The sequence below is a fragment of the Vombatus ursinus genome, unplaced genomic scaffold, assembly GCF_900497805.2.
Source record: "Vombatus ursinus unplaced genomic scaffold, bare-nosed wombat genome assembly UNPS02014801.1, whole genome shotgun sequence".
Classification (NCBI taxonomy): domain Eukaryota; kingdom Metazoa; phylum Chordata; class Mammalia; order Diprotodontia; family Vombatidae; genus Vombatus; species Vombatus ursinus.
Window position 1 is genome coordinate 938,491 of NW_020954579.1, and position 72,089 is coordinate 1,010,579.

Here is a 72,089-nt window from a genome sequence, read left to right on the forward strand (position 1 = left end):
TTGATATTTAAGTTCAGAATTTTTTAAAAATTTAAGAAAAAAAATATAAGAAATAAGGCTAGAGACCCACATGTACAAAAATATTTATAGCAGCTCTTTTTGTGGGGGCAAAGAACTGGAAATTGAGGGGATGCCCATCAATTGGGAAATGACTGAACAAGTTGTGGTGTATGAATATAATGGAATACTATTGTGCTATAAGAAATGATGAACAGGCAGACTTCAGAAAAACCTGGAAAGACTTGTATGGTCTGCTGCTGAGTGACGTGAGCAGAACCAGGAAAACGTTGTACACAGTAACAGCCACATTGTGAGATGACTAGTATTGATAGACTTACCCCTTCTCAGCAATACAAGGATCTAAGACATCTCCAAAGGCCTCATGATGGAAAATGCTATCCACATCCAAAGAAAGAACCATGGAGTTTGAATGCAGATTGAAGCATACTATTTGCTATTTTTTTTCTTCTGTTGTGTTTTGTTTCCTCTTTCTGGTGGTTCTTCCTATTGGTTCTAATTCTTACCTACAACATCACTAATGTGAAAATATGTTTAATAGGAATGTATATGTATAGCCTATATCAGATTTCGTGCCGTCTTGGGGAAGGAGGTGGGGAGGGAGGGGAGAGAAAAATTTAAAACTCAAAAGTTTATGGCAGTGATTGTTGATAAATCACCAATCAAAGAAATAAGACTAGAAAGGAAGATTAGAGTTAGATTATAGAGAGCTAGGGATGTCAGGTTAAAAAATTTTGTATTTTATTTAACCAGCTAATTCTCTCCTTGAACAGGAGAAAGAGGGAAAAGAGGTCTAGAAACATTACCTGAATTTCCTGAGGCAACTCAGCAAATTGGTAACAGCACCAGGATTTAAATCTACCTTGTTGTAGAGCCATGGGCCTGGCATAACTTCAATGCCCATCTTCCATTTTAGCCTATGTAATGATGCGTAGAAGATATGTCCTAAAGCTGTGTTTTTTCACTGGCAACTGAACCTTCATGGGGTGGGAGAAAATGGTTGCGTCTTCCTGTTCACATGAACACCACGCAGGGGCCAAAATGATCCTTTGCCCTCAGATAGGACGGAATGAGGCAAAGGGCTGACCAGATCAGAGTCTCCTTACAGGGGTAGCACTGGGAGAAAATAGTTCTCCCTTATCCCTGTTAGTGGCTGGGAGTAGGAAGGAATTTCAGCTCCGCCTTGGAACAGAACCACATAGCAGTGCCATTCATCACTTACATTACATCCCAACATTAAAGCCTTGTCCCACTCTTCCCCAAAATGTACCCACCACTCCAAAGCTGAGGCCATTTTCCAATACTTCAAATGATCTATGATCTCATACACGTGGGCACTCCTAGTACTCCTTCAGATTGTAACTTTAGAATTAGGCTTTTCATGAACATGACTTTTCATCTTGTGCCATTCTTATCCATATTCTTCCATTGATCTACCACAGAAGATGTGCCCGATTTGCTCTAGGTCTTGCAGCTTTCCGTGGGTACTAGTGCAGAGACAGAGCTAGCCATCTGTTATCCCTCACATTTTTCTTTTCTTTTTTTTTCTCCTTGGTGAAGCAATTGGGGTTAAGTGACTTGCCTAGAGTCACACAGCTAGTAAGTGTTATGTGTCTGAGGCTGGATTTGACCTCAGGTCCTCCTGATTCCAGAGCCACCTAGCTGCCCTCCCCACACACTTTTCAACAAAGGGTTCAGACTCTGCCTCCATTTAATCAATTCATTCAACAAACATGTAGGAAGAGAAAAGAAATAGAAGAGTCACTGAAGCATTTTTTTTTAATGAAGGTAACAGAAGGAAGGCCAAAAGAGAACACAGACAAGCAGGATAGCTTTGAAAATTATACGTTGAATCTGTTATAGACTTGGGGGGAGGGGGAGAGCAAGTTGCACGTAGCAGAGATTCACAGCTCCATGTACAATCCTCATTATTCACTCTACTTTGTCTCTGAAAATGTTCATTTCAATGTAGTGTTTGTTAAGTTCATAGCAAATTTTTAAAAATTAAAGCCATTTAGGGGCAGCTAGGTGGTACAGTGGATAGAGCACTGGCCCTGAAGTCAGGAGTACCTGAGTTCAAATCTGGCCTCAGACCAAACACTTGACAATTACTAGCTGTGTGACCCTGGGCAAGTCACTTAACCCCAACTGCCTAAAAAAAAAAATTTAAAGCTGTTTAGTCTACTATGAGCTGGACATTGCAAATATAAGTATGGCATAGTCATTGCTATGAAGGAGCTTATAACAAACATTTATAAACATTTATTAAATGCCTAAAGTATATAAGTATATTTATAAACATTTATTAAATAACTAAAGTATATATCTAGGAACTGGGAATAACAGTGACAAAAACCAAAATAGTCCTTACCCTCAAGGAGCTTCCATTCTACTGGGGGAATTCAACAAGGGCACAGAGAAACAAATATAAAGCATATGCCAGGTAATACCAAGAAATTTCAAGAGGTTGGAGAGTTAATCATTGGGGAAGACAGGAGAAGCTTCCCGAGGGAGGTGACAACTGAGCTGAGCGTTTTATCTATGACTAAGAATAGTAATATAATATAACATTGTATCATATCATAATATGATAGAAGCAGCTAGGTGGGATAGCCAATAGAGCACTGGACCTGGAGACAGGAAGATTTTACTGCAAATCCAGCTTCAGCTACTTACAAGCTGTGTGCTGCCAGGTCAAGTCCTTTAACCCCTGTTTGACTCAGGTTCCTTAACTGTAAAATGTAAATGATAATAGCACTCTTCTCTCAAGGATGCTATGAGACAAGGTATTTGTAAAGCACCCAGGACAGTGCCTGGCACATGCTGCTATTCAGTCCTGTCTGACTCTTCGTGACCCCATTTGAGGTTTTCTTGGCAAAGATACCAGAGTGGTTTGCCATCTCCTTCTCTAGCCCATTTTATGGATGAGGAAACTGAGGTGAACAAGGTTAAATGACTTGACTAAGGTCACACAATTGGTATATGAGGCCAGATTTGAATTCAAGAAGATGAGTCTCCCTGCTTCAGGCTTGGCACTCTGTCCACTGTGCCACATAGCTGCCCCCTGGCCCATAAAAGGTGCTTAATAAATACTTGTTGGCTTCCCTCTTTCCTACTAAGAATAATAATTCACATTTCTATAATACTTTAAGGTTTATGAAGTACAGTCCTCACACTAGCCCAGTGAGGCAAGGTAAGATGTTTATAAAAATAACAATAATGGAAAAGCCTCAGCAGTGAAGTGGACCAGTTCAGCTCTATACCTATTTGTTTATCTGTTGTCTCCCTTTGAGGGGCCTCCCTGAGGCTTAGGACTAGGTGTTTTGGTTTTTTGGTTTGTTCATTTCATTTTGGGGTTTTTGCCTTTCTTTGTATCCCGGTTCGGAGCACAGTGCCTATGCTTAATAAATGCTTGCTGACTTATTGGCTATACCATCCTTTACTACTGAAGAAGCTTAAAGGAAAGCCACAAAGTGCTAGGAGAAATTCGGAGGGTGAAGTCACGTCAGGCCCTGCGGCTCCTAGACACCTGAGCGTAAAACAATCCTGCCGCACCCGGGAGTGGGGCACTCCTGGCCCGAGTCCGCTAGTCTGCAAGCTGAGGCAGCCCAGGGCAGCTGGGATGCTGGTACCTGAGAAGCGAGTCCAGCTTGGGAGACGCCCAGCCTCCCTCCGCATCCCCACCTCCCACCCCTGCCTGATGCCCACGGGCGCCCGCCCTGCCTCCTCAGTGAACTCAGATTCCAGTTCCCCATTGCTTCACTTCCGCCCCTGCCCCGCGCCAGCCCCACCTGCGGCACACCTGAGGCTGGCCAAAAATCCGAGCGGGAGGGGAGGAAATGGGAGGGGCGTCTGCCCGCTGTCAAGGCCATGTGCTGGGGCCCGGAGGGAGGGCGGAAGAGATGCTCTTTAAGAAGTGGGGGGTGGCCTAGACTCTCAGTACACTCCGCACCTGGCCGTGGAGCCCGCCTCAGTCCCCGGAGACCAGTTACAGCAGGAAAGCCTCAGGGAAAGCATCTCATCCGAGTTGGACCCAGGCAGCTGTTTCACAGGTAGCCTCCCAAATCACAGATTAATTAAGCCTTTGGGGTAATGAAATGGGGAAGGGGGGAAGAAGAAGTTCAGGTTATCCTGTTCTATCCGGTCACTTTCTTAATACTTTGCATCTTCTCCCATGTAAACTTCGAAGGGCTCTATAAATTATTATTAATATTATCATTATGATTATTATTTATTATTAATACTGTCATTATTATCATCATTATGATTATATCATCATCACCAGCCTGTTTTTGCTTTGAGACTAAAAGGAAAAGAAAGATTGTCAAGTCAACATGCATTTAATTTAAGTGCTTGCTTTATGGCAGGCACTGTAAGCCTGAGGTACAAAAAAAGGCAAAAAAAAAAAAACCCACAGTCCCTGATCTCAAGGAGCTCACAGTTTAATGGGGGGAGGGTGGGTCAAAGGTAAGATCTAGCCATTTCTGTGGAGAGTTAGTGTAGAGCCCTGATTCTGCCAATTGCTACTTGGAGGACATTGGAAAATCCCCAAGCCACTGAGTCAGAGGACCTGGGTTCACATCTGTGCTCTGAAATTGAATATCTGTGGGTCTTTGGGCAATTCCCTTAACCTCTCTGAGCCTCATTTTTATCATCTTTAAAAAATGAGGGGTTGGGGGAGAACTAGATGATGCCCAGGGTCTGAATTCTGTGATCCTATGAGCCCAGAGATGGACCACTCATGGCAGGAGATCCAGGCAGGATGTTGATGGAGACGTAGCTTCTAGGAACAAGAAAGGATTTGTCATCTGTGATCATAAAGTGGAAGGGGTCTTTGTTGTTGTTGTTCAGTTGTTTCAGTTGTGCCCAACTCTTCGTGGCCCCATTTGGGATTTTCTTGGTGAAGGTACTACAACGGTTTGCCATTTCCTTCTCCAGCTCATTTTAGAGACAAGAAAACTGAGGCAAACAGGGTTAAGTGACTTGCCCAGGGTCACACAGCTAATAAGTGTCTGAGGCCAGATTTGAACTCAGGAAAAGTCTTCCTGACTTCAGGTCTGGCGCTCTATCCACTTTGCCACTTTGCTGCCCCTTAAAGGGACCTTACTCCACCTTTCTCATTTTACAAAAAAGGAAACCATTCAGAGAGGAGAGGTGCCTTGCCCAATGCCACACGTTTAATAATTTGGCAGAGTTGAGATCTGAACCAAGGTCTTTTTGACTCTAAAGCTAGAATTCTTTCCATGAGTTCTTAACCCACACCCTTCCTTCAACAGGCTATACCATCTGGCACCTACTATATTTACCCTTCAGGGGCTATTACCTATGCTTCTGACTCATTATCTTTGTAAAAATCCCCTACCTCATTCCCCAGATCTATGGAGAGGGGCTCAGGCTGGGGAGTTGAGCACTCCTCCCTCTAGAATAAGTAGCTCTGACAGATGAAGGAGGGGGCTGGAGGACCCTAGCTGTGTTATGTGACTCCCCACCTACACAGAAAATTGTGATAGCCAGCCTTCCTTTTCCCTCTTAGATGTGTGAGACAGAGAACAAGAACACAGTGCTGAACCCTGAGAGAGATGGAAGAGACAGGGTCCAGACCAAAGCAGACTGACTGACTGATTTTCCCTACCCCAGGGAGTTCGGTGGGCAGCTAGGTGGCCCAGTGGATAGAGTGCTAGGCCTGAAGTTAGGAAGACCCATCTTCCTGAGTTCAAATCTGGCCTCAAAAAACTTACTAGCTGTGTGACCCTAGGCAAGTCACTCAACCCTGTTTGGCTCAGTTTCCTCACCTGTAAAATGAGCTGGAGAAGGAAATGGCAAATCAGTCCAGTATCTTTGCCGAGAAAACCCCAAATGGGGTCATGAAGTGTCAGACACAACTGAACATCAACTGACCTGACACCAAGAAGCTCTCAAGGTGTTGGGTGGGAGTCGAGGTAAAGAGAGACACAATCCCTTCAGGGTGGAGCCCCTGGGATTATTGCAGCCAGAGGTTCTAATAATTTTATTCAGTAACCGCACAAAGGAAGGAGAATTCAAAGAAGAGCTTGTTCTATCCCTGTGCCTGCCCTTGACACTCTCGGTGACTCAGATCATCTCTCTCTGTCTGATTTTCCCATTTCAAGAAAGAGAATGTTGGAGGGGTTGGAATATATACCTTGAGTCAAGTCTATGTGAAAGACTTCGTTTCATGGGGTTGCAGAATTGTTGGAATTCAAATTAGATCTTCTAGTCCAACTTCTTTATTTTACAGAAATAGGAGCTGGATCTGGGAGGGAGAATTCCCAGATCAGGAAACTCCCTCCACCAAATGAAGACCTTATAGTTTAAAGAGTTGCCTAGAGCAATAGTTCTCAATTTGGCCTCAGGACTCATTTACACCATCTGGCTCAAAAATTTCTCTCTTAAAATTACTGAGGACCCCAAGGAGTTTTTGTTTATGTGAGTTACAGAAATGACATCTTAATATTATCATGAAAATAGTTTTGACCACAAGGGCCCCCTGAAAGGGTCTTGGGAACACCACCCCCCGCCAGAGTTTGAAGACCACACTTTGAGTATTGTAAACCTAGAGCATGGACAAGTTGAGTGATTTGCTCAGAGTCACACAACCAGTAGGTATCTGAGACGGGATTTGAACCTAGGTCTTCCTCTCCACTCCATGTCTAGGCAGAGCTCTTGACACAACTCAAGGCAGTTGACCCATCCTCCCAGGAGGACAGAAGCTATGGCAGAGTTCATAACTGCCACTCCTTCAAGATGCATACTGGGAAGTGCTTTGAGATCTTGTCCTGACATATCAGAGAGACTTGAGCATAATCATGGAAAAATCATCTCCCAGTATCCTCATGCCCTGAGCCTAGGTAGTGGGAAGGAGACCTCGAAGGCTCCTTCCCATTTCCATTTATGGACATCCTCCAAGATGCGGCCTTAGCAGCCTGAGTCCCCGTGACACCTTGGGAGCAGCACGGCTGGCCCTGTCAAGGTACATTCATCCTCCTGTTCCTTCTTCCCCTAATCAATTCTAGAAACACAACAACCTCCTCCCAGCTTTCTGGCAATAATGATTGCCCTCATTGCCGTAGCAAGATGACAGGAGTTTCCGAGCAACCCAGACCCATCCTAGTGTGAATCAGGAAAATGGATCCCAGCCAATCATAGCAGCCAAAAAGCAGTCTGGACTGAAGCCAAACAAAAGCCAGGCCTCTGTTTCTTCATGTGAAAGGCAAAAGAGAAGGAGGAGAAGGAGAAGGAGGAGAAAGGGAGAGAGAGAGAGAGAGAGGGAAGAGAGAAAGAAAGAAGGGAGGAAAGAGATAAAAAAGAGAGAAAAGGAAAGAGAAAGAAGGAAGAAAGAAGGAAAGAAAAAAAGAAGGAAGGAAGGGAAGAAAAAAGAAAGAACAAAGGAAAGAAAGCAGGAAGGAAGAGAGGAAAGAAGAAAGGAAGGAAAGAGGAAGGAAGGGAAAAAAGGAAGGGAAGTGAAAAGAAGGAAAGGAAGAAAAAAGAAAGAAGGAAAGAGAAGAAGGAAGAGAGGAAGAAAGAAAGAGAGAGAGAGAAAGACTGGGGAACAGAAGCTCTCACCCCAGATGAGAGAAAAAGCTTATGAAGTAGCCAGAGTCAAGAAATCTGCATCCAAAACCCTTCCTCTGTCACTGGAGCTATGTGACCCTGAATAAACCACTTCTGTTCCCCCAGTCTCCATTTTCTCATCTGTAAAATGGGGTTAATAATCTCTTTGGTGCCTATCTCACAAGGTTGTTGTGAGGCACCAATGAGAGAATAATAAGTTTCCTTTAAAACTTGTTCACCCACCACCTCCTAAAGGAAGTCTGCCCTGTTGCCCCGGAGTACAGCACCCTCTCTCTAGAATCCTCTTTGCATATCTTTTGTATTTAATTTTCTATGTATGTGTTGCTTCCCCGATAAAAGAAGATAATTCTGAACTATAAGTGTGGAACGTGGCATAGAATGCTAGACTTTTGCAGCGGGTGGGTTCACTTTGCTGACTTGTTTCCTTTTTCCCCTCTCATTTCTACTTGACCTTCTAGAAGATCTGAAAGGCAGCAAAGGGAGGCAGATAGAGAGCCAGCCTCAGAGCTGGGAAGGCTGATTTCAGGTCCTGCCTCGGACAGCTCCTGGCTAGGTGACCCTGGGTAACTTCTCTGACCTCTCAGATCTCCGAAACTCTAAGGTGCAGAGAAAATACTGACTTGCATTGGAAGAGGAAGACCCAGGGTTGGATTTTGAATCTCATACCAATGAAATGGCAGATCCAGTCCCCATCCAGAAAAGATAGCTCTCTTCAAGGCAGTGTGGCCCAAAGTATAGAACACTGGACCAGGAGTCAGGAAGACCTGAATTAACGATCAGGCTAACCTCTGCTATCCTCAGTTTCCTCATCTGTAAAATGGGGATAATAATAGCACCTATCTCTCAGAGTTGTAAGGATAAATGAGATAGTATTTTTAAGGTATTTTGTAAACCGTAAAACTTTATATAAATACTAATTATTATATAAAAACAAAAGATATACCTCTCTGAGAGCAAGGACTATTTCTGTTGTGCCTTTATATCCCCAGAGCTCACCACAGTGCCTGGCACATAGTAGGTATGCAATAAATACTGATTGAATTGAATTGAGTGATGCATGTAAAGTGCTTCGCAAACTTTCAAGTTGATCCTCTATGTAAATGTTGCTTATTATTAACAAGGAGTCCAAAGGCCTTGGGAGTCAAAAGATCCACTATCTATGCATGTCATCCTGGGAAAATCTCTACCCCTCCCTAAGCCTCAGTTTCCACAATCGGCAGAATGAGGAGGTTAGATTCAATCTCTACAACAACCCTCTGAGGTAGGTGCTACACATTGCTGTTGTTTAATCATGTCTGACTCTTCATGACCCCGTGGACCATACTGTCCATGTTTTCTCGGCAAAGTTACTGTATTGATTTACCATTTTCTTCTTCAGTGGATTAAGACAAACAGAGGTTAAGTGACTTGCCCAAGGTCACACAGCTAGTAAGTGTCTGAGGCTGGATTTGAACTGAGGTCTTCCTGATTCCAGGCCTATCACTCTATCCCCTGAGCTATCTAGCTGCCCGAGGGACTCTATAGGTGATACTATCCCCATTTTATGGATTTGGTAATCGAGATTCAGAGAGGTTAAGTTTCTTTCCCAGGATCACACAGGTAAGAAGCCTTCAGAGCTAGCATCAGACCTAGATTTCTTAACTCCCAGTCCAGGACTCTTTCCACTTCATACCATGTTGCTTCTCTCAAGGCATGTTAACTTAACCCTAGAATACTGGTTTCATTCATCCCCCTGCCTGTGAGCAAGATTACATTAGACACCCCTCAGATCAGCAGTTTTTAATTTGGGATCCATTGACTCTCAGAAATATATGGATAGATTTCAAAGGATCTGCAAACTTGGGGGAAAAAATTACATCTTTATTTCAATAAAATTGGTTTCTTTGTAATCCTGTGTATTTTATTTTATGCATTTAAAAACATGATTCTGGGAAGGGGCCCATAGGTTTCACCAGACTGCCCAAGGAATACAAGACACAAAAAAGGTTAAGGACCCCTGCCCCAGAGCTCTCAGCATGACACTTCATTTCCTCCTTACTCTAGGGATAATCTGAAGATATCAGCGATGCCCAGGAAACCTTAGGGAAACTGTCATGGAGGGGCCTGAATTCTGAGAGCCCAGTGGTCTGAGCGCCTGGGAACCGAGTGTTTCCAAATGATCCAGCCTAATCTATTCTTGTTCCTTGCCTATTCCAGGTCTCCTTGGGCACTTGAAGCTAAGGATTACCTCCTGGTCGAGACTGGAACAAGGACTCAAGGAGGGTGACTTGAGAACAAAGGGTGAACCTCAGGCCACAGGTCTACACTGACCATGTCCCAAGTGATGTCCAGCCAGATGCTGAGAGCAGGCCATACTGTCTGTGTAGGCCCTCAAGAGGAGACCAGGAACAGCTTTCTTCCCGCCCGGAACACTAACCTGGCTCCCCATTGTCCATACTATACCACTGAAGGCTGGGGAGCCCAGGTCCTGATGGCCCCCACACACGGCAAGGGGCAGTCACTCCCCAGCCGGGGCAACTGTGTCCTGAGCCTCCAAGCCCCTGGAGCAGGACAGGCAGCACCAACAGTAACTAAGTCGAATTGCCTCCCCCAGCCCAGAGTACAGCAGGATACAGGCTGGACTGATGAACGGGCTTCCTCCATTGGCTTCTCCCTGGAGAGCCTCAACCAGATGATCCTTGAACTTGATCCTAACTTTGAGCTTCTGCCTTCAGGGGCAGAAGGCCTCAGAGCAGACCCAGCTCCAACCCCCAATGCCACAGTATCAAGGAGCAAAAAAGAAGACCCAGAAGTATTGGGTAAGAATGCTGGGGAAAGGGAGGTGAAGAGCAAGACCATGGCTAAGGAGAGGGTTTCTAAACCTGGGGTCTGCAGATTAAAAAAAAAATTTGATAACTACATTTCATTATAATTGGTTTCCTGTGTATTTTAAAAATACTGTTCTGAGAAGGGAGACCCAGGCTTCACCAGACCACCAAAGGGGGCCTTTGCACAAAAAATGGCATGCCCAGGGCATGTTGAATAGGAAGAAGGAAACAAACATTTATGAAGAAGTTACTATATGCTAGGCACTGTGCTGAGCACAGACATTATCTCCTTTGATCCTCACAACAAACCTGAGAGGAAGATGCTATTATTATCCTCATTTTACAGATGGGGAAACTGAAGCAAGCAGCAGTTAAGTGACTTGCCCAGGGTCACACAACTAATAAGTGTCTGGGGCGGGATTTGAACTCAGGTGTTCCTGACTCTAGGCCTAGTGCTTTATCCACTAAGCCATCTAACTGCCTCTAAATAAAACAGGATGATTTTGTACCTGGTCATGAGGAACAAGGGACCCTGTCCTGCCACCAGGAAGAGAGATTTCTCTCAGAGCAGCCCTAGATGTGAAGTCAGAGGACCGGGGTTCCGATCTCAGTACTGCCACTGACTATGCATGTGACCTCCGCCAAGGCACTAACTCTACTCTGAGCCTCTGTTTCCCCACCTATAAAATGAGGTGGTTGGACTTGATCAGAGGTTATACCTTTTTTTTGTGTCATGGACCCCTATGGTGGCCTTTGGGTCCCTTCTCAGAAGAATGTTTTTAAATGCATATAATAAAATACATAGGATTACAAAGGAAACTAATTCTATTGAAATTCAGTCATCAAAAGGCTTAAAAACAACAACAGTAAGTTCACAGACCCCTGGTTAGATGACCTCTCATGTTCCTCCCAAGTCTAAGATTATATGATGTAGCCTAGGAGATGGGGACGTCTGGGGTGGGATGAGGGGGCATCCCAATGATCAGGACCCTCCAAAGCCCTTCTCCTCTTCTCTACCACCACCCCCCCAGTTAGGGCTGAATCTTACAGAGTTGAGCTGATCCATGCTAAAACCACATCTTTGAATCTGGCTTCCTTTATCAGTTGAAACCTTGACCAAGAGGTCCTCAGTGTTCCTCTGAACTCTAAGTAAGGCACTCTCAGTCCACCTGAAGGACTCGGGGAGACCTCTGGAGTATGAGGGTCAAGGAGCATCCATTCCACCATACACATGAGGATATCAAACTCTAAGGGGCAGCTAGGTGGCCCAGTGGATAGAGTGCAGGGCCTGGAGTCAGGAGGACCTTAGTTCAAATCCAGCCTGAGACACTTACTAGCTGTGTGATCAGGGGCAAGTCACTTAACCCTGTTTGCCTTAATTTCCTCATCTGTAAAATGAGCTGGAAAAGGAAATGGCAAACTACTCTAGTATTTTTGCCAAGGAAAACCCCAAATCAGGTCACAGAGAATCAGGTACAGCTGAACAAAAACAACAAATCAAAGCCTAACACCTGGGTGAGATTAGGGTTAGAGTTACAAGAGGGTTGTTAATATTAGAGAAAGGACCTGAGAATTTAGGGTTAGAAAGGCTTAAATATCCCATCATCCTCATTAACAGAGGAAACTGTGGCCCAGGGAAGTAAGTAAGCAAGTATGATTTGCCCCCATTCAGGGTTAGGTGAGGGTCAATGGTAGGAATGAAGTTAAGAGTTAACAGGAAAATTAGAAATGGAATCAGTGTTAGGGTTGGGCCAGGTTGAGGTTCAGGTAAGTCTTAACCCCAGATTTTGTCTCCAATTAATTTTCATTCCTTTCTTAAAAGGCTTTTTATTTTTATTTTCATAATATTGTGGGCCATCTTGACTTTTTTCTTGCCACTACACTCCAAAGACCCTGGAGGAGAGAGTGAGGCTGATGACTGAGTAGCTCTGCCTCACTTAAATCCCATTCACTCACATGTCAAGACATCGCCCTTGTGATGTCATTAATCCTCTTGGAGAAGGAAGAACAACAACCCCAGATTTAACTCTGACTCTAAAAGTTAAAGTTAGCGTTTAACATGGAGATTAAGGCCTCTCCTTATCTCTCCTACCTGCCCCTCAGACTTGGGCCACCTTCCATACCAGTTATGAAAATTATAATTATCTCTCTAGTGGTCATTACTGCTTGTTAGGGCCAGTTGGGAATGATGAGTTGCTTAAGAGAGGGAGCTTAGGGGCTAATTACTGTTAATAGAGTCAAACTATTTTAATAGAAGTTATTAATGACATTAGGTGGGTGTTTTATACACCCTATGGGGAGCTTTAATGGACATGGATAACCTTCGAAACCTCTTGGCAGGGAAGACTACTGCTATGTCCTCTCCCCCCATCCCCATACCCTGGGGCCTCTGAGCTCAAAGGAAACCTAGTTACTCCTCTTGAGAAGGTAAGGCTGGGAGTTACGAGGAGTCAGGGATCTTTAGCTTCCACTGGGGAAATGGATTAAGTGGAAGAGAAGACAGCAGAATGGGAAAGGGACCTCAGAGGCCAGTTAATTCAACCCAAATCTGATTAAGAAACTTGTTGGGGCAGCTGGGTAGTGCAGTGGATAGAGCACTGGCCCTGGAGTCAGAAGGAATTGAGTTCAAATCCAGCCTCAGACACTTACTAACTGTGTTACCCTGGGCAAGCCAGGAAAGAAAGAAAGAAAAAAAGAAAAGTTCTCCCCAATATTTTGAACAAGTGATCACCCAGCCTCTTCTTGAAGGCCTAAAATGAAAGGGAACTCATTACCTCCCAAGCAGCCCATTCCACTTTTGGATGGCTCTCACTGTTAGGAACTGTTTTTAATTCCATCACACCTAACTCTACCTCTCTATAAAATCTACCCATTACTCTTAGATCTTGTCTCCTCTAGAGCCAAGCAGAGAATAAACCTAATAGGCCCCTAGATTTAGAGATAGAAAGGGATCAAGAGGCCAGTTAATCCATCTCCTTCATTTTACAAATGAGAAACTGAGACTCAGGGTATTTTAGAGACTTGCCCAATGTCACATAACTACTAAGTGTCTGAGGCAGAGTTTGAACCCAGGTCTTCCTAATTTCAAGTCCATCATTCTAGCCCCTGTACCAAGTGGTTTGTTCTTTTTTTATGTATGACTGCCCTTCAAATACTCAATGACAGCTATGATGTCCCCTCTCCCATCCTCCTCCCAAGCCCTTCTATCCTCCACTATCTCTCAGAGTCTATCCAAGTCCATGTTCACTGTTTCCATGACACTATCTATCCATCTCATCCTCTACCATCCCCCTCTCCTTTTGCCTTCAATCTTTCCCAACATCAGGGTCTTTTCCAATGAGTCCTATCTTTTCATTATGTGGCCAATGTATTTAGGCTTTAGCTTCGGTATTTGATCTCCCAGTGAATAGCCTAAATTAATTTCTTTCAGCATTAATTGATTTGATCTCTTTGCTGTCCAAGGGACTCTCAAAAGTCTTCTCCAGGGGCAGCTAGGTTGCACAGTGGATAGAGATCCAACCTTGGAGTCAGGAAAACCTGAGTTCAAATCCAGCCTCAGACACTAGACACTTACTAGCTGTGTGACCCTGGACAAGTCACTTAACCCCAATTGCCTCACCAAAAAAAGCCAAAAAAAAAAAAAAAGTCTTCTCCGGTACCACGATTCAAAATCGTCAATACTGGGACGATCAGCTTTCCTTATAGTCCAACTCTCACAGCCATACATTGCTACTGGAAAAATCATAGCTTTGACTATGCAGACCTTTGACAGCAAGGTGATGTCTCTGCTTTTCAGTACGCTCTCCAGATTTGCCATAGCTTTCCTTCTAAGGAACAAGCGTCTTTTAATTTCATGGCTATAGACATCATCAGCAGTGATCGTTGAGCCCGAGAATATAAAATCTGACACCATTTCCATTTCTTCTCCCTCTGTTTGCCAGGAAGTGATGGACCAGTTGCTAAGATCTTAGTTTTTTTGATGTTAAGCTTCAAGCCAGCTTTTACACTCTCCTCTTTCACCCTTGTCAAGAGGCTTCTTAATTCTTCTCACTTTTTGCCATCAGAGTGGTATCATCTGAATATCTGAAACTGTTGATATTTCTCCCAGTAATTTCAATTCTGGCTTTTGATTCTAGCCTAGCATTTCACATGGGACCTTCCTCATAGGACCTTATTAGCAAATCCTTTATATCCTGGTCACTTTCCTCTGGATGAATTCAAACTTGTCCATTTTCACAGAATATTGGACTTGGAAAGGATGAATACTATTAACTTAGTGATCTTGGGCAAATCACTTGACCTACCAGGCCTCAATTTCCTCACCTGTAAAATGAGGAGGTTGGACTCAAGTCCCGTCCAACTCTGGATCAATGACCCTTTTTCCACTCATTAAATTTCATCTGATTCAATTCCATCCAACCTTCTATCCTGTCAAGATCTTTTTTTAGAGTCTGTGTCTATCACCCAGCTTTGAGCCATTTGTCTTAAAATGTGATGCCCAGAGCTAAGCAATTCCTTCTAAGGATGTTGCCATATTTCACTTTCCAACATTTTTCTCCCAGGTAAATGCTTGTCCACAGTAAAGGGCTTTTAGTTTTAATAACCCACCATCACCCCTTCCCTCCACCCTGCCTGCTCCTGCCCTTGGCACCTGGCAAATGACCCAATGCTGGGCTCAGACTTGCCCATTAGTAACTGGCTGCGTGGGTGCCCTGCGGGTTCATTTTGTTTGTCCTGATAAACAAGAACCACACCTTGGTTATGGGAGCAGAGAGAATCCACTGTGTTCTTCCACTCCCAACCATATCTACCTCCTGATAGCTATAGGACAGTGACTCAGTCTCCCTCTCCACCTTCCCTTCCAGTAGTACTCTTCCCCAATCCCTGCTCTCTTTCCACCCTGTAAAGCTGGTAGGGTTCCAGAAACAAAGCCAAAGGTAGGAATGGTACCAGGAGAAATTTTCCAAAGCTGCCTGATGGACCCCCACAACGCTAGACTATTGGGCAGTGTCCAGGGTTAACAGCTGGCCCTTACTCCTAGAAAAGAACAAATAAGGCAGGTTCCTCCCAATAGATATACCTACCTTCCCCAACCCCAGGCAGAGGCCTTATGGTATTCTAAAAAAGTCTAGCTCAGAATGAAACATTAAGTGCTTACTATGTGCCAAGTACTGTGCTTCCTTCCTTATATTCTAGCAATCTCAAAGCACTTTCCTCCCTAGCCTTCATTCCTTTTAGCAGTGGGAATCCCACTCTAGCTGAAGGACAGGCAGAAGGACACAGGCTGAGCACCTCCTGTCAATACCCACCCAAAAAGTCTAGACCAAGCCCATCCCTTGACTCTCCACCTGACGTAAGTCCCACCATCATCACCATCCCCTCCTGGCAAGGCAAGGTCTTAATGAGCAGGTAAGGACAGAGCCAGAACTGCTGTGCAGTGACCAGATAATGGGCCCCACCCTACTACAGGCTGCTACATGCACAAGCTTTGCAGTCATTACCAGGGGCCCACATGCAGGAGCCAGTGATGGTTCTGGGAGGGTCAGAACCAGAGAAGTGTGACAGGAAAAGGAAATAGATATGGCAGGACTCAGTGATGCTCCAAAAAAAAGGAGCACCCATGCTAACATGTCCAGGATAGTACAAAGAAACAGATTCCCCTTACCTGAAGGGCAGGTGGGGGGACGGGGAGGGATAGGGGGAGAGAGAGAAGGAGCAGGAAGTAAACCATATATCCAAGGCCCTGGGTTGAAGGACATGGATCACAAGATTTAGAGCCAGGAGTGATCTTAGACATCATCTTCTAGGCCAATACACTATTTTTACAGATAAGCCAACCAGACCTCAGAGAAATTAAATAATATATCCAAGGTTACCCAGCCAGTGTTAGAGCCAGATTTCAAGCCTGGCTCTCCTGAATCAAGTTCTTCTGCTCCAGGCCCGCTCCAGGCCCACTCCAGGACTAGGCATGGGGATGGTAGAACAGAGAGAAGGAATAGCAATGGCCTTGCCTCATGATTGTCCAGAGGAGTGTGGGGAGAAGGTTCCTACATTGGTAGCAACTCCTAAGAATCCAGCTCAAGTTCTTTCTTCTAGAAAGAACCCTCTCTTCTAGAGAGGTTCCAGTCAGAGCACAGATGCTAACATAGTGTGAGGTAGGGAACCAAAAGGTCTCAGAAGGCCTGAAGCTCAAGAGAATCCATGTGGAGTGGAGAAGGAGGGAATTCCAGAGAGAAAGTGTCTGTTCCTGCTGGCCTGGGGCTCCCACACTCAAGTGGGGCTAAGAATTTGGGAAGCAAGGGGCAGTTAGGTGGCACAGTAGATATAGCATCGGCCGTAGAGTCAGGAGGACCTGAGTTCAAATGCGGCCTCAGACACATAACACTTACAACTGTGTGACCCTGGGCATGTTGTCCTTGACAATAATGTCCTTGACTTTCTTCTTCTCTCTCCACAAGATATCAAGTATATTGAGGTGACATCTGCCAAATCAAGGTGCCAGGAACCGCCTCAGCGCTGTGCCAGCCCCTCAGTCATCCCTTCCTGGGGATCACCTCTCAGTGGCGGCATCCTCCTCTGCAGAGACACCCCCCGTGAAAAGAGTGCCAGCAGCGAGAGCCTCATTTTTTCTGGGAACCAGCACAGGGAACATCACCACCTGCATCAGCCTCCACCCCCGGTGGGACAGCGGCCATCTCATCACTTGTCTTCCCCTGGTATCGCCATTCCCCACCCCAAGAACAAGAACGCTGGTCCTCAGAGTGACAGCTTCCTCCTGGAAGCTTCTCCAGGCTCAGGAGCAATGTCGAGGCCCTCGCCGGGGAGCTGGGCACTGCAGAGAGGTAGTGGGGCTTCTCTGTTGTCCAGCAGCCCAGGCTCTGACACCAGCTATGTGTTTGGCAGGTACATCCATTTTTGCTTTGCTCCCCCTCCCTTCCTAGTGACCAAACCAGCCTCTACTCAGGACTGTTGGCAGAATGATCCATAGGTGTGCCTCACTTTAAGCAGAAAACCTGTGAATGGTATTTTTCTCTCAAGATGAATTAAGGGCTCTTCACTTTACAAATGAATTCATTTAAATAAGGAGGTCGTGTGTTTAATTAAAATGGGATTCTGTTTATGAAAATCTTACCTACTTCATAACACTTCAAGGAGAAATCTACTGAGGAAGACCACGCCAATATGCTTGTCCACATTTTACAAATGAGGAAATTGAGTCTTTGAGAAGTTAGGTGACATATTCATGGGCCTATAGCTAACCTGACTAGGGTCTGAGATAGGAGTCAAACCCCAAATCTTGCCTTCAAATGAAGCGTTCTTTCCACCTCACCATGATACTATATTAAGAATTTGTCAAACAAAATGCATTATTTTAAAGTCTACACCTTCTTTTTGTGGTTGTTCAGTTGTTTCAGTCATGTCAGACTCTTTGTGACCCCATTTGGGGTTTTCTTGGCAAAGATACTGGAGTGTTTTGCCATTTCCTTGTCCAGCTCATTTTACAGATGAGGAAACTGAGACAAACAGGGTGAAGTGACTTGCCTAGGGTCACACAGCTAGTAAGTATCTGAGGCTGGATTTGAACTCAGGTCTTCCTGACTCCAGGCTGATTGTCCTAACCATTATACCACCTAGCTGCCCCAAGCCCTCTAAGTACATGCAAAAAATACTCTTAGAAAACCCTTAAAGAAAGAAGAAATTTAAAAGGAAGCAAAGCATTATGCTTTCTGGATTTTCCCTTACTACAGTCCCTTTATTTTCATCCACTTTAGGGATTTGCCAGTTTGCTTTTTATCTTGCAGCCCCAAGCTGGGAACATGTTAGAAAGAGATCATAGTCATAGGCTCGTAAATATATAGACAGAGCTGGAAGGGACCTTGGAGACCATTTACTCCATCTTCCTCAGTTTACAAATAAGGAAACTGAGGCTCAGGCAAGTTAAGCAACTTACCCAAGATCATACAAGTAACACAGTGCTGGATTTGGAGTCAGGATGACCTGAATTTAAATCCTGACTCGGATATATCCCAGTCCTCCTTAAGCTTAAAGCCTCCCTTCTGAGACTACCCCCAATTCATCCTGCCCTGTTTGTACATCATCTCCCTCATTAGACTGTAATGAGCAGGGATTGGGTTTTTTTTGCCTTTCTTTTACTCCCCAGTGGTTTTCACAGTATCCGGTATAAAGAAAGTGCCAAACATATGCTTATGGACTGACTGACTGAATGTGCAGGTGACTTAATTTGGCTTGCCTCGGTTTCCTCATCTGTAAAACGAGGGGGCCAGTCTCAGTGGCCTCAAAGGTCCTTTCCAGCTTTAGATCTTGGATCCTGTGAACATATGCTTTAAGCATGTAAGCAAAGAGGACCTTCTCCCCAACCACAAACCACAGGGCTCTCTTCAGCTGTGGGGGCAATAGGGTATAGGGATGGCTGCAGAATGATGTCCAGTCTGGGACACGCTGACTGGAACCTGATTGTGGAGTTGCTTTCACATCGGTGCAACTGGGTTAAGCCATCAACAGCATATAAGAAACAGTGTGGCAAAGTGAATATTCTAGATTTGGAATCAGGAAGTCCTGGGTTCAAATCCTGCCTTTCACACTTACTAGCTGTGTGACTCTGGACAGCTCACTTAACCTCTTAAGCCCTATTTCCTTATCTATAAAAGAGATATAATCAGATCTGAAGTACCTAACTCAGGGGGGGATGTAAAGTTCAAATTAGATAATCATGTATAGCATAGCAGTCATAAAGTAGTCTGGAGGCTGTCCCAAAAGTCTTAGTGCAGTTTTAAGCTCTACTAGCTTAATAATAATTGCTGTTAGAGCTCCTACAAGGGATTTTAGGTCATCCAGGCCAACCCTTTTATTACATTAGCAAAGAAACTGAGGACCAGAGACATTAAGTGACTTGCCCAAAGTCATATATCTGGTTAGTGGCAAAGGCCATATTTGAACTCCGGTCTTCTGACACCAAGGACTAGGGATACAGATCACATGGCATCTCAGAATTGGAAGGTCATCTAGTCCAATCTGAACCTGATCAAAAAATCATTCTATAATATCCTCAGAGTCCTTTAATGAAGGGGAAAGGAACCCTGGCTACCTCCCAAAAAGGCCCGTTACACTTTTGAGTATTTCTAATTGCTAGGAATTCTTTTTCCTTACATCAAGCCAAATCTGCGCCTCTAGCATGTCCACCCATTCTGGCTAGTTCTTCCATCTGGGGACAAGCGGAGTAAGGCAGATCCCCTTCTCTGTGAAAAACCATCCAAATACCTAATCCACGAAATCATTGCCTTTTCCCTGTCCCCTCTCTCCCAAGCTCTTCTCTCCTCCATTCACCTAAACACCCCTCATTCCTTCGATCAATATTCCTCTAACATTCATTCATTCAATAAATATTTATTAAGCACCTACTGTGTGCCAGACACTATGCTAAACTCTGAGAATACAAAAAGAGGCAAAAGACAGCCCCTACCCTCAAGAAGCTTACAGTCTAATGAGGGAGACGTGCAAACAAATATTTGCAAAGCAAGCTATGTACAGGATAAACAGGAAATAATTAAAAGAGGGAAAATCCTGGAATTAAGCGGGCTTGGGGAAGGCTTCTTGTTGAACGTTGGATTTTAATTGAGGCTTAAAGGAAGCCAGAGAGGTCAATAGTTGGATCAGGCCATTTTCTGTCCTAAATACTCTCCTTTCAACATTCTCCAGTTAAGTAATGTCCTTGCTAAACTGGGGTGCCTGCAGTGCTCCAAATGTAGTCCAGCCATGGCAGACGACAGCAGGATTGTTATCTACCTCCCTTATTCTGGGCTCTTTATCACTCTTAATGTTGTCTAAGATCTGATTGGTTTTCTTGGCTACACATCATTCTGTTGGTTCCTATTGAGATTGTAATCCACTATGCTATCCTAGAGGCTGAGAGCAGTTGGCCTGAGCCCAATCACTGATTTCTTTAAGTTTGGGTCAATCGCTGCTCAAACAGAACTCCCTAAGTACTAGTTAGAATCAAGAGGGAAGTGGGGCAAAGGAGAGGGAAGGCACAGGATGGGGAGGATGCTAGGAAAGAAGATTGAATGATAAAGAAATTATATGCCAGTCATATATGGCTAAGTATCTTTGGGAGAGATTCAACATTTATTTATTTATTTATTTTAAACAAACATTTATTAAGCACCTACTATATGCCAGACATTATTTGTTTGATCCTCACAACAACCCTGGGAGATAGGTGCTGTTATTATTACCATTTTACAATTGAGGAAACTGAAGCAGGCAGAGGTTAAACAATTTGCCCTGGGTCGCACAGCTAATTAAGTGTCTGTGTTGAACTCAAGTCTTTCTGACTCCAGTCCCAGTATCCTATGCACTGCACTTTCTAGCAGTTCCATTTAATTGGGCTGACCCTTTGCTTAGAACAGGAGTTCTTAATCTGGGGTCCATGAACATGTTGTGGTTTTTTTTTAATAATATTTATATTCCCCCAATTATATGTAAGAACAATTTTTAACATTCTTTCTTTTTAAGTTTTGAGTTCCAAATTCTATCCCTCCCTCCCTTCTCCCCTCCCTGAGACAATAAGCAATCTGAAACAGGTTACGCATGTGCAATCATGTAAAATGTTTCCATATTAGTCATTTTATACAAGAAGAAAGGAAGGAAGGAGAAAAAGAAAAAGAAAGAAGGAAAGAAAGAAAGAGAAAGAAAGAAAGCTTCAGTCTGTATTCAGACAACATCAGTTCTTTCTCTGGAGGATAGCATTTCTCATCCTGAGTCCTTTGGGATTGTCTTGGATCATTGAGAATTGCTAAGTCATTCACAATTCTTCATCATACCGTATTACTGTTACTGTGCACAACATTCTCCTGATTCTGCTTACTTCACAGTTTATGTAAATCTTTCCAGGTTTTCATGAACTTGTTTTTTAAAAAATAGTTGGATAACTGTTTTAGCATAATTGGTTTCCTTTATAATCCTATGTATTGGAGGCAGCTAGGTGGCGCAGTGGATAGAGAACCGGCCCTGGAGTCAGGAGGACCTAAGCTCAAATCTGGCCTCAGACCAAACACTTGACACTTACTAGCTGTGTGACCCTGGGCAAGTCACTTAACCCCAATTGCCTCACAAAAAAAATAATAATAATAATCCTATGTATTTCATTTTATGCATTTAAGAACATTCTTTGAAGAAGGAAGTCTAATGGTTAAAAAACCCTGACTTAGAGGGTTGCCAAGCTGCACTTAATCAAACCCAACTGTGAAGTCAGACAGTCAACAATCATTTAGTAAGCACTTATTGTGCCAGGCACTGTGCTTAGGGCACAACAGCTAGTGCCTGGGATGGAGAATGTGCCCTTCAGGGACATCATATCAACCTGTCTTCTCTCTTTCTCTACAGCAGCCAGTCTCTACTTCCCACCACCACTTCCAGTCACCAGCCTGCCTACAAGTCCCCAGAATGCGCCAGAGGCTCTTCCTCCAGCATCCACAACCCTAGCACCTCATCTCCCAGTGGGAGACCCAGCTACTTCCACCTCCAGAGCCCTGACTCAGCACTCACACCACCGGTCTCCACCTTGGGCCAGCCTGCTGGCTCACACTCACCTCCACTGCAGAAGGAACATGCCAGCAGCTGCCCCCCTTCCATTGCTAATTCCATGGTGGACATCCCCATTGTGCTGATCAATGGCTGCCCGGAACCAGGCCCTGCCTCCCCACAGCCTCCTCACAGACATCACAGCTTTGTCCGGCCCATGGTTGACACTCCCAGCAACCCCTATGCAGCCCTCAGCAGCCACAGCAAGACCCCCTCCGATGCCTCCCTTGCTTCCTCCTCAGAGGGTTAGTTTCCATCTTCCAAATTATCAACATTGATTGAGCTCCTTCTGGGTGCTAAGCTTTAATCTAGTATAGAAGAGGATATTAGGCAATATAAGATATGGCCCCTGCCCTTTCCTTATCCACTAAAAATCTCATTCTCTTATTCCCTTTATCTGGAAATTCCCTCAATGAAGAGGGGCTCAAAGCTCCTAAGGGCTGGATCCTAATCTAGAGCTGGGAGGAAGCAGAGGTTAACTAGTCCAACCCCTTCATTTTATAGATGAAGGGGGAGAGGAAATAAGCATTTTTAAGCACGTACTATGTGCCAGACACTGTGCTAAGTGCTTTACTAAGGCACAGAAAGAACCTCCCTGTGAGTAGTCCAAGGTTACATAGATAAGGGTTTTTGCGTCTTGTATCCTCAGAGCTAACACAATGTCTGGTATATAGTAGGTAGGCGTTTGTTAAATGTTTATTGAATGAATGAACGTCATATAGCTTTAGGACTTGAAGGAACCTTAGAAGTCATCTAGGCCTACCCCTTCATTTTATAAATAAGGAAACTAAAACTCAGAGTGGTTATATGACTGGCCCAAAGTTACATAGGTAGTAACTGGCAGAACTGGGATTTGAGCCCAGATTCTGTGACTTCAAATCCTGTGCTCTTTTCACTATGGTAGGCTGCTTCCAGAGTTTGCTAAACCCTCAAGTTCTCAAGTTTAGTTCTACGTCAAGTCATGGAATCTCCAATTCATAGGATCATAGAAATAAAACTGAAAGGACCAAATTGAGGACCATGCAAGCTAAATTACCTATGTGCCTAAAGTCATATAGGTAACAAGCATCAGAAACAGGATTTGAACTCAGGTCCTCTCACTTCACAATCCATTGTTCTTTCTACTGTTTGATATTGCCTTCAGCGTTCCCTTAACCCCGTGGTTCCCAGGCCTAGTTTCATGTTACCCTGGGCAGCTCCAGTTTTTTCCCAGAGATATCAAATTTTTCAAAAATCTTCCAAATCCATTTCCTTTTAATTTTATAGACCTCCATGGCTGGAAGGGACTTCATAGACCATCTAATCTAAGCCCCTCATTTTACAGATGAGGAAACTGAAGCCCAGAAAAGGAAGTGATTTGCCACAGGGCCACGTACAAAATTAATGAAGAGTCAGTCATAGAATTCAGGTCTACTGACTCCTAGTCAAATATCCTTTCTACTAGGGCATATTGCTTGCCCTTAAAAAGTTAAATATGTCATATGGAAATTTTAGAAGTAGGGAGGGAATGGGCCGTGAAATTGAACAGATTCAGGCAGAGCAGTGCCACAAATCTACGGGATGATTTTATCTTTTTAATTGAATTTTTACCAATTTGATTTTGATTAATTGCCAGGATTATCGCAGGTTTCATGACATTAAGGGCTAGAGAAGACCTTAAGCACGTCCTAGGTACCAGACACTGTGCTAGGCATTGGAGATACAAAAACAAAAACTAAATGGTCCCTACCCTCAAGGAACTTACATTCGACTTCAAAATAGATAACCCCTCATCTTACTGATGAAGAAACTAATGGCCACAAAGGTTAAATGGGTAAAGGAGTCTACAAATTCAGAGATACCCATACCCTAGAAACCTTTCATTTGGGTCTGTTTGAAGATGCTATGAACAGAAAATGTAGGAAGGCATTGTCATGGTCAGTTCAGCAGGGCAGGGGTACATCCTACAAGGATCTTCTCTTCCATGTCCCATTTCAGGTCCCAGCAGAGACAGTCCACCACCAACCATGAAGTTTGTAATGGACACATCCAAGTACTGGTTTAAACCAAGCATCACCCGGGATCAAGGTAATGTGCATACTCTCTGAAGGGAGGGGAGGAGGGAGAGTCAAGAGAAAGGGAGACAAACAGAGCCAAACTAGAATAGAACAACAGGGGCTTTGCCCCAGGGCACTAATATGAGGGTTCATACTTCCTTCCATAGAGGCTCCCTCTTGGGTGGAGGACATGCTTACCTGGTCCTCACCTTATGATCTTCCACCAGCAGTTCTACTGTCGGGGACCACCCTCTCAAGTTGCCATTCCTGGGGTCCTATCACCATCGTACCCTTCTTCTGGGACCACCTTCCCCTCTTAACCTTCTCAGGGGCACACAGCAACTTTTAGGGACAGACCATTCCCTATCTCCCCGAAACTTCAGCTACTCGTCCCACTGTTCTCTTTATCACTACCAACACCAACCTCCCTGAAATAAATTTGTCCTAGGTATAATTCACAGGGTGGTGCTTGTTATTGTTTATCCTTTATCCTAGAAGAGGACCATGACACTATGGAGGTGATGCCGTAACATGCAAGTGAATTGGATTTAAGTGAGGGAGAGCTGTGCAAGGTCATCAGCCTCACTTTCTCCTCCAGAGCTAGTTAAGGGGGAGGGGGGCAGTTGGAGAGTTGTCACAGCAAAGCCAAGTCCCTGGGTCAACGTCATCTGCCTAAAGTCCTAAACCAAGGCAAAATTTATCCTTTGTCATGGTATATTTAGGGACAGGGAATGGTGTGGGGTAGGCCACTCAGTGGTTCTGCCATTCTCCACCTCCATTATCAGTCAGTTAATAAGCATTTATTAAACACCTACTGTGTGCTAAGCACTGGGGATTCAAAGAAAGGCAAAAGACAGTCCCTGCTCTCTAGGAGCTCCCAATCTAATGGAGGAGACACTATGCAAACAAATATATACAAGCTCAGTAAGAAATGGGTTGACCCTATAGCCAGAATGGCCAAGATTAGATAGTAGAAAGTACTTCCTGCCTGCAAGTAGGGAAGACTCTAAAATGGGTCCATGAGACTTTAATACTTGCTTTTCTAGAGGTTTCCAAGAACAGGGGAGGGTGCCTAGCTGACTGGTCCACCTAGAATGGGGGTGGGACAGTGGGATCCACTGGAAGAAGGAGAGTAGAGTGGGGAGAGCCTCTGACGTGAGAATCATTTCAGCAATCGAGCTGCTGAGGATGGAAGAGCCAGGTGCTTTCGTGATAAGGGACAGCACTTCGTATCGAGGATCCTTTGGCCTAGCCATGAAGGTTCAGGAATCCCCAATATCCCTTCAGAGTGGATCAGGTAATCCAAGACATACCTCCCCAGGACCTGAAATCAATGCTGGGCATGGGGAGGGATGGCCACAGGGTCATGGATTTAGAGTTGGAAAGCACCTCATAAAGTCATCAAGTCCAGCTCTCTCAGTTTGCAGATGAGAAAACTGAAGTCCAGAGAGGGCAAGTTACTTGCCCAAGGTCATACAGATAGGAAGGGGAAGAACCAGGATTTGAACCCGTGTCCTCTGATTCTAAATCCATGAAGAAAGGAAGAGGGATAAGAAGCAACCTAATAGTAAATCCAGCTTCACTTAACACAAGGACACTGGCTTAGGAATTTGACTTTTATCAATGTGTGCCTTTTCCTGAATGGCTTTATATATACTCAAAAGCACCCCCTCCCAACTCTATTAAGTATAATTTTGTTGTGGTGGTGGTTGTTCAGTTGTTTTTTCAGTAGTGCCCCACTCTTCGTGACCCCATTTGGGATTTTCTTGGCAAAGATACTGGAGTGGTTTGCCATTTCTTTCTCCAGCCTGTTTTACAGAGAAGGGTACTGAAGCAAACAGGGTTAAGTGACTTGCCTAGGGTCACACAGCTAGGACGTGATAATTTTGTTTTTTGGTGAGGCAATAGAGGTTAAGTGACTTGCCCAGGATCATACAGCTAGGGAGTATTATGTGTCTGAGGCTGTATTTGTACTCAAGTCCTCCTGACTCCAGAGCCAGTGCTCACTACACCATCTAGCTGCCCCAAGTAAGTGATAATTTTAATGATTAATAATAGCTCCCATTGATATCATTTACAATCACAAAGTACTTCGCACACATTATCCCCCTTGATCCTCACACCCCTGTGAGGTAGGGAGAGCACATTATTATCTTGATTTTACAGATAAGAGAACTGCAGGTAAGGGAAGCCAAGTGACTTGTCTGTCAGCACACGGTAATTATGAGATTCAGAGTTGAGACTTGAAGCAAAATCCTCCAAGTCCAATTTCCAGTTTCCTTCCATTACACCAGCATATGGATCTTGCCTTCAGTGAATTTATGGTCTTACTTGGGGGGCAAGGCATACCAAATAAATGGAGGATGAAACCAAGCGTATAATAATTCAATCTAATCTGTAGGCAGAGCAGCTAGGTGGCAAAGTAGATTGAGTGCAGGGCCTAGAGTCCGGAGGACTCATCTTCCTGAGTTCAAATCTGACCTTTGACACTTACTGTGTGACCCTGGGCAAGTCACTTAATCCTTTTTGCCTCAGTTTCCTCCTCTGTAAAATAAGCTGGAGAAGAAAATAGCAAACTACTCCAGTATCTCTGCCAAGAAAACCCCAAATGCGGTCATGTAGAGTCAGACACGACTGAAAAAAACAATCTGTAGGCATTAACACTGAGGGAAAGTAAAGTCTTGAGTGCACAGAATCCGAATAGAGAGAGTCAAGGAAGGTTACTTGTATAAAGTTAACCACGAAGACTATGAATTGGTTGAAAGGAAGCAGGTCATCTCAGATCAAGAGAATGGCATGACCAAAGACTTGGAGGAGGAAAGTAAGGTACCAGGAAATATAGCAAAGAGACTATGCTGCAGATTAAGAAAATCAGTTCTAAGAAAAAGATTGTGGGAAGCAAATGAAAGACTTTGAAACCTAAACTGAGTTTAGATTTGGTCTGAAAGGCAAGTGGGAGCCATTGGGTTATTGGAATACAGAGAAAAATTTCCTAGTTCATAAGATTTAGCACCAATTTAGGAACCTTAAGAAACCATTTAGTCCAAATCACTTAAATTACAGAAGACGAAACTGAGGCACAGAGATGTAAATTCACATACTTTCAATCACACAGGTAGACAGTAATGAGTATTAGACACTAGAAGTGGCAGCCAAAAGAAGTTGGCATTTCCTTTGGAGGATTTGAAGAAAAAATTCTCATCTGTATCAGGGTGATCATGCTATGAGGCTGCCTTAATTCGGGGGGGGTGAATGGGAAAACAGTCTAAAACTGGAAGGGGCTTCAGAATCATCCAGTCCTATCCTCTCATTTTATAGATAAGGAAACCGAAGGCCAAGCAGTGATAGTAAGTGAGAGAGCTAAGGGTTGAAACCCAACAAGGCCACATCCATCGCTCTTTCCACCATGCCATACTGCCTCCACGCTGGCTCCTGCAAACTCATTCTTAACCTGGCTTTACAGAGGAAGTAAGATAGGGAAAGGCTAAAATGTTCTAAATGCTGGTAATCCATGCATTATTCCTCTTACCCATATTCAGGAGCAGATGGCAGTGACCTTGACCTCGTCCGACACTTCCTCATTGAATCTTCAGCCAAAGGGGTGCACCTCAAAGGGGCTGGGGAGGAGCCCTACTTTGGTAAGGTCCCAGGCTATCTCAGTTCCATCAGCCTGGGTGCCCCTCATTTGTTTCCTTCTTACAGCAGCCAGCTCTCTGCCTTTATGGGCAGTGATGGTTTGTCCTGTTTCACTTTGGTGACCCCATTTTCCTTGCAGGCAGCTTGTCAGCCTTTGTATACCAGCACTCCATCATGCCCTTAGCCTTGCCCTGTAAGCTAGTCATCCCCAGGAAAGGTGAGTTCTCAGGTTTCAGTAGGTCCTGAAAGAGAACTTCTGCTGGAAAAGGGTGGGGAGGACATTGTGAAAGACAAAGGAGAAGGTGGGGGGTGGGGGAGAGCAAAAGATTAATAAATTTCCAAAGGGATTGTCATGGCTAGAGGCCTAGCATCCCATATTTGCATAATTGCAATAATTATGTTGGGCTACTTAGACATGTCAGAGTTAGAAGGAGCAAATCAGAGGGATTAATGAGGGGGGTTCTTTGTTAAAGGGAATGATTTGTTCCAACCCCTTGTGGGGGGGCCTGTTGTTTTTCTTTGGTTTAGAATTGGGAGGTGGAGATGGGGCCCCAGATCCCCCAACAGACAGCGAGACCTCTCGATTGAAGAAATCAGCCAGTAAGTGGTTAACAGGGAAGGGGGGAAGGCGCCAGTCTTGGCTCAGAGGGGCCTGACAGTCCAGACCCACCTCCCACTCCCAAACCCCTCACCCCAACCCCCACACACATACACATGTTTCCCATCAGGGCTTTATTTCTAAGCCTTTAACAAGGTGCCACATTCTTCTCTCCTCATAGTAAAAGGAGAGAGGTTGAGAGGCTAAAATTGGCCAGCTGGCAAGGTAACAGGGCACAGGGGGCAAGTGGGGCCATCTAGCCCAAAGATGTGCACAGAGTAGGTTCTGTGAACATTATTCAATGAAAGAAGGGTGCCTGACACTTCAAGAGTACAGAGAGGAAAGAACGCCCAATTTGGAGTCTAAGAACCCAAGTTTTCTACTCTGCCCTGTGATCATGGCCAAGTCACTTAACCTCTGAACCTTCTCTGTAAAATGAGAAAGTTGGATTGGATAATGCCTGAAAGGCCTTCCAACTCTACCAGCTGTAAATCTTATTATTTCTTTCATCTTAAGTGGGTCTCTCTGGGCCTGAGGACCCTCCCCTGGGGGGGGCGGGGAGGCTGCCTCCCTTAGTCTGAGACCCCTCCGGCAAGATTCTTTCAATTCTTTGTTGCTTCCCCTCCTCCCCTAATTAGACTTTGACCATCTGGATTAACTCATACCTTGAAGTCACATCTGGAAGCTTCCATATTCTACTAATTCCTTCCCCCTCACCCCAACTTCTGACCACACACACACACACACACACACACATACACACGCACATGCACATGCATGCACACACGCACTTCCTCCTACCAAGCAAGGACAGGAACTGAATTCTACAGGGTCGCTGGATTCTCACCTTCAGCCCTGCTCCAGCTCTCACATTGATACATGAGCACTGACCTGTTAGGACGAACAAGGGAGAGGAAAATAACATCTGGGATAGATAATCCATCCTAGGACTCCTGCATGTTTATAACTCACAAATCCATCCACGAATGGCGAAATGCAGAGATACAGACAACACAGGACAGCAGATAATCCCACAGATCTTTCCATTTGACGCTAAATGTCAATCCCAAACACACTCTCACTTCCTCCCTTCTGGGCTGCTTCCTACTCAGCCCTACCATTTGCAGCATGGGCTCCAATTGAATGGTGAAAAGGAGAGAGTCACTTGGAGATGATCCAGAGTGGGTGGCAGGAAGCCGCCGTAGTAGGAGTGATTCTTGTCTGTGTCTTCCAGGCTGCCAAGCTCTGTACCTGACCTCTGTGAGTGTGGAGACGTTGACTGGGGCCATGGCCGTGCAGAAGGCCATTTCCTCCACCTTTGAGAGGGACACTCTCCCCACACCTACTGTGGTCCACATTAAAGTCACAGACCAGGGCATCACTCTCACCGATGTGCAAAGAAAGTAAGAGCCTTCCTATCCACCAGGCCTCCTGGGATGGGTACAGGTACGGGTGGGAATAACAGGGACACCTTTCTGGTAGTACAACTTGGAGAAGGTAAGCAAAGTGGCCTAGTGGACAGAACCTTGGAATAAATAGCAAAAAGTCAAGTTTTTCTGGTCCTCACTCTATGGAAATAATTCTTTGCCCCTAAATCTAGTGGCATTGGCTTTGTACTCATCCTCCTTGACCCCTCTTCAGCATCTGGCACTGTTGACCACCCCCTTCTTTTCTCCTCCTTTACCTTCCCTGACATTACACTCTGTGGTTTTTCTCCTATCTCTGATCACTCCTCCTCTGACTCCTGTCCTTATATCTTCTTCATCCTCCTGCTACCCCTTCAATTCAAGCAGAACACCCACAGAACAAAGGGTTCTCTCCTGAGCCCCATTTTCTTCTTGAGCTCTTCCATTCTCATGATTTCGGTTGTCATCTCTATGAAGACGACCCCCAGACCCATATCTTCCCTTGAAACCTCTCCTCAGAGTTCCAGTCCAGTATTTCCAATTGTCATCATGTCTACTTGAGTGAGTGTCTTGCCAACATTTCAAACTCCACATAATCCAAAATGAAATCCTCATCTTCCCTATTTTTATGGATGGCACCCACCATCTTTCCAGTCATGTAGATTCATAGCCTTGGAGTCCCTTCTTGTCTCTTCCCTCTCCCTTATTCCCCCCACCTAGTAAGTTGCCAAATGCTATAGATTCTTTCTTGGCAATATCTCTCATATCTGTCTCCTTTCCACTCCCACTGGAACCATCTAAATTCAGGCCTTTATTACCTCTCACCTAGCCTATTACAATTACTTCTTAATGAATCTTTAGGCCTCTAGTTTCTCCCTTCTACAGGCTATCTGTCAAACCAATTCCTAAGCACTCTCCCCAACCAATGCACTGCCTTGATTATCATTCCTCTCCTACAAAATCGTCAACATCTTCCTTTGCCTGCTGAATAAAGGGTAACCTCCCAGCCCTGGCATTCAAGACTTTCCATAATCTTACTCTCCAACCTGACTTTCCAGTCTCATCTCACATTCTGCTTCATGTATTCTGCATTCTATTCTCACTGTACGCCATGTTCCATCCTTGTCCTGCTCCCTTCCATCACCTTGCCTCCACCCAACTGGCCACCCTGCTTGAATGAGATACCCTCCACCCCATCTCCATCATTATCTGTCCACTCCCTTCCTTCCAGACCCAACTCAGGTACCATATCCTCCGTGAAAACTTTCCCACCTGAAGGTGAGTTGTCTCTCCTCAAGCCTTGCCTGGACCTCTTCTTTGTAACTGACTTCTCCTTTATTTCAGTTATATTTGCTTTCTTGCCATTTCCCTCTATTAGATTAAAAGATAGCTTGTATCTATCTTTATGTATTTATACCATACTTTGCACACTGTGATGAACAAATAAATATTAATAATATATAAACAATATCTATAATACAATATATTATCTATTAATATAGAATTACTTATAACAAATTTTATCTATTATATTATTACATATTAATATGATATTAATATTAATGTATGCATATTTGAATTTATGTCCCTCAGCCTCTTTGTCCCCCCAACTCTCCAGGGAGTTCCTTAGGGAAATGCTCTTGGGATGCTGCAGTAAGCTCCCACCCATTCTTCTTTTTCTCCTTCTCTTCACAGGGTGTTTTTCCGGCGCCATTATCCACTTGCCACTCTCCGTTTCTGTGGCATGGACCCAGAGCATAGAAAGTAAGTACAGGATTGAGGCCTAGCAAGTCTAGGACTCAAGATGGCAGTCCCACATTTCTCCTGTGCACCTACCCCCAGGGAACACCCTCAGCCAGCCCTGCTCCTCCCCTAGCAGGGGGCACTGGAAAAGGTGGTCCCACTTGTGAGAACTAGGATGCTACGGGCTTCATTTGGGGAGGATAAGGAAGGGAAGGAAGTTAGATCTTTCCTCGATACACCTCTCAGTCAGAGCTCCATTCAGAAGGGAACAAAGCCCTTCTTCATTTTATTCTGTTTCTCCCTTATCTCAAACAGGTGGCAGAAGTATTGCAAATCTTCCCGGTAAGTCCTCCTCCCCTCTTCTCCTATTGTGAAACTTTCTTAGCATAGTCAGCCAGTCATTGGTTGGAGATCCTCTATGCACAGACCCTTGTGCTGGGATCATGAGATGGATTCAAAGGACGGCAGAAACAGTCACTGTTTTTTTGCTGGGGGAAATATAGTCCCTGCCTTCGGGGCAGGAGGGGCTGCCTAGTCTGATTGGAATGGAGAAGACTCAGTCTCTATGCTTGAGGGGAAGGGGTGTAGTCTGCTAGGGGGAAAATCAGGTCCCCAGGTGGTCCCCAGTCTGATGAGATGAGGAAAAGATACAGTTCCTGTCCTTAGAAAACCCCTAAACTGATTGGGGTGGGGAGAAGCATAGTTTCTACTCTCAAGGACCCCCCAGTCTGATGGATAGGGGTGGAGGGTAGAGATTCTATCCCTTTCATTTGGGCCGAAGGCCTTCAATGAGGTCAGATGAGCATGAGAAAGTACTAAGGCGAGACTGAAATCGTGTGTGTCTGTGTGTGTGTGTGTGTGTCTGTGTTTGTGTCTGTGTGGTGTGGGGGTGGGCATTAAGGAAATCCAGTCCTATCCCAGGCTGGAGAAGCCTCCAACCCCAGATCTAATTCAGGCTGCCTTTCTCTTTCTCCTCCAGGATTTTTGGCTTTATTGCCAAGAGTTTGACAGAGCATGCAGAAAACGCATGTCATCTCTTTGCTGAATATGACACTGTCCAGCCAGTGTCTCTGGTCATCGACCTCGTGGGCACCCTGCTTCTGGATGTAGAGAGGATGTAGCTGCAACGGGAGGTGCAGAGGGCAGCTGGCCAAGGGATGCTCCCCATTTCTCCCTGAACACCCTTGCCCATCTCTGCCTGATAGAGGAGAGTGGCCAAGGCCACACTTCTAGACCAGCCTCAGGAGAGTCCAGGTTGCCACCTCTGTGGAAGACTGGAAAGAGATTGATGAAACTAATTCCAGACCTAAAACCTCCAGACATTGACAGAACTGTCCTGGTCAAGGGTTGAGCTCTTCTGTAGAGCAGAGTGCGACTCAATAGTATGTGCTTAGACCCTGTCCAGTGGAGACCAGAGAGCACCATGCCTGAGATACTACAAGGAGGGAGTAAACTGTGCCCCCCCCCATGTTCAAGGAAGACACCAATGAGGTGGGAAGGGCTCTGTCTCTACTCCAGTCTGGCTCCTTTATCCCTAGTATAATACAGTCACAGAATCTTGGAGTGAGTTTATCCAGCCAGTGCTACGTTTGAAGGCTGTTCAGGCCAGCTCCCCTCCGCCAACCCCTCACACACAGGACCACTGCCACTACCACCAGCCCTGGCTTCTAGGAAAGCTGAAATCTGGGATCAGAGCATCTTGTCCAGAAATTCTTAACCTAGGGTCCATGAACTTGGTTTTTAATAATATTTTGATAACTATATTTGAGTAGAATTGATTTCCTTTGCAATCCTATGTATTTTATCTTTTGCCTCTAAAATATTAATCTGAGGAGGGGGTCATAGGCTTCATCAGACTGCCAAAGGGAGCCATGATACGGAAAAGGTCCAGAACCCCCTAGTCTAATCCAACTCCCTCATTTTCTAGATGAAGAAACAGAGATCCAAAGCAGCTTTTTTCTCAAATTGAGTCTCTCAGGCAGCCTGGCCAGACTTCCTCCAAAAAAGGAGTGGGGTTGGGGGGAGAGAGAGAGGGAACAGAATGTATAGAAACACTGAAAGTGGTCACAGGTATAACCATTGAGCACCTAAGGAATCTGGCCAGCCCTTGTGCATATCTCTATCTTGCTGGCTGCTGATTGGTGCATTCAAAAGTATCTGGGGTCTGCTTGCCCTGGATTGGTGCATTTGTAAAGGATTGCATAAACTGTGCTATACAAGCATAGTTCAGGAATGTCTGCAGTTCTGACAGAGACGACTAGCTCTGGGTTGGGCCTGGTGTGTCATGGGGCATGTCCCAAACCAGGACACACTGGCCCCCAGTGGCTATGTCACAAGCTAGCATATGTCCCTTTTGTTTTTAACATCAATAAAGTATAACTAGCTTAAGGTCCCAGTGAGCATGAGCTGTATTTCCCTTCCTTGAAACCAGAAACAGACCTTAACATCTTCTCACTCCCATGCCTCTTTTAGCTTTCCTAGGACAAAGTATCTGACATCTAACTTCAAAGATGTACTTTCTTTAGAGGAGCCTAGGGGGGTTTAACCTCAGATTCATCAACTTTTGGGAGTTCCCTCACTTTTACCACTCACTGCCTGTATTACCTTGGATAAGTCACTCTCTCGACCTCAGTTTCTCCAGCTGTGAAATGATGGGGTTGGATTAGATGACATATAAAGTCACTTCCAGTTCTCATCTTTGAGTCTTCTCCCTGGATGTGCCTTAAATTAATTCTCTGTCCTCAAGAACAAAGGATCAAACCTGTTTTATGGCCCCCAGCCAGCAGCATCGACCACAAGGGGGCAACAGAGAGTCAAGAATCAAAACACCATTGGATGGAGACCCCATCTCAGGAGAGGGATGGGGAGGGGTTTGTTTAAGGAGATGGAAAGATTCATTAAAGGCACAGAATCTAGGGAGACAATGGTCTGGTCCTAAAGTTAGACGGTGTGTTCACAAGCTCCTGTCGGGGTAGGGGGAGGAGAGAAAATAGGAGACCCTCAGCAGATTCGTTGGAAGGAGATAGTCCTGGCGGGGGGAGGAAGGGAGGGAGATTGCTCTGGAAGAAGGATCATATTTGTTCTAGAAGTAACAAGTGACTGGCCTCTAATGAGAGCCAGCTGGCAGCTGCGGCCAGCAGCACATCATTAACCTTGGCCAAGGGCTTGGTTTGACGGAGGTTACAGTTTCAATCTGGGAAACCAGATTCATCTGGAACAGCCTGGGGGGTGATGGGCACAGGCAGGCATGAGACTGCCCAACCAGATCGACCTCCCCCTACCACCCAGCCTCCTCCTGCTTCCCTATGCCCCGGCTGGGTCCATGGAATCCCAGCATGACAGAAATGGAAGGGTGAGGATGGAATCTGAACTCTCACTTTACAGAGGAGGAAACTGAAACCTATTTCATCAGAGCAAGCCTTTCTCTGTCTCATCTGTCTCTCTGTCTCTGCCTCTCTCTGCCTTTCTCTGTCTGTCTCTCCCACTCTCCTTTTCCTCTCTTTCTTTTAATCTCTCTCCCTCTTTTCTCCTAAATTGCTTAACTTCTCTTTAAATCTTTCTCTCTTTCTCAATGTTTTCCTCTTTATCTGTCTCTTTCCCTCTCTCCTCTCTCAGCCTCTCTCATGGTGTCTTTTTCTGTCTTTGTCCCTCTCTCTCTCTCTCTCTCTCTATATATATATATAATATATACATACATGTATATGTATGTATATGTATACATATCTGTGTCTGTTTCTGTGTCTCTGCCTCTGCTGTGTCTATGTGTCTGTATGTGTATCTGTCTATCTGTCTCTCTCTGTCTCTCTCTCCCCTTGCCCTTTCTTTCTCTCCTTACTAGTTGTGTGACCTTGGGTAATCTATCCATCCATCAATTAACAAGCATTTATTTATTAAACATTTACTATATGCTAAACCCTGGAAGTATAAAGATAAAAGTGAAATCGTTTCTGCCTTCAAGGATCTTAAATTCTAACGGGGAAAGGCAATACATAACAGGATGCTGGAAAGAGAAATGAAAGCAAGTGGCCTCTTTCCAAGCCAGAGGGAGAGTAATATTCAACTAGGCTGGAAAGGTAGGTTGGGACTGCATTCGGAAAGGTTTTAAAAATCAAACAGAGGACTTTATATTTGATCCTCAAGGCAATTAAGGAGCCACTGGAGTTTACTGAGTAGGAGAGTACCACTATCATACCTTCCTGCCTTTAAGGAAAATCACTTTGATAGTCAGAGGATAGATCTGAGTGGGAAAAGATGTGAGGCAGGGAGACCAATTGGGAGGCCAAAGGAAGGAGGGAAAGGAAGGGGAGGGGAGGGAGGAAGAAAGAGAGGGAAGGAAGGTAGAAAGGAAGGAAGGAGGGAGGGAGGGATTTATTAAGTGCTTCTTTTGTGCCAAGCACTGTGCTAAAGTGCTTTACAAATATCTCATTTGAGCCTCATAACAACCCTCTGAGGTAGGTGCTATCATTTTCCCCATTTTATAGTTGAAGAAACTAAGGCAGACTGAAATTAAGAGCCCAGGGTCACACAGCTAGTTGTGTTTGAGGGTAGGTTTTAATTCAGGTCTTTAGCTGCCCCCTAGTGGAGGTAAGAAGTGATAAGGTAGAAGAAGCAGTGTGTTGGTTGTGCAAGTGAAGAGAGAGGGACAGATTTGAGAAAGTCGTGGAGATGGAAATGACAAGATTTAGCGACTGACTGATCATCCCTGGAGCATAAATGAAAGTCAGAAGCTATGAAGAACCTTGAGCGTGCAAGCCTGGATAACTGAAAGAATGGCTGGTAGCCTCTGCAATCATAGGGACGCTCAAAAGAGGGGAAGGTTTGTCGGAAAGGATGAGTTCTGTTTTGGACCTGCTGAATTCAAGATGCTTATGGGGACATCCATTACAAAATATCTATTAGGCAATTGGTTTTGCAGGTCTGGAGCTCAGGAGAGAGATTAAGAATGGATGTATAGATGGCCATTTAGGACTGGGAGTCCTGCAGATGATAATTATATCTGGGGAAACTGATGAGGTCAATAAATAAAAGATTATAAGGGGAGAAAATAAGAGGCCCAGGACCTCTGTGGGCCTGACTTTCCTCATGTTCAGAATGAGGAGTCCTAACCAGTGACCTTGAAAGTCCCTGCCAATCTCTGATCCTATGATCCTGGGTCATCAGTAACAGAACACATTTAGGCCGGTCAATCAAAAAAGAAACATGGAACCCTAGAATATTAGCACTGGAAGGGTCCCTCACGTTCATCTAGTCCAATACCCTCTTTATAGAAGAAAAAAACATGATTTAAAGAAACTAAATGAATTGTCCAGGGTCACACAACTGGGAACTAGAATAGAGACTAAAAGTCATGGTACAAAGGGATAAGAACCCAAATCTTGCAACCATAGAACCTGAGTTTGAACATCAGCTTCCCTACTTATTATATGTGTGACCCCATCCATAAATTAAGGGGATTGGACAAGAATCTCTCAGGCCCTTCCAACTCTACATCTATGGTCCTATGTCCCATGCTTTTCCCAGTACAACCTGTTGATTGATTGTGATTCAGCTCAAGTCGTCCCATTACCCAGCCTTCCTTCTGTTCTCTTCCCTCGCTCTAACCCTTACTCAGATGGGTCAGGTTGGGCCAGGCCAATGTGGAAAATATGTGGTTGGCCCCCACTTGGATCCACCTGACATGGCTCCCCTCCTCACCAAGATGAGGAGCTAGGTGGGCAGGGGGCACATCACACCAGGGTACAGTAACAGAACTCTGGGGATGGCTCTGAAGCAACACCCAGAGCAGTGGGGAGACGAGGGTGAAGTGAGTCATCATACCTCCTTGTGACCAACCCAAGACTAGGAGGTGGGCTAAGGATCAAGAGAGACAGCCCAGACACATAGGCGTCCTAGAAAATCAGTGTTGGACCTGAAAGGACCCATAGTCAGGGCGGCCTGCTGCTACATGAGCCCTGGGAATGCCCAGGTAGCTGGGAATAGCCCAGTGGGAAGAATATTGGAGTCTGAGGACCTCAGTTCAAATCCCAGCTCTACCACCTAGTATCTGTGTGATCTAGAACAAGTCACTTAAACCCTCTGGGCCTCCTTTTCCTTATTTATTAAATTAGGGGATGACCATTAAGGAAAGTTTTAAGTCTGTGATCCTATGAGCCTGTCCAGAAGACAATGTGGCATAGCGGGAGGAATGCTAAATTTGAGTCTGTCACCTGCTTCCTGTTTGAACTTGACTTCAGCAAATTACTTAGCCTCCATGGGCCTCAGTTTCTCCATCTCTAACATGAAGAAATTGGACCTGAAGACCTCTACAGTCCCTTCCAGTCCTAAATCTATGTTCTCATACCTGGACTGCTGATCTGGATGGCCCACCTGCCCCCCACACATAACCGTGGGATAAGCTAGTCGGTGGGAATGGAAAACATCCTCAAAGCATACTGGCTTCTGGCCTCTCTCTGACCAAATCTGCCTTGGTTTCCCCAGCCAAGCAGAGGAGTCAGACCATCCAGCCTAGTTCACAGCCTGCCCCCAGGACAATGTTACGCATTGGGCCACACCAGTTCTAAGAGGACAGAGTCACCAGAGATGAGAGCTCACAACAGAGAAGGGAAGGCTGCCTTCTTCATCCTAATAATAACTAACCCATTTTTAGCATTTTGAGGTTTACATGTAATTATCTCATTAATCCTAAAAACACTATAAGGTAGGATCTACTATTATCTCATTACAGATGAAAAAACTGAGCCTGAGGAGGGTTAAGGGACTTGTCCAGGGTCACATAGCTAGTAAGTGCCTGAGGCAGAATTTGAACTGTTGGCTCTCTGACTCCAGGTCTATCGCACCATTTACCTAGATGCCGACTTAAATCCATCAGCTAACCTCTCTGCAGATCAGATTCTTCATTTGTAGAATGTGAAGATCAGACAAGATGACTTCTAAAGTCAGTCTCTTCCCGCTCTAAATCCTATGCTTCTTTGAACAAAATTCCCTATCCTCCATTCCAGGATAAGAGAAGAGACAATTCTGCCCAGAAGCTAAAGAATAATCAAGTTCACCTGTGGCTTCCCAGTGACCCAGCAAGTAGAAAAAAAAATTTTTTCCCAAGACAATCAGGGTTAAATGACTTGCCCAGGGTCACACAGCTAGTAAGTGTCTGAGGTTGGATTTGAATTCGGGTCCTCCTGACTCCAAGGCTGGTGCTGCCCCTTAGAATTCGTTTAAAGGGACTTGCAGTCTTCCTGGTTCACAAGACCTCAGTTTCCTCATCTGTAAAATGGAGCAGGGGTGGACTGAGTGACCTCTAAGGTCCCTTCCAGCTCTAATCCTATGATCTCATGATCCCTTCTCTCCCTCCCAATGGGCCCATCAGCTGTTCCAAGGCTAATGAAGGTCTCCATTCTCCTCAGTGTTCAAATCTCTCTGCTATGCACACAGACTATACACTGCTCTTCCCCCACCCCCATCATCCTTCCCTGCCATTTTTCAGTCCAGTCCTACTGCCAAAAATGCCTCTAGGCCTAAGTCCACACAAGGCAGCAAACAACCCTGGTTAATCTTTCCTCCAGGAAAGAAGTGTTGGAGAGAAATTGAACTGAGTTTTTGCTAAAGATAAAAGCAGTCTGCCCAGAGTAGAAACAAGTTCCCAGCTCCAGAGAGTCCTTGAGCCCCAGACAGAGAGAAAATTTGGGACCCTTGAATAAGAAGGGTTTGAAGAAGAAAGGGCTAACTTCCCTAATTCAGATAGCTCCAGAAGGTAGATTTCTTCCTGTTTGTGTATAGCTGTGAACCCTACCCCCACCCTTGCACATACACATTAATTCTTTCCCTTTCTCCTGTCATCCACCCTTCCCCTCTCCCAGCTCCTCCTCCCTCCCTTTTTCCCTCTTCTCTCCTCTCTCCTCCCTCTCTCTCTTCTTCTCCTCTCTCCTCCTTCTATCTCTTTTCCCCTCTTCCCTTCTCTCTTCTCCCTCTCTTATCCCCTCTTCCCTTCTCTCTCCTCTGCCTCTATCTCTTTTCCCCTCTTCCCTTCTCTCTCCTCCCCCTCCCTCTCTTTTCCCCTCTTCCCTTCTCTCTCCTCCCTCTCCCTCTATCTCTTTTCCTTCTTCTCTCCTCTATCTCATCTCTCCCTCTCCTCTCTTCTCCTCAGACTCTCCTCAGAAGCCTCCCTCTTCCTGATCAAATCTCCCCCATCCTTGGGTTCCATTGTCCTCGGGAGGGTGAGATTGGAACTGACTAAAGGAAAGGAGTAGGGCTCCTACATATAACATCCTAGAATGGAAGACCATTGCAGCTAAATAGGACCTCAGAAACCATCTGGTCCAACCCTCTCATTTCACAGATGGAGAAACTGAGGCCCAGAGAAGTTAAGACACTTGCCCAATCTTACACAAGTAGCATGTGGCAAAGTCAGAATTTGAACTCAGTTTTTCAGATTCGAAATCCAGTGTTCTTTCCTATCACAACCATTCATTCACAGAATTATAGATTGAGAGCTGAAAGGGAGGGGTCTTAAAAGCCATCTAGTCCAATCCTCTCATTCTACCGAGCAGGATTATACAGCTAGTACATGTCAGAGGCAGGATTTGAATCTAGGTCTCAAAGTCCAACATACTATCCACTATGCCACTCATAACCCTGAGGCACTACACACCTCCAGACACTTTCATCCTGCAGTTACTTCTACTAAAGAAGATCAGTTGCCCCGCTGTTGCTTTTGCTCTCACAAGTGACCCAGATGACCAGCCAGCAATCAGCTCTAGCCTCCCCTGTAGCTGAGGGCATAGTCCTGGAACAAAAGAGGGAAAGGATTTCCCAGCCCAGGGAGCCCAAGGTCAAGCTCCCACAGCAAGATGAGTCTACATTCTGTGCTAATGAAATAAGTATGGAGACAAGGGTTTGAGGGGACATGAGAGTGAGGGACTGTAGGTGGCAAGAAGCTCTAAGGATCCTGGTGCAGAAGGTAAAGTTTGGAGCTCTTCCAGCCTTGAATTCTGGGGCAGGAAACATCTGCTGCAGGGCACCTCTCTGACTTTCTCTGGGTGTGCATAGACACTCCAGTATAGGGTCAAAAAGCCAGGAGAGGCTGAATCAGAGAAAAGGATTTTTTTCTTTCTGTCCCAGGCCCCACCCTTCCTAAGGGTCAGGGACTAGAAACTCCAAGGAGGAAGGCCCATCAAAGTTGCTTGTACCACCGCCACCCTCCTCCAGCTCCAGTCCTGTGACCATTGTCCCTGGCCTGTCTTTGTCTCTTCTCCTCCCAAGCTAAACTTACAAGCCTTCCCACCCTAGCCCCTGGCCTGACCCCTAATTCTACTACCCCACATGGTCCCCTTCACTTCCAGCTGGCCTAAGACTTGTTTTGTAACTCAATTTGTTTTTTTTGGAAGGAGTCACAGTGGCTCACATCTCTCTGGGCTAGCTCCAACCCAGAAGAGGCCAGGCCAACCAGAACTGGACTTAGCAGAGCAATCGGCATGGGCAGAGGTAGTGGGTGGCACTTGGGAGGCCAGTGCAAAGGGCATTTCATTCCAAAATTTTTAGTCTTGTTGAAGGCAGGAACCAAGTCTTATCAAATCTTGCACCTCCCCAATGCATTGCTTCATAAGTGTTTGTTGTGTTCTGTTTATTCCTTCAGGATGTAGCCAGAAGAGAGCTGATCAGCTTTAAGATCAGGAAGACCTAGGTTTGAGTCCCAACCCCGGGCAAGTCACTTAACCTCTGAGTGATCCCAGGCAACTCAGACAATAAATTACTTTGGACTATAAATTTATAAGGTACAAATGCATCTGTATTGGTGGAAGACAATTCCAAAGTGGGAGTTCCATGCATTGATGAAATCACACGTCCAGACCACTCCCTATTTTAAAAATTTTTTTTTTAAAAACCTGTATATATTGGGTAAATAATTATTCATTGTAAGTATGAGTTGAGGGGGCAAGGGGCAGGTGGAAGATGAGGTTGTCAGTAGTTCCCTGGAAGAAATAAAATCTCTTTCATCTTTACCCTTCACCATTTTAGTTTCAAGGAACTGGCAACTCTTAAGATAAAGGCCTCTTTTTCATATCCTCTCTCTGCCCATCTCCAGCTAAGAGGCCTGACTCCATTGTAACTACAAGAACGGCTCTTTTAATAATCATGGGAATTTCATAACCCTACCAAGAAATGATCTGACCCATCTCCTGCCTACAAGCAAGACAGTTTCTACGCATTTGAGAGATGGAGGGCATACACTGAGAAGGTACAGAAGGTACAACTTGCTCATGACTAGTATGTGTCGGAGGCTAGACCTGAACCCCGGTCTTCCTGACTCCAAGGCTGATCCCCTGTCCACTACACCCTGCTGCCCTCTCACCATGTACATAGTAGAAGGTAAATAAAGATGGCTAGATAGAGCATTTATTGAGAGCTTGAAATGTACCAGGCATTGGGTTTAATAAGTGTTTGTCAAACTGAATTGAGTTCACTTTAGATGAAGGTTCATGCTACTGGAGGGAAAAAAGGAAGCCATTGTCCTGGCCATCCTCTCTGCAGACCTCTGCCAGACTTGCCCCCTGCCAGTGAAGGGCTCTTGCCAGGCCTGGCTTAGGCAACCCACTTCCTAGAATGCACAGTTGGCCGCCAGGTGCCTTAGAATCGGCTCCTGGCCAGACTGGAAGAGCCAGGTTCCTGAATAGCAAGGGTTAGCTGGGAGAAGTCTGGGTCTTCCAACCCTCAGTACCCACTGATCTGCTGAGTTAAAAACCTTTCCCAGGAAATAAGAAATACAGGAAATAGGGTACAGAAATCTATCCTGCCCTACAGGAAAATAGAAAGGGAAGGGGATAAGAGAAGGGGGGGAGATATAGAAGGGAGGGCAGACTAGGGGAAGGGGTATTTAGAATGCATGCCATTTTGGGGTGGGGGGAGGGTGAGATGGGGTGAAAATTTGGAACTCAAAATCTTGTGGAAGTGAATGTTGAAAACTAAAAAATAAATAAATTTATTAACAAACAAAAAAAAAACCACTTTCCCAGGGAATGGGTTTATCAGGGTGAGGGGGTGGTGGGGAAGCTTTTCCTTAAAAATGTCTGGAGGCTACAGGTCTAAGAATTGTCCTACACCTAGCAGATTGGTTAAAGTGATAAATGCCCTTCAGTTGAGGAATGGCTAAACAAGATGTGGTATGTGATTGTGTTAGATTTCTACTGTGCTATAAGAAACGATGAGCTCCATGATCTTAGGAAAACATGGAAAGACTTGCTTGAAATAATGAAAAGTGAAATCAGCAACACCAAGAGAATGTTGTACATCATAACAGAAATGTTGTCCTAAGAACAATTTGGAATTAGTAATTCTTGAGTATCAAGTTGAATCAAGTTGAGTAACAACTACAAAGGACATATGAAGGAAAATGCTATGCACTTCCAGAAAAAGAATTGATAAATAGAGGTATGGATAGTATGGTGAAATAGATATTGATAAAGATACATTCACATACATACAAAAACATACACATACATGTGTGTATACATATTTGTGTTTAATTTAGCCTCTCTGGGGTGGGGTGGGAAAGGAAGGAGAGAGAAAAAAGTGCACAGCAGAGAAAAAAAAGAAAACTTGGAAGCACAGAAAAGCAGGGTAACTTTGAAAACAATATGTAGCATTTATTATGTAGTTTTTTTTTAAAAAAGTAAACCATCTGAAATGGAAATTCGTGGTTTTATATTGAATCTTCTCTTTATGTTGTGCTGTATACATGGAAATTTTTGTCTTTTTGCATTTAAATTCAAAATGAATAACTTTTTTAAAAATTAAATTGTCCTAGAGGACAATAGTGTCTGTGGCCTGGAAGCCTGGGAGGGTAGTGGTTCTGTCTGATTAATCAGTCGATCAATAAGTATTTATTAAGCCTCTACCTTGTGCCAAGCACTGTCCTAGGTGCTGAGGATACAGACAAAAGAAACTGTCCCTGTCCTCAGGGAGCCTACATTCTATAAGAGGAGACAATATGTATGTATTGAATGTTCAGAATATATGTATGTGTATGTGTACGTATAAACCAGAAATATAAGGTAGTTGGAGGTGAGGAGGTAGAGGAGTGATCCAGGAAAGGCTTCATGTAGAAGGTTGTGCTTGAGCTGGGGAAGGATCCTAAAAGACAGAGGTGAGGAGGGAGAGCATGCCAGGCATGAGGAACAGCCAGGGCAAAGGTGCAGAGGTGAGAGATGGAGTTATGTGGGTAAGGAGCAGCAAGAAGGCCAGTTTGGCTGGATCATAGAATATGGGAAGGGTAACAGATAGATGGCTTAATTGTCACCCCTCTGGGGTTGGGTGGGGTGGGAGAGATTGGGAAAGCACTGGGATTGTAATCAGGAAGACTCATATTCCTGAGTTGAAATCCAGCCTCAGACACTTACTTGCTATGTGATCCTGGGCAAGTCACTTAACTCTGTTTGCCTCAGTTTCCTCATCTGTCAAATGAGCTGGAGAAGGAAACGGCAAATCAGTCCAGTATCTTTGCCAAAAAATTCCTGAACAGAGTCACAAAGAGTCAGACATGGCTGAACAACAAGAAACATAAAATGAATCTGGAAGTATAGATCACAGCCATGTTGGAAAGGGCTTTAAATACCAAAAGTAGAGGTCTGTATTTAATCCAAGAAGCCACAGGGAGTCACCAGAGTTTGTGAAGTAGGAATGACCTTGTCAGACCTTCACTTATGAAAAATGACTTCAGAAGCTGGATAGAAGATAGAATGGATGGATGGCTTGTGGGTCTTGGGGTGGGGTGGAGGACATCCGACTCTCACCCTGCAGAGCACAATGGTCGTCGTTGGAATCAGAGTTGGAAGAAATTTCCCAATTTTGTGTTTGTATCCCTAATGCTGACAATGAGTACAGAGTACAGAGTTAAGTGCGTCATAAGTGCATTTTTGTGCATTTATTCAACCCTCCCTTATTTTACAGATGAGGAAACTAAAACCCCAAGAAATGCTGTGATATAACCACAATCACACCCATCCTCAAAAGCAGAGCTGGAATTCAAATCAAGGTCCTCCAACTCCAGTATACTATCCACTATTCCAGTGGTATCAAATTCAAAAGAAACAGAGGGCCACTAATCCACAATAAGGATGCCTGGGGCCACATACTGACTTAGAAAACCACATCCTAACATCATTAATGTTTCATTTTATTTATTTTGTTAAATATTTTCCCAATTCCATTTTAATGTGGTTTGTCCTTACTCATGAGTATTGTAGGCCATGTGTTTAACACTTCCACTTCTGGCTTCTCACAATTTCTGACCCGAGGTCAATACTCTTCTCTCTAGCCCCAGTTCTTCCTCTTTGCCTCTCCTTATACTAGCCCTTCTCTCCCCAAAGGCCCCATCCCTACAAGACTGGCTGCCAACCCAACTTTCTCCTTGGTGAGGGGCTGATGGTGTCCTGGTGGCCTTGTTTTTATGGCCTTCATTGTGTGTGGCCTTGATTTCCTTCCCAGATCCTAGTCAGGTTGTTGGAGCATTGGGGAAAGGGGAGGAGGGAAAAAGGAGAAAAGGAATGTGGAGACAAAGAGAGGGAGGGAAGTAATTGTGGTGCTTTTGGAAAGAACAATGGATTTAGAGCCAGAGGACCTGTTTAAATCCTGACTCTGTGCCTATGTGACTTCAGCCAAGTCATTGAAAGTCTCTGGGCCTCTATTTTCTCCATTGTAAAATGAGAGAAATTAATTAGATGACTCCCAAGGTTCCTTGCAGCTCTAAATACATGTTCCTATGACCTATGAAGCTAAGAAGGGATGACATACAGTATAACTCAGGAACCCTGGGTAATTAGAGAGGGTCCAGCTTTAGAAGCATTTAGAGCATGAATCAGAGTAGAGAAAACTAGAAGAGGCCAGGAGGAGAGGACAGGTGAGAAAAATTAAAAGGAGACAGAATTCCTGGTTGGAGGGAATGAGACAGGACAGAGACATTCACATATGGTACCCCCTTTGGGTTACCCATTCTCCATTCACACACCACTGATTGGGTCCCAGCGGCATAACTGTTGTTGTTTGTCCTTAGTTTTCAAAGAAGACCAATGACATCACAAGGTGTCTTCACTTGTGCATAATTTGGATTTAAGTGAGGCAGAGTTGTACAAAGTTGTCAGCCTCACTCTCTTCCAGAGTCATCAAAGTCCAGTGGCAGGACAAAAATAAAGACAACAAGTGATGGAAGTGGATGACCTAGGCATCTTCCATGTCTGACCAAGCTCTGAACCAGGCCTGCACATCCTCTATATTTTTCCAAGGGCCACCCAAAATCAGGCTGGTGTGCAGGCCTGCTCTAAATGCTCCACAGTGCCTGCTTCAGCCACCTTCATGGCGATTGGAACAAATTGTTCTCATCTGCCCATTCCACCAGGGGAAGTCTTCACATGCTTAAGGTAGACATCCCCCTAACTCACTGATGGGTTTGAGGCCTATTGGTTAACCTCAACCTGGTTTAGCCCATTTACTGAGATACTTTTACTAGTGTATGGCAGCTGCCCATGCTACAGCTTCTTGGAGCCACAGGTGAGAGTTGAATGACAGATGGACACCAAAGATGGATAAGGAGCCCTGAACCTTTTCAGCTCAGCAAGCTCTCACACCAGAGGTGCTAGTCCTCCCTGAATACCCCACACATCCAGGGGGATAGCTACCCTAGAGTCAAAGTACACTCTGGATCTGCACTCCTAAAACTATAGCCCAGGAGTCCCCATGAATGTGTTTACCCGTGTTTACTCTAGTTAGCCAGAGGATACAACTAGCTTAAGGCAAAGCTATTTACTGAAACAGAATAGTAAGAACCATAGCAATGTATCTGCTCCATAAACCTAAAGCACACTCTCCCACAAATATACATAGCATCAATGAGAAGAATAGATGCCCAGAGAATTCTTCACATATTCGGCAAGAAGCAACTCACTCCTCAGATGCTGGTCACATTATTAGTGCACTTTTTCCACTAACCTTGGTCCCAAAGTCTCCAAGCTAGCTGCTGCTCAAGGGAGCCTGGCTATAGCTTCGAGCTCAGTTGACATCCTGGAATGGGATACTTCCATGTATCTACAGAAAGAACTAAACCCAAATCCTAGGACCCAAAGAGATCTGGTCTCTGGGGTTTGCCATCCCCCCAGCAAGATCCCACTCCACCCCATGCACCAGATTCTCAGGACACCATGACAGCTGGTGACTCTCTATTGGATGCTGCCTTGAGCACCATCACTGATGGGGAGGGAAGGGGAGGGAAGAGAAAGTCCCACCTTCCTTTTCTTGCTACACTGTCCAAGAGGCTAAAGGGAAAGAGGGAAAAGCAGATTCTTTCTTCCACGTTCACCTTGGAGTGGGGCCAGCTTGCTTTTTACCAGCTCAGCTAATCGTGTGCTTCGTCAGTCGCCTTCATCCAATGGCCTCAACCCATAATTCCATCAGGCCGAGTGAGGAGCTTCACACTTTGTTGTCAGGTCACTCAGGTAGCAACTTTACCTTCTATTATATTAGGTATACTCCTAAACCTCTCCTTTAAACTTCCTTTTTAGACAAGGAGTAGTCCAAAGAGACTCAGAAAGTCAGAACAACCAACAGAAAAAAAAAATACTCAGACAGAGAGTACAGTAAAGATCTACAAGATACAAAGAGACAGAAAAAGAGATAAGGAAGATAAGGTAACAACAGAGAGGATGAGGCAGAGACACAGGAACCCACAGAGAGAACAAAAGGGCCAGCAGGATTGGGGTTTATGGTTGAGACAAGGAGGAAACAGAGAAGCAGAAGGAAAGGAGAAAACAGCCAAAGAGATCCATAAGATGAGGATGCAGCTACAGGGAGTAACCCATGAAGCCTCATATCCCCAACTTTGTTGAGGTTTCCCACAAAATCAGGGGTGCTGCCCTGGGGTTCAACAGGGGGGAGAGTTGGGCAAAAGTATCTGAAGGAGCATAGTGGAAAAGAACAGAGAAATACATACCTCTGTGCTTTTCCTCTTTTCCTCAGGTGTCAGGGCATTTCATTCATTCATTCCAGGAGTTCTGAAGCTTTCTTCGTATCATGGACCCCTTGGGTGGTGGGGTGAAACCTATGGACCCCTTCTCAGAAGAATGTTTTTAAATGCATAAAATAAAATACATAGGATTACAAAGGAAACCAATTATATTGAAATACAATTACAAAAACAATTTTAAGTTCACCCCAGTTGAAGAACCAACCCTTGGTTCATTCATTAAACACTTACTCTGTAGGAGATACGGTGCTGGACAGTGTCTTAGGCAAGTAAGACATAAGATCCCTACCCCCTATTCCTACCCTCAGGAAGCTTAGAGTCTAATAGATTCTTCACTATGCAGCCTCGGGGCCAGGCTTCTTCCTGCTTCCTTTGTCTGTGTTTGGACCTGAGCAACACAGTACCAGTCAGTACTGGTTTAAAACATTCATTGCCCAGCCAGGTGGTTCCAGGCTTTTATTTATTGGTCTTTAGTCCACAGCGCCCCCTGGTGTCCCTACAGAACACTGCTTCCCACTGTCCTGAATCAGCTACAAGGTGAGGTGGTGTGGGTATAGAGATAAGGATGAATGTCAGGGAGGATAAATGGTCTTTTGTGTGGGGAGGAAGGTTTTTATGCCCATCTGCAAAAGTAGGTAGAAGAGGTTAAGAGCTGGCCTCCACCTTTCAAGAAGGATAGTTAGAACATCTTAACTGCAGCAAACACCTAACCCAAGCTCCTCTACTACTCAGAGGAAGGTTTTCAAAAGCAGAAAAGAAAATTTTACATTTGATATTTCTCAGGTCCTGGGGAGGGAGGTCGCTGGTAAATGTTTAACAACCAGCTCTCTGAGGGACAAAATGCACCTTCACTAAACTTTTAAATTTAATCTGCATGTTCTCTATTACTTTCTTAAGTCTAGACAATCAACAAGAAAATAAATCAAGCCCAAATCTGAAGGATTTGCCACCTTCTGAGGTACAAATGCTCACACTGAAGATTTAACAATCAGCTCTCTTGAAACTAGAGCTGGCTGCAGCACATCTCTGAATCTATCATCACTGATCTCTCATCCCTGCTGTGGAGTTAACCCCTAGGAAACATACAGATACAATTTGTGCTTTCTTTCATATTAAGATTTTCCCCATCCCAGTTTCCCTGTAAGGAAAGACTCCCATTACAATTTAGATATACTTAAGGATAGGAATTCGACCTGGCATTTCATTGCTATAAGGTATAGGAAATGAGGAAACACCTTGGCATCTTCTCTGAAATTTTTACTCTTAGATAGTCATGTAGGGCACTGAGAGATTTAGTGTGTTTCCAGGGATCAAAGATCTAGTATGTGTTAGAGATAGGACTTAAACCCAGGTCTTCTAGGATTTGAAACCAGCTCTCTATGCACTATTCCATGCTGTTTCTCTATGTACAATTACTCCATGAAAGAGAGGACCATAAAACAGAGTATTCACACTCCCCCAAAGACTCAATGTTCATGTAATAGGGCCAGACATCTCCTGCAACATATGCTCTCTTCATGGATTGAGTTCACACATCTATTTTTCCCAAGAGAACTGGTCCAGATTCTACCACTCCCCATGCCCCAGTCATCTATAATCAAGGAAGTTTAAATACTTTTATTAGGAAAGCACTACTGAACTAAGGGTTTACTTCTCAAGAAGAATTAGGGGATAATATTAGGAAGCTGTCCTAACTGTAGCCAATCCAAACAACCAATATTCCTGCCGAGAATCCCATGGTAGGCTCAGCATCCCTGATTTCCCCTTCAGCTGGTCTCAAGGAAGTCATCCCTTCGAGAAACCACAGCCTCTCAGTACCCTCAAACACACCTCCAAGATAGGGTTAGGGGTTCTGTTGTTATACAATAGAAACCCCTCTCAGAGCCATCTCAAGGATGAACCATCTCAACCATCTCAACCATCTCAAGGTGAACCCCACTGGCTCTCATCTCCAACAGATCTGTGCTCAAGGTCCCCAAGCCCTCACTGAAACTTTGAGCATGTTTTCTATTACTTTCCTTCCTTTTTTTGTAATTTTTAAAATTTTAAACTTAAATACAAAATGAAAAATAAAACATTATCATGTACACAGCAGACCATATGACAGGATTCAATATAAAACAATAAATTTCCATTTCAAAAAAACTTATATAATAAATGCTACATATTGTTTTCAAAGCTGCCCAGCTTTTCTTTGCTTCCTTGTTGGTTTTCTTTTGTTCTCTGTTGTGCACTTTTTACTTTATTTTCCCCTTCCCTCCCCCCAACACACCCTAAAGAAGGCTACAATTAAGAACGGATGTATATACATATACATTGATATTTATAAACATATACATATATACTCATACATATATATGTAAGACCATACTATGCTTAATTCCTCCTATTATCTGTTTCTCTGAAGGTAGATAGCATTTTCCTTCATAAGTACAAGTTTTTCCTCTCTATTCCTTTCTTGAGTCTAGACAATAAACACACAAAAAAAAATCAAGCCCTGACTTGTAGCCCTTTTAAAGGAAGGAAGGAAAGAAGGAAGGAAGGAAGGATGAATGGAAGGAGGAAAAGGAAAAAAAGGGAAAGAAGGCAAGGGAAGGGAGGAAGGAAACAAGCATCATTAAGTACCTACTATGTGCCAGGTATTATGCTAAGCACTTTGCAAATATCTAATTTGATCCTCACAACAACCCTGAGAGGTAGGTATTATTATTATTATCCTCATTTTACAGCTGAGGAAACTGAGGCAAAGAAAGGTTAAGTGATTTGCCCAGGGTCACACAGCTAGTATTTGAAGCTAGATCTGAACTCAGACCTTCCTGACTCCAGACCCTAGCACTTTATCCACTGTGCCACCTAACTGCAATGCCACTGCTGGGCATTTCTTCTCACCTCTATTTCATTCTGCCCCCAGATTGAACAGTTCCAAATAGCAACTGGAAAATGCAAAGGAAATTTCTACCTAACTAACATAGGTGTTTCTTGGGCATGCCAGGTAACTCTACTTCCAAAGAACCGTAGTGGTCAGAGAAGAGTTACCACTGCCTTCAGTTTCCTGACACTGATGAATCTCAAGGAGCAGATCCCTAACTAGCATAAGGCAAATGAGACCTTGCCCGAGGATTCTGCGGTGGTGGAGGTAGGGAGGAGGACTCTCTCCCCATGGTGGCCATTGTCCCTATACAGTCCTCTACCAGCCCCAGCCCACAGCCAATACCCCAGGTTCTGCTTCGATAACACAATTTCAATCTCCAATCAATCAACAAGCATTTCTGAAGCACCTACTATGTGTCAGGTACTGTGTTAAATGCTGGGGATATGAAGAAAGGCAAAACCAGTCTCTGCCCTCAAGAAGCAAACTCCCCACCCCATTCCCCCACTGTAGGTGCAACTGGACTCCCAGCATCCTCCCATGACTCACTCTACCCCAACTCAGTTGTTTTTGCCCCAGGTAACAAAATCTAATTACAGCCCTACCCAGGACATACACATTTACATAGCTGATCAATGACCAATAACAGATGGCTCTAATGTGTTGTAAATGGAAAGGATAGGGAGTTGGAATGAAGATCTTTATAGAGTCATTGGTATAGTGGGATGTAGCATGGGTTTGAGGGGAAAAAACAATAGATTTGGAATAAGAGGAAGTGAATTCTATCCTGAGCTTGGCTGCTTACTGGTAAGTGAGACTTCAGGCAAATCACTAGACCAGGGGTGGGAAACCTGCTGAAGGTTCCCCACCCCTGCACTAGACCTTAGTTTCCTTAACTGTCCAATGAGGAGGAGAGGCTGAATTCCAAGATACCTTCTAGCTTTAACATTCTGGGATTTTGTGGCATCCTGCCAATGGCTTATCTATTGCCAAGACCCTCTAGAAGTAATTAAACTCTAGAGTTTAATTCCACTCTATCACGTCTGCTACCCTTGCATCTCTTGCCCCTTGTCCCATCATCACTCATGTCTTGCAAACTCCAACCCCAAATTACTCCTACCACCTGCTTCCTCAGTTCTTCACATCCAATGGAACAGAGCTAGAGGAAATTACCAAAGCTACACTATAAATTAATCCAGATTCCACCTCACATTTGCTTCTCTATAGATAGTTTGCAACAGATATCCATTGTTCCTATTAGCATGAAAGAAGGAAGAAAGAAGTGATGTTATCACTTCCAGTAAATATGAAGAATAGGGACCTATGTAAGGAAACAGCAAATTTTTTCCCTGGCCAAAGCATATCACCAAAGCAACAGGATTTTGTTGCTGACAGATTTGCATAAAGAAAGATAAAAATTCAGACTAAATGGATGGAGAGCAAGGATCTTGCCTCCTTAGTTATCTTTTGCTTTGGCTCAAATTCATTCTAATACTAAACCAGAGAGCATCTTGAGGATGGCTAACCTTAAGTCAGATAGTTGTCTGGAACAGATGCCCAAGATCCCTACCCAGATACAAAGGTCAAAAAGAAAATACTTAAAGTTAGCCTGGAGGCACTCTACCTAAGTTTTTTAGCTAGTGTAGTGGCTATGAGTAAGAGATGTCAGTTTGCCCTTATCAGGAAGGACACTATGTTCTAGCAGATTATAGTCGAGATTGCCAGCTCTGAAGAAGTGAAGCACAGAAGCTGGTAGAAGGGAGAAATACACACCAGAGATTAGGACCTGCTAGGTGGTACTGCGGCTATCCACAGTGCTGGACCTGAAGTCAGGAAAACTTTGGTTCAAATTCAGCCTCAACTCTGGCAGTATGGATATACTCCCAAGGCTCTGTCCTGGACCCTATTCTCATTCTTCCCACACTCTCTCCCTTGGTGATCTTATCCACTGATTGAGCTTGGACAAGTCACTTGATCTTCATCTGCTTCAGTTTCTTCATCCGTAAAATGAGGATAATAATAGCACCTGCCTACCAGGGTTATTGTGAGAATCAAGTGAAGTAATATTTGTAAAGTGCATAGGACAGTGCCTGGTACATAGTAGGTACTATATAAATGCTAGCTATCATCACCCTCATTTTTTTTTTACCAGAGTAGCCACCTGAGAATAACAGGATAATAACTGGCAGAGATTGCCATGCCCAGGAACCACTTCTCTCTAATCTTCATTCTCTTCCTGTCCACTACTAATTCCTTGCTTCTGTCTACAAACACTCCCAAGTCTTCCTTATACTAAAAAAAAAAAAAAAAAAAAAAAAAACCCTTATTAGATCCTATCATTCCCTCAAACCATATCTCTTTCTTTTTTTCACAAACTCCCAGAAAAAGTTGTCTATACTTACTGCCTCCACTTCCTCTTCTTTAACTCACTTCTCAGCCCCTTATAATCAGGATGCCCACCTCATGACTCAATTGAAAATATTCTTTCAAAAATTATAGTGAGCTCTTAATTGCCAAATCTTCTGGTCTTTTCTCAGACCTCCTCCTTCTTGTATTTTCTATAACATTTTTCAATTAAGTACCTCCTCGTCCTAGATAATCTTTCTTCTTCAGGTTTCTCTTTTCTTCCACTTCTCTCTTGGTTCTCCTCATGTCTGACTGTTCTTCAGTCTCTTTTGTTGTATCATCATCATCTATACCATCAGTCAGTCAGTCAACTAATAAGTATTAAGTTTCTGTTATGGGTCAGGCACTATTGGTACACCCCCAAGACTCTGTCTTTGATCCTCTTATTTTTTCTACAATCTCTTGGTGACCTTATCTGCTCATTTAATTATTGTCTGTCCCTCTGTTTACCTCAGTTTTCTCATCTGTAAAATGAGCTAGAGAAGGAAACGGCAAACCACTTGAGTATCTTTGCCAAGAAAACCGCCAAATGGGGTCATGAAGAGCACACACACACACACACACACACACACACACACACACACACTAGATGACTGAATTATCATCTCTATGCAAATGATTCTCAGAATAGCTGCTTCTCCTACCACAGCTACATAGAAGAAAAAGAGAGGAAAAATCACTGAATGACTTAAGCTAAGAAACAGAAATAACTCTTCCTAAAGAGGAATTCTCTGCATTCTCTGAAAAAATAAGCAGCTGTTTGTCAACCCAAGACTGCTGTTGTACATCCATGGGTGCTATCTGAAGAGAGATCATTTGAATAAGGGACAAATTAGTGGTATCTATTGACTCTCCTAAAGGGGCTACTGAGGCAGCTGTCAACCCAATAACAATAGGAAAGGGCATATGAGGTGCTTAGAAAGGACTAGCCCCTCTGGTGTGAGGGCTTTCTGACCCTTTTTCAGGGCTGCTCATCTACCTTTGGTGTCCACCTGACACCCAACTCTCACCTGTGGCTCCAAGAAGCTGCAGCATGTGCAGCGGCCACATCCTGGTAAACCATCTTGGCAGATGGGCTAAACCAAGTTGAGGGTAACCAACAGACCTCAAATCCATCAGTGAGTTAGGGGGATGTCTACCCCAAGCATGTGAAGCCTTTCCCCAGCAGAATGGGCCAATGAGAACAATTTGTTCCAACAGCCATGAAGGCAGCTGAAGCAAGGGCTGCAGAGCATTTAGACCTTTGTCAGACATGGAAGACACCAAGGTCATACACTACATCCTGGGCCATCACTAGTCATCTTAACTTTTGTCTTGCCACTGGCCTTTGATGACTCTGGAAGAGAGTGAGGCTGACAACTTTGCAGGACTCTACCTTACTTAAAACCAATTCATGTGCAAGTCAAGATAACACCCTGTGATTTCATTGGTCCTCTTCCAAAACGAAGGATGAACAGCAACTATAATTAACAAACAATAGAAAGGCCTACTATTTTCCTGGGGCATGTCCAAGATATAACAAAAGAATCTGCCAGGACCTATTAAGCCCAGCATGACTACTAGACACTTCTGATAATTCATGTGGATTCAAATGACACTACCTGAAGCAATCTAGGAAGCATTATTAATGATTATGAAGTACCAGGAAAGAAATTGAAGCTTTTGAGGACACAAGTGGGGTGACCAACTGTTGCCCATTGAAAGCAAGGGTCTCCAAAGAGAAAGACAGATTTGGGAAATAAATTGGTTAAGAAAGAAGATGATGTCTGAGAATGGAATTTTGATTTCTGAACCAAGACATAAAATATAGGAATGACAAGCTCCTGGCCTGGGACAGAGAGCACCTTATAAAGTCTGGTAGGACTATATAGGCCTGGAGTCTTTCAAATCTAATCCATAGGACTTTAAACAGAAGAGGAAAGGGAAGGGAGAAAGCTAATGCATGAGAAGAATAACAATAAAAGCACCCAGGAAATCCCTGGAGGCAAAATTCGAGAAAGCAGCCAGTACTAACACCCATGTCTTTCAATATCTCTATGTGAACGCCCAAAGGATGGATAATAAGCCAGACAAAATAGAAAGCTTATCACAAGGAGGACAATTTGACCTCATAGGTAACACTTGGTGGGAAACAAGGATTTGATCCCTAGCTGGACTGTGGCTCCCCTTCCAGGGGAGAAGGATATAGAATCACATTATTCATTAAGAAAATACAGTCCTAAAAGGAAATCCAGGAACCAGAAGGTGGAAGCATGATGCGGAGCCTTTGGGTAATGATAAAGTAAGGGCAGAGAGGACTTCCAATTAACATGGTGATGTGAAAGGTCTTAGAGGGGCCCAGCTCTCCCACATAAAATCCAGCAAAAATTTTTAAAGGGTACCAAGTTGAATAATGATCAAACAACCCAAAAAGAAACAATCAATATACTCCTTCATCCAGCTTAGGACTATACAAAAAGGAGAGGCAGAAGCCTGTAGGGACTAGTCACAGGGAAGTCAGAGGAAGCTCAGGTGAGCAAGATGGAAACCTCGAAGTGATCTAACTAGAGATACTTCAGGGGCACCTGAAGTACCAGAGGGCAAGAAACCCAGAATGCCCTTAGAGGAAAGATCCGGGGGGATTGAAAACCCATCACACTCTGACCTGAAATAATCAAGGCGACTTTAAAAAAATCTTTGTATCTCTAATATTTAGCACAGAGTCAAACATGACTGAAAATGATTGGGGGAGGGGAGAGGCAGAGAGAGAGAGAGAGAGAGAGAGAGAATGTTTAACAAATGCTTGTTGACTTAACTGGAACGCATCTAAAACGTCTCAGCTCTCTGAATAGACATACCAGAAGAGGTGGAAGTCAGCAGAAAAGCCCTGGAAACTGAGGTCAGGACTATATTGAGGGAGAAAATATGGCTTGGCCACAGTGACTATAAGAGTACCCTAAAAGAATTGAAGTGAGAAATTTAAAATGAAATATAAGTTCTGGGGAAATAAATTGGAAATAGAATAAATAACCTAGAACAGAAGATGGAAAATCCAAGTATCAGAGTTTCTGAAATTTAGACTGAAGTGAACAGAATCCAAAGACTCCAAGAAACAAAAAGAAATATTAGGACAAAATCAAAGATTATAGGTAGCTAGGTGGCACAATAGATAGATGACTGGGCCTGGAGTCAGGAAGAGTTGAGTTCAAATCCAGCCTCAGATACTTACTAACCATATGATCCTTTTGTTCAGAAGCCCCCACCAGTGTGATCCCCATTATCAATTAACCAATTGACTTCAATTAACTTTTACCAAGCAGATATAGCAACAATAACAAAAAAAAGTTGTAACAAAATAATCTTGCTAACCTGAAGGTGCGCTGTCCCCTTGTACATATCATGATCCTTGGGGAAAGTGGACTGAAACATAAAGTACGGTGGTAGTGAGTCATTTGTGTAGAGAACAAATATGGGAATGGGATACCTCAAAAGACCTAGCACTGGGAGTCCTCTTCTTTTAAAATCCTCATCAACATGATCACAAATGTACCTTTCTTCTTGGTTCCAATATCCTTCTAGTCTCCATAGCCAGCTCATCTCTCCATCACTCAGGGTCATGATCCCTGAACCATTGCAATCCTCAGGTAATGAGTGTATTTCCACATCCATCTGCAAGCATTTCCTCTGCTTTCAGCCACTGTTACTCCAGTGGCCCCTGCTACACCTTTGATGGACTTTGCTACCAATTCCAGTTGCCCAAGGCACATCTGATAGCTCTTATGGTTCTCCCACACTCTCACGATTGCCTGGATCCTGCCCTCTCATTCACCTAAGATCAGGAAAGAATAAACACCAAAGAAACAAAGGTGATATGTGCTCATGGGCACACAATGACCAGGTGAGAGATAGGTGAGTTACCCATCCCTCCCCCACCCAGCAGCTCATAGCATCAGTCCTGGTCTCATTGTCCAGGAAGAAAATAAGACGGAGAGGCCATTGGATCATTCCTTTTGCATTTCAACTCAATTCCAGCTCAGCATCTCCTGAGTAATTAGTATTTCTGGCCCCATAGCCAATTGGAAGACTTTTCATCATCACAGAGTTCCAGTCCCTCATTCATGCATAGCTGAAAAGAGGCTTTCAAAGTTCCACATGTTGGATTGAAACCAGACAGGGAATATCTATCCGCACATGCTCTGTAAGATGCACTAGGAAAAAACAAATCTAAACCTGCTCTAAAGAGATTCATTGGCCAGTCCCTCCCCACTACATTTAAAAAAAAAATAAGCTGTGCCTAATAGGGATTCAGGGTTTCATATACATGGTTTTTCTGTTCTTTGTATACAGAAATATTGATGTTTGTTGATGTGTCAGGTTCACAATAACTTTTTAAAATAAAGCCCACTCTATAAATGTTAGTTACTATTACAGTTATTATTCAAGTATCTTCAGTAGCATCATTAATGATCAACTGTTGGTAATCTTATACAAGGTCAAATTTTACAAAGACAAAAACAACAGAGGGTTGACTGACAGCAGACAGATGTGAATGGTGTTTAAGTTTTGAAAAAAATTCCCAGCATGCTTAGGAATGTGTAACTGCCTCAAAGATACAGATTAGACACTCAAGCCTTTCTTCAAATCCCCCCCCCCCTTAGGGCAAAAGGAATGGTTTTAGATTTCAAATGAATTGTGGCAATGTCTGGATTAGATAGAGTGATACTGGTAGCCCTCTCATAAGTTCCCAAGGCTTCAAGGAACACACTAACATTTATCTGCTAACAACTTCCTGGCATGAGATTGTTCAAATGCTACAACTATCTTGTGAATTTACTCCCAGATGGTTTGAATCAAGTCCTTACTTAAAAGTTCTAATGATATAACCTAGTAATGATTAATTAATCAACAAATATTTATTAAGCACCTACTATGTGCTAGGTACTGTACTAGGCACTAAGGATACAAGTACAAAGAATGAAACAGTCACTACCTGCACTAAGCTTACACCTTGATGGGAGAGGCAAGTACATATAAAAATGTATACAGCATAAATATAAAATGAATACATACATATATACACAATACACAACACACATAAAGGCATTAAATCCAAGGTAGTTTGGGATTGAGTACTACTTGTAAGGAATGAGGAAAGGCTTCACATAGATGATGAGTGAAAGTTTTCACAATATGAAACTATGTTGTACATTCACTGCACAGCTCCCAGCAGTTGGTTGGCCACTGCCATCTTGAAGAAGAAATTCAAACAAAACAAAACAAAACAAAAAAAAAAAACAAAAAGGGGGCAGCTAGGTTGCACAGTGGATAGAGCACTGGCCCTGAAGTCAGGAGGACCTGAGTTCAAATCCGCCTCAGACCAAACACTTGACACTTACTAGCTGTGTGACCCTGGGCAAATCACTTAACCCCAATTGCCTAAAACAAAACAAAACAAAAAAAAGAAGAAATTCAAGAGGTAGTCAAAGATATGAACAAACAGATTTCAAAAGATGAAATAAACACCATCAAAAACCATAGGAAAATAATGTTCCAATCCACTAATGATAAGAGAAACATAAATTAAAATAACTTGGAGGTTTTCAATTCATACCCAAATTGTTGCTGGAGCTGTGAATTGGCCAAACCTGCTGCAATTCTTTCGAATTGTTCCAGAAAAGTCAATAGACTGTTCATAATGATCTTTGCCCTTGGGTGTACATGACCACTAAGGAGGTCAAAAACAGAAAGATCCCATACATATATTCCAAAATATTCATAGTCATACATTTTCTTGTAGCAAAGAAACTATTAACAAACCACATGCCCATCAAATGGGGAATGACTAAATAAGCAAAGGTATATAAATGTATTGGAATATTATTTTGCATGAGAAGTTACAAATATGAGGAATTCAGAGAAACTTAGGAAGACTTTTATGAACAGATGCTGGGGGGAAAGAACAGAGCAATATACACAGTGACTACAAAAATATAAATGAAAACATTGGAAGGCAGTTGATTAAACACAATGACCAATATTGATTCCAAAGGACACATTGTGAAACACAGCTCTCTTGGCAGAACAAAAGGGAAATACAAACTACAAATGCAGCATATGTTGACAGATGAGGAGATTGCTGGCTCTGTTAGCGTTGCTTAATTCTTTATTTCGTGTGATCACAGGGGTGCTGTTGACCTGGTACTATTCAGCTCGTAGGACTAAGGGCACGCAGTACTTTTAAAAGCACTCGTCCTCTTGTCATGCACATCACCCAACACCAGAGAGAGCTCCTGGAGTATTCAACAAGCTCTTCATACCTCTCTGACTGTCAGAGAGTTGTCCTTGGATCTCTCTTTCTTTCTGGGAGGCGTCCTTTTTCTGTCATTAGTCTCAAGGCTGGTATGGTTTATCCAATCACATGAATGGCTCTGAGGCCCCTCTCCTTTGCCATACCCTCCCTCCCTTCGATGCTGTCAATTAAAGACCTCTACACAAAATTTGATCGTTATATTAGTGCCCTGGTTTATTAGATTAGACCAAAAAAAAGCAGAGGGCGGGGGTGATAAAACATATGTATAGGGGGCTTCTCCTATGGAGCATGATCAGAATCACCTTTCCTGGTTCCAATGAAGCATGTGGAAGTGTTGGGACCTGCATCTTGCCACATGAAGGACTGAAAAGATTTGAAATTTTGGTCTGATGTGGCAAGTGCTGAGTGGCCTCTAGGTCCTGTCCTAACCTGTGACAGTAGCAGACAGAACTAGCTGCATCACTTAAAACAGAAGATAATTTCTGTTTTGGCCCCTTAGCTTTTGTTCTTATGGCAAGCAATATTTGTCTCTACACTCACTTTGGGGGGGGGGGGCGGGGAGGAATTACGCTTTTTCCCCTACCCAGCTACATTTCCCACATAAAGTATAGATTTAATTAGGCAAGCTTGCTCCTGGATCCATGACTCCATTTTCTGCCCTTTTTTCCTATATTGGAGCAGGCAACTCTCAAAGTGGACGTGTCTGGGATTAGAGGCAGCTTTGTGAGTTTAAGAGGAGAAGAGATACTGAGTCCGATGAGTGCCGCAGACTCGCAGCAAAGGGATTTTCTTCATCAGAGAAGCTGACCCCTGACAAGATATTGGTCCAAGCTTGGCTGTTTTACCCACAAACATGTACCAGGAATTGTTTGGACAGTACAGAGCCAAGGGACAATATAAAAAACCTAATTGGCAGTCCTGCACACTGCTTTATATTCTAATGAGGTTTAAGTGTCAGCCTCCCAGCAGACTGGGAGTTACTAAGTTACTAAATCCTGTTTAAGTTTGTTTTTCTCAAATTCCCACTTAATGTGTGTCCCGTGCTATTTTTGTATGTAGGAATAAATTGTCTGTTCCATACATGATTCATATTGTATATTGAGTACCTTCTACAGTCCTCTCTTTTGGGGAAAACCCTAGATGTGGACCATAACCCACAAAGCTATAAATAAAATCATCCTGAGGGCACCAATGTGGAGAATTTAATGAGCTAAAGCATGTGAGAACAGGGAGTCTAACCCTTTTTATGAGAGGCCAGGTTCCCTCCTAGGTTTGGACCTGCTCCAAACTCTATACGCCTACATTGCCTTAGTGGAAAAGGGATTTTTGCTGCACCCTACCCCTTGTGCCTGACATTGATTCCTCAAGGTTAGATATACAATAAAAACCAGTATATGAAAAATAGCGATCATTAAAGGCTTTGGACTTCGGGATGGGTGGGAGGAGAGAACTAATGGTAACTATGACTGGAGTCAAATTGTGAGCCTAATTCTTCTCCAATCCCCAAAGACTAAGGTGGTGTAGAAATGATTATTCCCTTGAGGTGTTTGGGAAATATTTGTATATTTGTCCTTGTAAGTAAATATTCCTTTGTAAAAGATAAGCTGGTGTAAGTGGTTAAATGGAAATGGGGAGAGAAGGGGGATATAGAGATGGAGAAGTAGAGAGAGACACAGAGAGAGTAATACAGAAATCAAGAGAGAGACAGAGAGAGAGAACAGGGAGAGAGAAATAGAGTCAGAGAAAGAGAGAGAAACACAGAGATAGAGGAAAGGAGGAAGGGAAGGAGAGAGAAACATAGAGAAAGAAGAGAGAGACAGACAAAGAAGAAAGAAATGGGAGACAGAGAAAGGGAGAGAGAGGGAGAGAGAGAGAGAGAGAGAGAGAAAGAGAGAGAGAGAGAGAAAGAAAGAGAGAGAGAGAGAGAGAGAGAGACCATTGGAAAAGGGACCATTGAGAAAATAGTAAGAAAATGATCTTTATGAATCAGTGTGTGCACTCCCTCCACTGTTGCAGATGGCATGCTATCTATTCTTTTTCATCCCAATCTAGTTTCTGTAAGTCTTCCATGAAGTCTCCACCATGCACTAGAGCCTCCACCTCTGAGTTCTCATAATATATTGGGAATGGTGCTTAGTACAAAGCCTGGCACATAAAAGATTCTTAATAAATTCTACTCATTAGTATTACCCAAGTCCCAAAGCCCATTGGCTTGAGACATTTTCCTCATTGATGATCAGCGCCCTGGACCTGCAGGAGGGGTGGGATGGGGTGAAGTTGTCAAAAGTAGAAGACAAGAGAACTGTACTCTCTTTGGATTTGCTTTGTGTCTCTTCACTGGCTTCCAGTTTCAAGAGAGAAGGGCAATGTCAACCTCACTCCAGGTTGCTGAAGGAAAAGGCTCTGGGAAGAAATGAAGATGAGAGAAGCAGGCAGTCTCCATCATGACCTTTTCCCCAGCTTGCTACACTAGAGACTTTGGGAAATCTCCCCTTGGGTGAGATCTATGACTCTCTCTTAGTTAAGCTGCATTGCCTCCATATTCTAATGGAAGAAATCATTCACTCCATATTGTCTGGTATATATTCTCCTATGTATGTTTTCTCTGATTTATGTTTTGCTTTCAACTTGGATAAATGGATTTCTTTGCTACTTAGTATATGTGTTCATACTTAGGGGCAGGTAGGTGGCTCAGTGGATAGAGTGCTAGGCCTGGAATCAGGAAGACTCATCTTCCTGAGTTCAAATCTAGCCTCAGACACTTAACTTAACTAGTTGTGTGACCCTGGGCAAGTCATTTAACTCTGTTTGCCTCCATCTCTTCATCTGTAAAATGAACTGGAGAAGGAAATGGCAAACCACTCCTTTGTATCTTTGCCAAGAAAATCCCAAATGAGGTCAGGAAGAATTGGACACAACTGAAAACAGCTCAACAACAACAATAATCCATTGTAAATACTGCAAAAGGGTCCTGACTCTCTGAATATCACAGATGACATGCAGATTTAGAGCTGGGAGGGACCTCGAAGATCATCTACTACAGGAGATCTTAACCTGAACACCATGGACCTCAACGGACCTCAGGGGATTCCTGAATTTGGATGGGGGAAAAATAACATCTTTAATTTCACTAACTTCTAACTGAAATTTAGCATTTCATTCAGTTATAGATGTGAGCAACAAAAAAAAAGTTTTTCTGTCAAAGGGTCCATAGGTTGAACCAAATGGCCAAAGGGGTCCGTGGTGCCAAAATCCTTCTTCAACTCCTTCACTGTGCAGATGAGAAAACCAAGGCTAAGTAACTTGCCCAAACTTACCCAAAGTTACATAGATAGTAAATGTCAAAGGCAGAATCTGAACCCAGGGCCTCTGACTATAATTCTAGTCTTCTTTTCTATTACACCATACTCTACAACTCCAGAGTTTTACTGTTTGAATAGTCAAGACCAGCTAATGCCAGGGACTGGGAACTGCTTGGACAGCTTCCTTCTGATGGATTTTGAATATCATCTTCATGGATCTTGATTCGGAGCCAGAAGGAACTTTGGAGATCATCTAATTGGAGCTTCTAAGTCTTCCTCATTGTACAAGTGAGAACACTGAGGCCCACAGAGATTAATTGATTTGCCACGGGTCACAGGAAATAAGTGTCAGAGGCAGGATTTGAACACAATCAATGAACATTTATTACACTCCCACCACGTGCCAGGCACTGGGGATACAAAAAGAGACAAAAGACAGTCCCTGCCTTCATGGAGCTTACAATCTAATTGGGGTGACATCATGCAAACAAATATGTACAAACAAACTAAATATGGGATAAACAGGAAATATTTAAAAGAGAGAAGATGCTATAGAATTAAGGGTTGGGAAAGGTTTCCTGCTAAAGGTGGGATTTTAGCCAGGACTTGAAAGAAGCCAGAGAAGCCAGGAGGTGGGGTGAGGAGAAAGAGCATTCCAGGCGTGGGGAACAGCCAGAGAGGATGCTGGGAGCCGAGACTCACATCTCCTGACTCCAATTCCAGCCCTGTTTCTGCTGCATTTGTCTTCCACACTCCCACCCCTGCCTCTCTCTTAATTTGGCCCCTCTCTCAAAATCTGAACTTTGCATCCTTGCATCTGCAAAGCAGAGCAAAGTTATAACCCCTGAACAGCCTGAGCAGGCATTGGCATGTCTGAAATAATCTTCAAATGTTAGTGTGGTAACTAGGCAACCTCATGGAGCCATGGTGGCAGAAAGGGATCAGGTGGGGACACTGGGAGTGATTGCATTGCTGTTTCCAACATATGGAAGAAGGAGAGAGGTTTTCCTTTGCTAGCCCATAAATAGGCAGGCCACAAAATCCTGTTGTTTGGAGGCATTTCTGGATTGGAAGTGAGAGAGGGACAGGAATCCTCAGCAGTCAACCCAGCTCCAGTAAGAGAAAGGGCCAGGGAGTGAAATTTGAGGTTTGGCTGGCTTTCCATAATGTCAACAGATCTCATGGGACACACAGAGGTAGTCAATAGTGAGAATACTGAATCTAGCTCTTTCATTTTACAGATGAGGAGACTGAGGCAGATGGCAGTTAAGTGACTTGCTCAGGGTCACACAGATAGTAAATGTCTGAGACAGGATTCAAACTCATCTCTTCCTGACTCCAAGTCCTATGCTCTATCCAATATATCACCCAGTTCTCCCCCCTGGTGTTATTATACCATTGTTCTTGTTCAGTCGTGTCCCCATTTGGGGTTTTCTTGGCAAAGAAAAGTAGTTTGCCATTTCCTTTTCCAGCTCATTCTACAGATAAGGAAACTGAGGCAAACAGGGTTAAGTGACTTGCCCAAGGTCACACAGCTAGCAAGTGTCTGAGGCCGGAAGATGAGTCTTCCTGACTCTAGGCCCTGAGTGCTATCCACTTCGCCACCTACCTGCCCATTTAGAGGTAGCTGGCCAGATCCAAGGAGGGGAAAAGAATCAACAGTTCAAGTCTGCAAAGCCAGATCAGAAAAATCAAGAACAGTGCAGGAATGAACAAAGCAATGGTCCAAACTGGCGAAAGAGGCTGCCAGATTTTGCTCTGTGTTCAGCGGCCTGGGAGAGCTGAAGACTGATTCTCACTCACCTGATATCTCTATTGGACTACAGCATAGGAGAAGGCTGCAGCACTTCACTGAGTGCACAGGGAGTAGCTGTGTTAGGGATGCTGGTAGACAGATGCTTCGGAGTCCAATTCTCAAGAGTGCAATTGTCTGGGTGACTCCAGATTATTTGTTCTACTTGTGTTGTCCGGGACCTTCTGGTGTACTAACTAACCTGATGGAAGGCAGCCATGGGAGAGACTTTTTAGCATGTCTATGGATTCCCCATCCTCAAGCAGCTCATGGTTTCGCTTGGTATTAGGTATGGAGGCTAAGTACACTTTACAAGACAGTCAGATGAGACTGGAGTTCATATTCAGCCTTTAGTATTGTACGTCTCAATATTCTAAAGCTCCTCCTCATGGGAAGTGGAGGTGGAGGCCAGGGGAGGGGGCATCACCCAAGATATCCTACCCGGCTCAGGCCTTCATCACTTCTTACCTGGACAATTACAATAGCCATCTAATTGACAATGGGAACCTCTCCAACCCATCCTCCACAGGGCTACCAAAGTGATGTGGTCACACCCCTACTCAATAAACTCCAACAGCTCCCAATTTGTTGTTGCTGCCAGATTGTTGGGAGTGTAGACGTCAAACATAGGGGTAAAGAACACTGGATTTTGAATTGGAGATTGCTGTTGTTCAAGTAGTTTCAGTAGTGTCCAACTCTTCATTACCCAATATGGGGTTTTCTTGGCAAAGATACTGGAGCAGTTTGCCCTTTCCCTCTTTAGCTCATTTTTTACAGATGAAGAAACTGAGGCAAACAGGAGTAAGTGACTTGCCCAGCATCATACAGCTAGTGGCTTGAAGCCAGATTTGAACTCAGGTCATCTTGAGTTCCAGGAGTCAAATCCAGCCTCAGATACTTATTAGCTGTGTGACCCTGGGCAAGTAACTTAATTTCTCAGATCTCCACACAACTCTCTAAGACAAGAAGATGTGCTGAACGACAGTGGTAGAGGGATATTCCTCCCCATTGGAATTTCCCAGTGAAATCACAGGCCCACTCCAGGTTCTGTTTTGTTTTTTTGTTTTTTGTTTTTTGTAGTGCCCTGTTATAGGAAAGCCCTGACTCAGGCCAGTCTCCTGGTAGTTTAGATTAAATACTGGGATTGAGAAAGGCAAACATTAATTTTGTATTTTATATTTGATTTTACTCTGTAATTTATTTTGTTCCCCTACATAAGTCCTGATTCTATATCTCTGAACTTAGTTCAGAATTCAGCTGGTCTGTAATGGGTTAAGTTTAGAAATCAGATCTCCTGCTTATTGCTGTTTTATTCTTGCCTCAAGGAATTCAGTGCTTGGCAATGCAGGTGAAAACCAGGGAGTCCAGTCTTATATCTTTACACCACCAAGCTATCCTTCAAGGATATCTAGTTTGTTATCCAACTAAGTCTGGATCATTATCTCTGACCTTGCAAATGGACTCAGACAATAAACACTTACCCACAGAAGCCCTTAGCCCTTGGTTCCAATTTCCAACCAATCATATTGTTCCCTATTCCTCAGTTATGTAACCAATCATGTCATCCTCAAACCCATGATTTCATCCACCCCATAATGTTCTTTGTTCTGTACTCCCCAAACCTATAAAAAGGAAGCTATCCTTCTGCTGGTGGGGGGGGGGGAGTTTTGGCATAAATTGAGGCAATCCAATGATCCCTTTATTAACAGGTTTACACCCTATTAATAAGCTGTTATCTTGCTCAGAGAGAATGTGCCTCAGTCTACCTTTGTTAAATTTCACTTGATACAGGACAAAATGATACACTCATTGATCATTCAACACTTAACAAAAGGAGGTTTACTTAGACAGAAAAGAGAAAGGGTTTTCGGTGAGGACAATATATTAATTCAGCTGACTATGGCTTCCGGGTGGTGGTCTTGGGTCAAAAGTCTCAGAGAGCAAACTGGAGCTCCTTATGTCCTTTAGGTGACCAGGAAGCTACGTCAGTGGCCTGATCCTTCAGCCAATTAAACCTTGAGTACAATTTCAATCCTGCTTTAGGAAAAATTAGTCAAGCTTGTGTGAGTCATGACGTTTGATTACTCCCACGTAGCCCTCTCTACAAAACTCCCCCAACTCATGTTAAAAAGTTAGGTCCCCAAGATCCCCTTGTTAGTATTGAACAAGGTACTCTGTGGGTCCATGCTATTAAACCAAAGCTCAAGAGCCCCCACAGGTGTGTTTACTTTTAGTCATTCAGAGGACAAAACCAGGTCAAGACTGAAGTGGCATAGTAAATACAATAGAAATATAGTATCTTTGTCCCCACCCACTCTCCATAAACCTGGGGCACACTCTCCCACAAATGCACACAATGTGAGTAAGAAAAGTGGATCCCCATAGAATTCACGTGGGACCGAGACCCGCATGAAGAGGGGGCAACTTACGCCTCAGATGCTGCAGGGTTGCAAGGCCACTGATGTTTCTTGAGCTGCTCCCACCAACCCTTGATTCTCAAAGTTTCCACTGGATCTGCTCCACAGCTTGACTGTGGTCTCTGTGGCCTTCCTCTCAGGTCATCTAACATCCTGGCACTTTCAGAAAGAACCAGAGCCTACATCCTAGGACTAGCAGAATTCTCTCTTGCCTATGGTCCTTCGCTAACTCACTTCACTCGATCCACAGTCACCTGATCTCTGCTAGGTTAACATCTCTTATGGCCACGTTATTCATCTGCTAGAAGATGTCATTGACAATGGGGGAGGGGGATAGAGAGGATGAAAGAGAGATCCATTCTCCTTCACCTTTACTAAACTCTTATTTTTTTTATTTTTAGGCAATTAGGGTTACGTGACTTGCCCAGGGTCACACAGCTAGTAAGTGTCCAGTGGTTGGTCTGAGTCTGGATTTGAACTCAGATCCTCCTGACCTTAGGTCCGGCATTCTGTCCACCCGCCACCTAGCTGCCCCCTAACCATTACTAAACTCTTGAAGAAAGGCAAGAGAAAAAAAGAAAAGAGAACTCTTTTTTCACAGCTTACTGTCTCAACTGACTTTAAGCTGGTTAGCTTCCTTTTTTCTTTAAATATAGGCCCAAAGGAATATGACTGATGCTCTCAGCCAATCACTAGAAATTTACTATATAGTTATATATTTATAAATTTATATTTACTATATTTCTCAGTCACTTTCATCCAACGGCTGACGCCCTACAATTGCATTCATCCAGTTGATAGAGCAATTTCTTCCCACCTACTAAAGTATAAATATTTACTTATACTTCCTTTACATTTTGTATATTTTCACGCTTGTTCTCCCAATAGAAGGTTAGTTCCTCTTCCTCCTCCTCCTCCTCCTCCTCCTCCTACTACTACTAATAATAAAAATAATATCTACCTCCTACTGCTAACCTCACTGTCTTCCTTTAAGTCCCAACTAAAATCCCATCTTTTCCTGGAAGTTTTCCCTAACCTCTCTTAAGTCTAGTGTCTTACCCCTCTTAAATATTTTCTGTTTATCCTGCTATATATATTGTTTTGTATGTATTTGTTTGCATACTTTCTCCCCCATTCGATTGTAAGCTCCTTGAGGGCAAGGATGGTCTCTTGGCTCTTTTTGAATCCCCAGCACTTAGCACAGCACCTGGCACATAGTAGGCACTTAATAAATGCTTATTGATTAATATAGCATTTTAAGATTTACAAAGCACTTTACAAATATCTCATTTTACTTTCACAACAACCTTGGAAGATAGGTGCTATTATTATCCCCCTTTTACAGATGAGGAAACTGGGGAGTCAGACATTAAATGACTTGTCCAGGGTCACCCAGACACTAAGCGTGAACTCCAGTAGTCTTGAATTCAGGACCAGCACTAACCATTGTACCACCTAACTGCCTGTGAGGGCTAGGCTCTCATTCTTTTTACACCAGTAACATAGAACAGCACCTGTCACATAGTAGGTTCTTAGTTAATGCTTCCTGATTGTTTGGGGAGCATACACTTCCCCAGGGTTCTATTGACCCTATTGCAAGAACTCTTTGGGGGTTGTAGATGGCTTTAATACCAGAAACTCTTCCTTTCCTTTCTGAGATCTGTTATAAAGCCTCATTGGCAAGGGATTTATCTTGCACCTTTATAAGTACTAAATTTGATTTAAGCAAGCAGCACTTTCAGAACTCTTTATTATAAATTCCACATCCAAGGCAATCCTCCAGTGTCACCAAAGAAATTCTCAGAATTTCCATCTTAAGAGAGACCGTGAAACTTTTCAATTTAAACAGCAATGTCCTCGCTAAGCTATTCATTCCATTTGTGAAATAAGAAGCTTGCTTTCAATAACTCTTTGATTTTTATCAAATGACAGTCTTAGGAAATGCAGGTGTTGGGAGGCATCTTATCATTGTATATATTTGTGCCCCACTTACTCTCAAGAGCTCAGTATGTACGTGATGAAGGCCCCTTTGCTTCAGGAAAGTGTATTCTTTCTGTATATGAACTCCAAGAAGTAGGTGGATCAACTGACATCAAAATCTTCAGTGTGCCCCAAGGCGACCATTTTAAGCTCAAGGTCCTCTCAGGTTCCAGAGCAGAGGCTGTATACAATTATTTCCCCCTCCTCTCCCAAGATATTTGAGAGTGGTTTTATGCTGCCAACTTCAACCAAATCCCATCCCTCCTGCCCCAAGTAGTGTTGTCTCAAGAACTGGTAACGGACATGGGTTAGGTTTCCAATGAGATGTCATTGATGTATTTTATTTGCTCTAGAAATCACTATAGGCAAAATCCCACCCTAGGTAAATACATAGACAGACAGACAGATAGATAGATAGATTGATAGATAGATAGATAAATCTACAACATGCAAAATGATAGGTATTCTAAGGGGATACAACCGGTGGTGTGATGAAGTTAGCTCAAAATGAGAGTCGATGGATAAATTTTCATCATGACCATTTACACCTCAGAAATCAGCAAAAGCTACAATTCAGAACTTGATTAATTGTTTTGCTGATTGTCTAGACTTATGAAAGTGATAGAGAAAAGGTTAACAATATAGATTAAATTTAAAAGTGTGTTGTGGTGCATTTTTTTTTCCAGAAAGATGATTGTTAAACATTTACCAATATACTCCTGGTCACCTCTACACTACTCCAGGATGACTAAATAGGAGTGATTTGTTTGTTTGTTTGTTTTTTTAATTTTTTATTAATTTATTTTGATTTATCAATAATCACTTCCATATGCTTTTGAATTTAAAATTTTTCTCCCCCTTCCTCTCTACCACCCTCCCCAAGACGGCTCACAATCTGATATAGGCTATACATTTACATTCATATTAGACATATTTTCACATTAGTGATGTTGTAAGTAAAAATTAAAACCAATAGGAGGAACCATCAGAAAGAGGAAACAAAACTCAAGAGAAGAGAAAAAAAATAGTAATTTGACTTCCATAATTCTTTCTTTGGATGTGGATAGCATTTTCCATCACAAGGCCTCTGGAGATGTCTTATGTCCTTGTATTGCCAGGAAGGGTTAAGTTTATCAATATCAGTCATCACACAATGTGGTTGTTACTATGTACAATGTTCTCTTGGTTCTGCTCACTTCCCTCAGCATCAGACCATACAAGTCTTTCCAGGTTTTTGTGAAGTCAGCCTGTTCATCATTTCTTATAACACAATAGTATTCCATCACATTCATATACCACAACTTGCTCAGCCATTCCCCAATTGATGGGCATCCTCTCAATTTCTAATTCTTTGCCACCACAAAAAGAGCTGCTATGAATATTTTTATACATGTGGGTCTTTCTCCCATTTGTGTGATCTTTTTGGGATATAGCCCTAGAAGTGCTATTGCTGGGTCAAAGGGTATGTACATTTTTATAGCCCTTTGGGCATAATTCTGAATTGCTCCCCAAAATGGTTGGATCATTTCACAATCCACCAACAATGCATTAGTGTTCCAATTTTCCCACATTTTCTCCAACATTTATCATTTTCCTGTTTTGTCATGTTGGCCATTCTGATAGGTGCGATGTGGTACCTCAGAGTTGTTTTGATTTGCATTTCTCTAATCAATAGTGACTTAGAGCATTTTTTCATATGACTATAGATGGCTTTAATTTCTTCATCTGAGAACTGTCTGTTCATATCCTTTGACCATTTATCAATTGGGGAGATTTGTTTGTTTTTTCAATTGACTTAGTCAAACAGGCCTAAGAAGCTGTTTGAAGTACACAGACATTAAATGACTGCCCAAGGTCATATAACTACCAAGTGTCAGAGGTCAGAATTTGAACCCGTGTTCCTAACTCCAAGTCCAGCACTCTAATTCCATCCACTATGCAGGGACTTCCTAGAGTCAACTATATAGTAGCCTAGCAAAGATAAAGATTGGACCTGTGATTTCGTTAGTGTTAGCCAAGTGTGCAAACTCCCTAACCCAAGGTAGATGGGCACCTCCTCAGCCACTTAGTCAGATCACTGAGAATTTAAGTGACTTGCCCAGGGTCACTCATTCAGTAAGTGTCAGAGGCAAAACTTGAACCCAGATCTTCAAGGCCAGCTCTCTCCCCAGTACACCAGATTTCTACTCAGCAGTCTAATAAAACATTTCAAAATACTTAAAACTTCACATTTACATTTTAACTCAGACATCTTTGGGTTTAGGGTTTGGGTTTTTGGGTTCCCTTCTTTGAGAAGGAAAGATGACTCAGTTTTTTTAGGGAGCGGGTATTCTATCACAAGGGCCAGCTAGGTGAAACATCGGATAGTGTGCCGAGCCTAGAGTCAGGAAGACTCGTCTTCCTGAGTTCAAATCTGGCCTCAAATACTTATTAACTTCGTGACCCTGGACAAGTTACTTAACTCTGTTGGCCTCAGTTTCCTCATCTATAAAACGAGCTAGAGAAGGAAATGACAAACCACTCCAGTATCTTTGCCAAGAAAATCCCAAATGAGGTCACGAAGAGTCAGACACGATTGAAACAATCACACACACACACACACACACACACACACACACACACACATACACACACAATTTTATCATAGCCCCACTGTGTCCAGAAGGGAGACAGCACACTATGGGGAAAGCAGGAGGGAGAGACAGAGAGGGAGAAAGTTTGAGAATTGTCCCCTTTCTCTTGGGCTTCTCCAGGGGGGGTTGCTAGTTAGCTCAAACTGAGAGCCTATTGTTAAATTTTCAGTGTGATTGTTTATATCTCAGAAAATTCCCTAAGGGTAGGAATTTCAATTTATAAACCTCTACATCCTCAGCTCTTATCCACATTGCTTTACACATAACAATTCAATGAGTGTGTCTTGAATTCAACTGAATTGAAATTGGGTTAGTAGATAGAGCCAGTGGTCTGAGATCCGGGAAGGCCAGGGTTCAAGTCTCTGACACCTGGATGTGTGACACGGAACAAATCACTTCTAAGGAGGTCTAAATAATGTAAAAATGCCAACCTGCGCTGGAGGAGGGAGTTTCCTCACCAGGAATTTCCTGTGACAATTCAATCCTAAATCCAGGCCCCGTCCTTGTCCCTAAATTAAAGGAATTCTCCTGCTCAGACCTAAAGAACTTTGATGGGAAGGGGTGGGGGGAGGAGGACTAGTGTTCCCTGTAACAGCCTACTGCCCGACTACCTTGGCTCCAGTTTCTCTCTCCCTCTGGCCTGGCCTGACCTTTCCCCTACAGCTCCAATCAGTATATAGCCCCAAAGCCCCCAAGGCCTTCCCTCCCCCTACCCCCAGGCTCAGGGTCACCAAGCCCAGTGATCCATCCATTCAAAGAACCTAGAAGCAAAACTGAGAAAAGATTCAGCCAAGAGCAATTTGGGAGGGTTTTTTTTTATTTTACTTTATTGGACTTTTACTTTTTTGGAAACAGAAAAAAAAAATTTCTCTATTGTCCAACGAACCTTCCAAGACGCTGGAAAATTAAATTTACTTCCTGAGCAGTCGGCTCCAATTTCCCCTGGGTGGAGGTAGGGCTGCA

At 43.7% G+C, this 72,089-nt stretch overlaps 1 protein-coding gene across 1 annotated transcript; it reads left to right on the forward strand.

Moving 5' to 3' along the window:
• The first annotated feature begins 3,944 nt into the window (after window positions 1–3,944).
• On the forward strand, window positions 3,945–33,198 carry TNS4 (tensin 4). Its single transcript, XM_027873106.1, has 13 exons — window positions 3,945–4,070; window positions 9,805–10,406; window positions 16,874–17,318; window positions 21,819–22,261; window positions 23,994–24,083; window positions 25,224–25,349; window positions 27,592–27,690; window positions 27,828–27,905; window positions 28,217–28,288; window positions 29,521–29,689; window positions 31,388–31,456; window positions 31,751–31,777; window positions 32,415–33,198. The coding sequence occupies exons 2-13, from the start codon at window positions 9,920–9,922 to the stop codon at window positions 32,554–32,556; spliced, it is 2,247 nt and encodes a 748-aa protein (XP_027728907.1). The 5' UTR covers window positions 3,945–4,070; window positions 9,805–9,919; the 3' UTR covers window positions 32,557–33,198.
• The last annotated feature ends 38,891 nt before the right edge of the window (window positions 33,199–72,089 follow it).

Coding starts and splice junctions, on each gene's coding strand:
- TNS4 (XM_027873106.1), top strand. CDS start 9,920: ATGTCCCAAGTGATGTCCAGCCAGATGCTGAGAGCAGGCCATACTGTC. Junction 17,319..21,818: donor ACCAGCTATGTGTTTGGCAG/GTACATCCATTT, acceptor CTTTCTCTACAG/CAGCCAGTCTCTACTTCCCA. Junction 27,906..28,216: donor GCTAGTCATCCCCAGGAAAG/GTGAGTTCTCAG, acceptor TCTTTGGTTTAG/AATTGGGAGGTGGAGATGGG.